At 35.7% G+C, this 72,089-nt stretch overlaps 1 protein-coding gene across 3 annotated transcripts; it reads left to right on the plus strand.

Moving 5' to 3' along the window:
* The first annotated feature begins 30,120 nt into the window (after positions 1–30,120).
* LOC149780979 (twitchin-like) lies at positions 30,121–51,297 on the plus strand. 3 transcript variants are annotated; one of them, XM_089938090.1, is made up of 4 exons: positions 30,121–30,211; positions 41,374–44,463; positions 45,105–45,283; positions 49,166–51,297. In XM_089938090.1, the coding sequence occupies exons 2-4, from the start codon at positions 41,535–41,537 to the stop codon at positions 50,459–50,461; spliced, it is 4,404 nt and encodes a 1,467-aa protein (XP_089794216.1). In that variant the 5' UTR covers positions 30,121–30,211; positions 41,374–41,534; the 3' UTR covers positions 50,462–51,297. The 3 variants fall into 3 exon arrangements, with proteins under 3 accessions (XP_089794216.1, XP_089794217.1, XP_089794218.1); XM_089938091.1 differs by lacking the exon at positions 30,121–30,211 and adding an exon at positions 40,626–40,752; XM_089938092.1 differs by lacking the exon at positions 30,121–30,211 and having other exon boundaries at positions 41,138–44,463.
* The last annotated feature ends 20,792 nt before the right edge of the window (positions 51,298–72,089 follow it).

Consider the following 72,089-nt stretch of genomic DNA (forward strand, 5'->3'; position numbering starts at 1 on the left):
GAGAATTTGTCGGTGGATAAACGTCGCGAGCTAGAATCGTATTACCGCTTCTACCACTGAAGAGCATACGTGTACAAACACGTGCTCCGACGATACAGATTCAAAGAGTGACATCGGGGGTACCGCTTGTCGTAACTGCCACCGTTGTAATATCAATGGAAGCGCTAGCCAATTCCGATGATGCTGATTTTGTCCCTTCGTGGACTGGCTCTACAACCGATGATGAAACGCATCGAACCTAAATTGAAGTCCAAAAAGATTAGCGCCAAGCAGGTCATGTTGTAGCATCGGAAAACGTGCTAGAAGATCCGATCATATCTGCGCTGGGTTCCATTCGCCATCCAACTGCTCATCGGCGAGATGATAACTGTCTATGATCTCATTGCGGACATGTACACGTTTAAGGCTTTGCACTTTCATACATTCTATATTTGTAATTGACTTTTTTACAAATATATATTACAGTTTTTAAAAAACTAATGTTTGAATATAACGGGGATATTTCATAAATATGAATCCACACAAGGGTTCTTTTGGGAGTCGGGGGAAGAACTCGTTTGATATAGCGTTGGAACATAATCTGGGCCTGACGTCCTCGACATTCCTACACCGCATCAAACTAGTTGTTTCCGCCCGCTCGGGGCAAAACATATGTGTTCTTTTCTCCATATATGGCCTGATGAGGTTCATGAGAGTAATAAATATATCAAAAACTTCGATAATCTATTTTATATTTTATTGAAAAGACCCAACAAACCGTATGCACAACGTTGCACTAAAAGTTGCTGTTGTTGTTGTTGTAGGGTTTAACGCCATTATCAGTACACGATAGGCTATACATGGCGGGCAGTATTAATGGTGGAGGAAGAACCCGGGAAAACCCCGGAAAGAACCACCGACCCACGAGAAACTACTGGCAAGCTTTCTCATATACCCACATTGGCTGAATCCGAGACTCGAACCCACGCAGACAGAGGTAAGATGGCAGTGATCCGTAACGGAGAACGCTTTAGACCACTCGGCCACTCGGGGCCCCTGCACTAAAAGTAAACAATACTAATTTTCTTTAATAAATATTTCTTTGAGAATTATGTCGATTAGCTATAAGTTTTTGATGTATCAGAATAATAAAATCCAATAATGTTCTTGTCTGAAATCCCTATATTTCGAAATTAATGCTCCAGTCCAAGAATATTATTGATGAACATTTTGTATTTCCAGTGAATACTAATTTTAATATATTATTTCACTCTAAATACTGAACACAACAAAAAGTCTAATTCTACCTCAAATGTTCAATGTAAGAATTTGTAATTTTTTAAGTAAATAAAAATATAAAAGCTAAGACACAAAAGTAGAACAAGATTGCGAGTCCAAAGTTCATTTCCAGAATATTCTAGATTGTCAACAAGATAAAATATTTTGCTAAAATTTTAATAAAGATTATATTAAACATCAGGTACAACATGTTATTCAAGGATAATTCCAACGTCCTAGACCCAGACCAAAATAAACATATTTACTTCCAATGATAATGATCATAATATTTAAACCTGAATCTTTGAGAAATATTAACTATGTACTATTTATTTACAAAATACAAATTACTAGTCAAGTACACAATGAGCCTGATTCTGTCCAAGGTCAAGTATATAAATATGTACATGGCATATAATCATGGAGAAAAAACTAGAAAATATAAATTAAATAAACATAACAAAATATAAATCTATATTTGAACGTCAAGTTTGTTTAACGAAACATAAAATAGAATTTTGTGTTACTGTGACGGTGGCCTATGGAGACTGATATAACAGGTTATCTAAGAAACGCATTTTGTTTTATTTTTTCTGCGCGTGAGTCATGAGCGCAAACGAGCACATGTTTAAAATTTGCATATATGTTAGATGGTTAAATAGTATGTTTTGTATGTGTTCTGGAATGCGCTATTAGTTTTGAGGACTTCAAATAGGCAAATATCGGACAAATTTTGAGATTGGATAGAATTCGGGCCTATTTAGGAAATAAAAATAACTGTTAATTTCACACTGTTTCAACATGGCATGTGTACACATTTTGCATTTGATATTTAAGGATATGATATAACCATAAGAACTTTGTCGCTAATTTGGGTGCCAATTTAATTGCACTCATGATTCAAGTTAGAGTAAGAAAATTCATACACAGATTCAATGCAGGGTTGCAGCGTTTATTGCGACTACATGGTCTTAAAATAAATAATAGAAAAGAGAGAGAAAACAACAGTATTTGTGAAATTCAATAACTAATTAATTTTCCTAGAACACAAAGTGCAAGATGTAAAAGAACTTACGGTATTACGAATTAAATACCAGAATTAGTGACACAAGTTGTAATAATTAAAGTTCTAAATAAACGATAGTGATAATCAAAATGAAATCCAACGCTGGACGTTTTGATGTGCATATGGTGGCCAATGTAGTGGTGATGTGTCAACAGTTTTTGTTGGATCACAATAATGCAATTCAAGAATATAACTTTATTTTGAAATTTTACTATAAATCCATATCTCTCATTCCATTAATGTTATTTTTGAGCACTTTGTATTTCCAGAGAAGTATACATTGAATTAAAAAATTCGAATAAATAAGTTCCCGCCTAAATCAAATGCTAGACAAACCACTGATTCTGCCTCTAGGTCTTCTGGCACGAATGAATAATTTCTAGATAACTAAGATTAACGGTATATAGTCCTCTACTTGACCGCAGGTCCCAAGTAGCATTTTCTAAAACAGACTATAATCTAATGAAAAATTTCATTATGGAAGGCTCCAGATGTCTGCAATATAAAATCTGAGTTATAATTAGAAGGCCTCTTAATAGAATTATGATATAAATTATGATAAACTCAATGTCCATTACTCAGGTCAAGATAATAATCTTAATAGCTAACCAGTAATCATATGGAAAATATTTACAATGTAATAGTCTTTTACAGAATAAAAATCATTGATTCAGGTTGGAAAGTCACCCTCTTAGTAAGAGGTGTGGTTAAATGGATTTGGCTGGCATTATCTAGAGGATGACCTCCCTCGATTGTATAGCCCGGTGGGAGTGGACAGATAGATTATCAACAGAGAACTGAGCAAGACTATTGGGGAATAAATAATGCAATACGAGCCTCCTTAGACAAGAAAAATACCAAATTTAATAAATGACAATTAATAGCGGCAACTCCAATTCAATCTAAGTTATGTCAACAGAATTTAATTGCAGTGTCTAATTTGGATTTATTTCATCATAGTAACGAGTGGTGAAAAGAGCGCACCCTCCCTCTCGTGACACGTGTATCCTGACTCCCTATTCGTTAGTCTTCCTATTCCGACGCTTCATCTGTTCCTGGACTTCCTAGTCCTTTATTCTGACCACGTCATCTATTTCCAGACTTTGGTATTCCGTCTTCGGACTTTCCTGTCTCTCCCACACAGCTTTTTCTTTAAAGGACAAAATTACCCTATAACCTCCATACGGATCACTTCCTAACGTACGTAAAATTCCCTCACTTACGTTAGTTATAAATACTATCCAAACACTGCATACATTTTGAACTAATTCGATAGATCATCACTCTCGCTTCAGAGCGACGGACCATAAATTAACACGTGAGCCGTGTATCTAACATTACCGTATTTCTTTACCTACGCTATCACATGCTCGATTATTATTGCATAAAATCACAAATTTCTAGCTCACGGCAATCCCTAACTTAATAGATTATTTAAACATTACAAAATCAGATATAAATATGCGATTACTGTTAACTCACGATAATCAATATCGTCCTAATAAGCAAATGAAATCATTTCTTATAACCCTATGAAATCCTACACATTTGAAAATTTATTTAGTATGCAATCGTCAATTCTATCAATGAACTAGTAAATGTAAAATTAAAGAGATAAAATGCATAACAACTCTAGCATCAACAGATTTCCATGAAACTCACACACGATATGGATCATAGTCATATCATACACATTTGCACAAAACAAATAAAAAATACAAAGTTACGTGAAAAATTAAAATTGCGTACGTGAATGCTGTTCTCTTCCAGAAATTGAGTGTCCTAGCACTAAAGCCTGTCTTTTCGTACAACACAGACACCTGGTCCCTTTTTCATGTTTAACGAGGAAATCACTATTCTTTATAGGCTTCCCCGGAGCAAAACTTCTCCTTTCTCAGGATTTTCGGACTAAAAAATATCGACCAAGGTCGTCACTTTAAATTCACATCATTCCAAAGAGTACTGTTTAATTTACTCTGACCAATCGTATGCAGCGGTTCCTAATTTTCCCAATATAATCATTTCTTTCGTTAGATTTTGGATAGCCTAGAATCTCTGAACTACGCTGCATATCAATTTCCCTTTGAAAAATGATAATTTGACATGGTTTTCTATCAAACGGTTATGGTTGGTAGTTCAAATGTTTACTTTCGTAGGACAGCGTTGCAATGCCCTGGACAAATCTCAATGAGTCATATAAGTTAGCCTTTCAAGCTTAGCACTGATATGGGAGGAGAAAAGAAGAAAGGTCGAGACTTTTCTGGCGTAAATGTTATAAAATATTTATGCTAAATGCATTCAACTTTAAGGCTCAATGCAATTCAAAATTCGACAATTTGTACTTTACATAGGTCAGGTAGAAAATGAATTTAATTTTGGACAAGGTCAAGTCCAAAATAATATTATACATGGTCCACACCATGTAATGAATACTTCTCCTCCCGTGGCCACACTTTCAGTGATATAACACTTATTGCAATGGATTCAAACCTTAAGGGGGTTCCGAAAGCAAAAAAAAAAAAAAAAGGAATCTCACTGGATACGCAGCCTTAGAATATTGAAACCATGAAGACTAGAAAAAGACAGCCATGCACAAATAAAATTATCTTTTTGCAGTAGACAACATTATCTTCACAATTATTATCTAAATTTGCTTATTAGTCACCCAATAGCTTATAATTACTACTATAACAATGAAATATCAGATATATAATTTGCACTTACATAAATTTACATAAAATAAGAGATGTCTGTATGGCCCATCGTTTTCAAGGTCAATATAAAACATTTTCCAGCATCCGCAGCAAGCTGAAATAAACTAGGTGAAACATAATAAATTTAAAGGTTTCATTCCTGTAGAAACAGCCATGGAATGTTTTGCAAAGACAATGGTTATTGTGTTTTATTTGTTTGTCGTATGTTTGTACATCCTATGAAAAAGACTCACTATGAGTCGAAAGCGCTCAGTCTTGTTAGATACTAGTTTTGCACTGTTCGTTGTCAGTTTATTGCACGTATCTTAATCAATCACGGACACACGTGATCCTTTTTTCATTCCAGTGCACTTGAAAGAACTGTTATGATTTGTGTTTTTGTTATATATATATATTGCTTTAGTTTTTACTTCGGTTGTTTTGCCAATGTATTGCTAAATACGACTCGTATAATTCTAAATGAAAACAGCAATGTTCACCGAATCTGCTTTTTATCAATGTGCCACGAATACTATTTGTATGCATAATAAAATTTAATGAGACATCATTCCTTAAAGGTCCATTATGAAGAACATCTCCAGGATGTGAATTGTTCATACCTTTGTACAAGATTATGAGTAGAATAACAATCCATATCTGGAACAATATTTACATTTGTTAAATCTCAGAAATAAACGGTTATAAGTATTGAATTTTTAGATTGTCGGAATTTTTCCTAACAACTCTTCAAATATTCATATTAAATGGTGCTTTAAATATTTTAACATATGGCATGGTTTGGAAAGACATGGAAGAAATTTACAATTTATGTAAATGGAAATGATTTTGAACTGACCACATTTTTTGACATTAATGTGAAGAATCGTAACATTCACCCACTAGATAATCATATCCTGTTATCATTTTAAAAGGGCTCGCTTTTCTATAGGGGTGATTGTTTCAACGAAGAGGACATACTAATATGATCCATTACCCATATAAAAGTCTGCCTCGGTCAATTTGTTCTTTAGAAACGTACCATCCGCAGGTTTTCTTCGGGGTCAATATTATATACTGCATTGGTATCACCAGTTCGGGGGAAAGAAAACAGCAGAACTAGATAGCATATCATCCGATTATCCCAATGCTACTGATAAATCAAATATTGCAATTTTAACACTTGCAGAAGCAAAAGAAAGACTCACTGTGCAACATAAACAAATTATAATTGAAATAAATAAATGTACAACTTAAATTGCTATTGCAAATATTAAAATCTGACAAATGAAATTCACCCTATCTTTGCCTTTACTAATCACCACCATTGTTTATTTTAGTTCTTGCATTGACACTAGTTAGTATCTGCGTTAAAACGTGAAGTTAATTAGTACTGTTGTATGAAATAACTCTTCAGATGATTTTTATCAACTTTCATAACTTAATAAGGCAAGATTTGTTGACCTTAATCATGTGTAAAATATCATTCAAACTGACTTAATGTAGATGTCCGTGTGTAGCAACCTTTGATGTATAGGATCTATGAGGGTACCAGTATAGAGTGGGGTTTTAAGAGTTTTCATGCAATGGAACTAAAACACTATGGCGCAGTCTAATTTTAGAAATCATTCATCTATATAGCGTTCTGACGGAGAAAGAGAACATCACTGGCTGAGTTTTTTTTATCATTGAAGCACATTAGCATAGATATGGTTATATGTAGATGTCATTTCTTTTCGTTTCTGAATGATGATTGTTCAGTTGTTAGTGTGAAGCTGGAATTGAGTAAATTACATTTCACGGTTTGCATCCTAGTCGACATAGTAATTAATTCTCATCTATATACAGTCATTCACGAATTTTAATACATAAATCAAAGTAATTAGAACTAATTATAGAGGATTACAAATTATGAATGTGTTTTTGCTATGCACGGATGCCTATATCACCGACAATGTAACATCATGTTTGGTGATTTGTGCATGGTCAGATGGTATAGGAGTCGGTGCTTACAGGCAAGGCGATGGGTGCCGTTTATCCGGGGACCCGGGTTCGAATATCCGTACAGTAGGCATTAAAACTCACTAAATTGTATCGAATATTATATCTATCTATCTATCTATCTATCTATCTATCTATCTATCTATCTATCTATCTATCTATATATATATATATATATATATATATATATATATATATATATATATATATATATACATTTGCTTTCTGTGAAATAGTAAAACTATGAATGTCAGTATCTGATTTAAATGCGTCAAATATTTTAACACCAGACTGTGAATGTATCAGTCACTAAGTAAACATTACATTTTCTAACATTTAATATGCAAAAGGGAAGAGATAACTGAAACAGAAAGAGATAATTAAGTCACCTATTTCGTACTAAAATTAATGATAATAATTTATACTGGTGATTCACAATTCTCGGAGATATATCTAAAATATTCTAAATGCAATAAAGTATGTATATATCAGCTTAGGCTGCAGAATTCCTTCTTCAGACCGTTTTGCGTTCTTATTTGTCCTTGATTACATATGGATTTCTGTATGAAAAGTGCATGAGTTTATACCGACACCCACCTCAATCGGGTGTTAAAATAAACCTTTTCTCTTTGTATATCCCTCTTCTGATCCCTCTCTTCTAACAAAATTCATTGTTATTTTAAAAAGGTGTAAAGATTTTTATGTTGGTGCAAAGATCGGCTGTTTAATTTAACTTAAATATACAACTGCACTATAATAATACAAAATGTTGTATAGTTTGAAACCAGGATATTAATCTGTAACGATGGAAGATTTTGGAAATTTAGATCAAATATGACTCTGGTCCTGAAATATAAGAAAACGAAGCTGTGTCACTCAAAACATATAATTATTCTTGTCAAAACAACATCGAAGCCTATTGTGGACGCTCTTCTTGAATCTATCAGCTTTCTATATATATTGCCCATGCTGTTTACACTGGAAAATCTTGACGGAAGCAGATATTACCTACTTTCATTTTGCTTTAGTCCATTTAATAAATTATTTATCTAGTGTCGAATTACCAAGAATTACACACCAAGAACATCCCATTGATGACTAAAATTACATATTCTTGTGATCAACCCAAGCTAAAGCACTGAAGCACAAGTAAAAACTCTACTTTTTTAACCTGTCTCGCTACTTTTGTTGCAAGCAAACGTACCTATCTAGATAAAAAGTTTTAAAATACGACTTGCCACGGAAATAAATAAATGTGGGTTGCGCCGATGGTGCATGAAAGTTAAGCGATAGTTGTCGTTACGAACAGCATGTGCTTTTTCGAATGATCTATTATATAACATCTGAGTATGAATGTATGTATGTATGTATGTATGTATGTATGTATGTATGCATGTATGTATGTATGTATGTATGTATGCACTTAAAGCTCTATCACAAGTCCATATGCATGAAGTTCCAATTGAATTGCATTGGTATTTCAATTAAATTCATATATTGAATGCGTTGATGTGCATGTTGTCTCAGATTCGCTAATTTGTCAGTTGCCTGGAGTGTGACAATATGCTAAGAGTCTTTTGATGTATTACAATAATGCAATCCAAAATGATCTTGTCTGAAATCACAATAATTCCAAATGAATGTTACAGTCCGAGAATATTTATGATGAGCACTTTGGACTTTCATTGAATAATATTTGAAGAAATAAACCCACCCAAATGAAAAACTGTGTTCAACAATAAGATTGATTCTGCTTCAAGATGTTAAGGTTAGACTGAATAATTTCTCCAGTAAACAATATTGTTTATAAATAAGACACGAATAACAGAGCCCGGATAAAACTCAGCCTCCTCTCTAAAACATTCAAAGATGATAACAAGTTTAGGAAATATAATGTCCCAAATAAACATGTTTACACCCTTTGATAATGATCCGAATATTCCACACTCATAGAGAACTATTAGCTGTGTATTATGTTGTTTACAAAATAAATGTCCCTGGTCAGAAACACAGTGAACTTGATTTTGGAGAAGGTCGAATACCAGATACAAAATGAACATAACTTATAATCATTACGTGAAACCAACAAATAATACAAATTAAAATAGACAATATGGTCTACCTAATACTGATTTCCTCTCCATCTTGTTTATGACATGAAACTTTGGACAATGCCGTGGAATAGCGAAATGTACAGAACACGTCTGGATTAAATAATATGGTTCATCTTTATCACTACACAAAGCCTTTGAGATGGGAATATTAAATGTTAAAGAATTAAAGAACCTTTTTAAAAAAGTTTGCCTTGTGCTGGTGGGAAATAAGGTATCCCCTCTTAAAAGTTCTATGCTGGAATAAGGGTAGCCAAATAGAAGGGACACTAAGAAATGAGACTAGCCTTTTGTGTGAATTTCAACATTCGAACTATAAACTGCGCGTGTGCTAAACGACTTTGACAGGAAATTTCAGGAGTGGGATGACAAATCCATGATGGCGAAAACCTGAGGATTTTGTGGCTTTTCGTACCAAAAATGGGTCTCAAAAACCTTAAATGAAAAGCTTTACAGGGGAATGGTGCTTATAAATTCCTTCCGAATTTCTTGTGTCACTGATGGGGTACAGGAATGATAATTAAAGGATACACTTACTACCTATACCTCAGCCAGTCATCCATACATAATGACATGAATATAACTCACAAAAATGATTACAGATATTGGCAAGTGCTAAAAATATTTACAAAATTAATGTCAATATTCACATTAGTTCTTACTAGTTTCAAGTGGCACTAATGCACTTCTGTAAAATAGTATAGACAATAATTAAGATATTTGTCAGTAGTCGGATTTTGTGAACGACGTTTGGAGTACTCTTTATTCAAGCAAACATAATCTTCATGAAGCGTTGGAATTCGATTTTAGCTGTTACATAATGCCACCTTTCTCTAGTACTTTTTGTTTTGTACTTCCTGTATTATTTTTAAATTTAACAAATGTCACAAAATCTCACAAAGTGGTGAAATTTAGCTATGTAATCTATTTATATCTTTCGCATGTGATTTTAAACAATAAATAATCGACACAGTTCAACCGTCGGACCGCTCCGGTGGCCAAGTGGTTAGAGCGTCCTCCTCATATGCGGGAGGTCGTGGGTTCGATCCCCGGCTGAGTCATACCAGAGACTTAAAAAATGGTACTAACAGCTGCCTCGCTTGGCGTTCAGCATTAAGAGGTTAGTGTTAGGACTGGTCGGCTTGGTGTCAGGATAATGTGACTGGGTGGGACATCATGCTACATGTCTGCGGCATGATGCCCCAGTGCTAGACATCACTATAAACTGCCACATTGCAGACATCGTAGCGATATGATTGAAAAATTGTTAAAGCTACGTTAAAAATCAAAATCACATCACATCAAATCACATCACATCAACCGTCGGACAAATGAGTGTAACTGTAATCCAATGCTGACGAAACTAGATATGATTATGTGTCTGCTGGCTTTCATGCATCTATTGAATGGTCAGAAAATTGGATATGTATGTATGTATGTATGTATGTATGTATGTATGTATGCATGCATGCATGTCTGTCTGTCTGTATGTATGCATGCATTTTTTATATACACGGCACCAGATACTTGGAATCGTATTTAGCTATGTAATTTCATAGTATCTTTGCAGAGGTCACTTCTATTTCAATTCTACTTGCTTCGTTATAAAACATAATTGTATCAATATACATTCGTTCTTCAAAGAAGTCCAAAAATAAAAAGAAAGCTTTACAATGATTAATGTCACAGAAAACTATGTATTACACATATGGGTCTGTTCTGCAATATTAAAAGTAGAACGAATGGAATTCGTTTTTGGCTTGTCACCAAGAAGTCTACATGTTTATTACACTGGTCAACAGTGAAATCATTACTGACTTGAAAAGGCCCTAATCTGTAGTATTTTGGTGTGCCGAACACGAATATAACCGTGAAAAATTTGTATTGGCTCTCGTTTTGAAGATATTCATATACCTCATTTTCTATGTTTCACTGTGTAAATTTCTCCAGTAGGACTGCAGCAACATCCGGAATAATGATGTAACATTGCATAATACCATCATGCTCACATCATCCACAGTTGATTGCATCATTTTCTGATGCAATGCAATACTAATGCCATGCGGCTGCTGAAGTAAGTTGACGTCAGCAGTGTACTATACATGTGTAGGCCTATTATACTAATGCCAGGCGGCTGCTGAAGCTGACGTAAGCAGTGTACTATATAAAGCCCAATCAGATAGGTTCAGCATTTAAAATATTTTAGACGTTGTGCGAGACAGTTCAAGCTACTGTTACATAAAACTTATTATTTTATCCATTTACGTACAATAAAGAACAGTAATGCCTCGAAAGTGTGTTAATACCGCGGACAATTTTTGCTATATTTGTGGGGAAGTGACATTTGCCAACCAGAAGAAAAGTATCAATTCTCAAGTGAAGAAGGCATATCATCTTTACTTCGGATGCAAGGTTGGTGACCAAGACAAGCCTTGGGCTCCGCATATATGCTGTGCTACATGTACAACACAGCTTTCACAGTGGTTGAATTGCAAAAGGTCATCAATGCCGTTTGCAGTCCCAATGGTGTGGAGAGAGCCAAGCAACCACCTAAATGACTGTTACTTCTGCTTGGTTCCTCCTCTTTCCGGCGGAATAACGAAGCGAAAGAAGTCGAGAATAGTCTACCCAAACATTCCGTCTGCATTGAGACCAGTTCCACATGGTGAGGGACTTCCTATTCCAGAACCTCCAGCAGAATATTCTCTTGATTCATCTGACGAAGACAAAGGTGAGTCGACCTGTTCTTCTCCTGGTCCATCAGCATGCAGTGATCCAGATTTTCACTGTGGTGCATCATCAACCCCACACAGAATAACACAGGAAGAACTAAATGACCTGATTCGTGATTTGGACTTATCAAAGAACAAGGCAGAATTGCTAGGATCAAGACTCCAACAATGGAATCTTCTAGAAGAAGATGTCACAATTACTGCATATCGAAAGCGCCACCAGCAATTGGAGCCTTTCTTCAGAAAGGAAAGTAATCTGATATTCTGTTCCGATATTGAGGGCCTCATGAATGCTTTAAAAATCACTCATGACCCACAAGAATGGAGACTATTTGTGGACTCTTCGAAACTGAGTCTCAAGGCTGTGCTTTTGCACAATGGAAACATTCTTCCATCTATTCCAGTAGCGTATGCTGTCCACATGAAAGAGACATACGATAACTTAAGGCAGCTACTGAATTCCATTGAGTATAACAAGTACAGCTGGCACCTCTGTGGTGATTTGAAGGTAGTTGCCCTTTTAATGGGACTGCAGCAAGGATATACAAAGTACATGTGTTTCTTATGCGAGTGGGATAGCCGAGCAAGGGAAATGCACTACATGAGGAAGGAATGGACTCACAGGCAGAATGTAGCCATTGGAGAGAAGAATATCCAACACCCAGCTCTGGTTGAGGCTCAGAAAATCTTGCTACCACCCCTTCACATCAAACTAGGTTTGATGAAGAACTTCGTGAAAGCCATTGACCGGACTTTGCCAGCATTCCGATACCTGCATGAAAAATTCCCTCGACTCAGCGAAGCAAAGATTAAAGAGGGAGTTTTTGTGGGTCCTCAGATTCGAGAGCTTTTCAAAGATGACCGGTTCAACAACTTGCTGGAAGGTGACGCGAAACAAGCATGGAATGCTTTTCGCCTAGTTTCTACAAACTTCCTCGGAAATGTTAGGGCAGAAAACTATAAGGAACTAGTAGAAGACATGTTGATGAAGTATAAGAAACTTGGCTGCAATATGTCTCTAAAGATTCACTTCCTTCATTCCCATTTGGATTTCTTTCCTAGCAACTGTGGTATTGTTAGTGATGAACACGGCGAACGTTTTCATCAAGATATCGCAACAATGGAACAAAGATACCAGGGAAAATGGTCCACTACAATGCTGGCTGACTACTGCTGGACACTCCTCAGAGATGCTCCCGAACAGCTGTACAAGAGACAGGCGAAGAAATCTAAGATGTAGTCAATGACTTGATTTTTTATAGGTAGGCTATTACAGTTGACCTTTTACTATTGGAATGCATTTCGTTATGTAAACATTAATTTCTTGCAGATTACAAAAAAACTAGAGCCAATTTTGCAATTTGACTGTCATATTCGTGTTCAGCACATAAAAATTGATAAGAATTGACTAATTTTATTTCAGTAACATGACTTTTGTAAAAATTTGTTGTCCAGTGTTATTGTTCGATCAATAGCTGTCATGGTGAAATGTGGGCATATTTTTTAAAAAACATTAAGTCTTTTTAATGTATAAAACCGTTCAGACATGTCCGTATATGTATTTATGCGTAGTCACTAAAGTGAATAAGGACAGGTGTGTTATTTTACTTATTTTACTTTACATCTATTAGTCAATAAATCTTGTGAATAACATAGAAAAAACGCAGCTGTATGAGGAAAGGGTTAGCAAAGTAAGACTTGTGTATGTCTTGATAGATAGCTTGATGAATGAAAGGAAGAATACACGGATGGATAGGCAGATATATATTTTATATAAAGAATGTTAAGAACACACTTCTCTTCATGTTACCTGTATAAAACGTCTGATTTTCTTGGCTCCTTGCACTGAAATCCATGAAACGGTATTCATGCTTAATTTGCAAACATAAGTCGGAAAACATGGAGAAGACGTCACTGCCATTATTCTCGGAGTGACTCATTTAGATTATAAATCAGTTTATTCTGCAATATTGAAAGTAAAACATATTCATGAAACTGACTGGCTTGTGATGTAGCATCAGTTATGTTTGTTAGTTCATTGCAGTCAATAGAGGTCAAGGTCATATTTGGGTTTAGCCCTCTTTAACGTCTTAGTTGAGGTCAACAAACTTGCGCAGCCAGTAATCTAGCAACTCTTTCACTATGGACAGCCGCTGGCCTTTGTCTCTACCAGAGACCACGTGAATGCTCTGCATCTCCACCCCATCGAGAAAGGCCTCAAGAATATGACGTTGGTTTCTGCAGATCTCGTCTAAAAATATCTTAGGGAATGTATGTTTTATTTGTACGTTCTGGTGTTCAATCATTTTCTCGTTGGAAAGAAAGAAATTGTTAGGAAACGTCAGTGAGAGGTAGTTACAGCGTCAGAGCTAGCTCCGCTGGGGATGGGATAGTAGGGTCATTTTATAGCATTGTTGAGAAACGTTTGCCGTATCCAATTTTAGAAAACAAATTTTCTCACATAAGGATAAGTTGCAGTCAAGATATGCGAACCCCCACTAGCAGTACACATATGCATATTATGTATGTATGTATTGCTATACAGGGCACAATATACTACGAATAATATTCTGCTATGTAATTTGCCACTATCCATACAGCGGCCACATGCATTTCGATTCTACCTGCCTTGTCAACAAAAAAATAAATAAATAAATAATTGTATCAACATATTTTTGTTCTTCAAAGAAGTCCAAAATAAAAAGAATGCTTTACAATCATTACTGATGCAGCAAATTATGTAGGACGAATACGGACCTATTCTGCAATGTTGAAAGTAGAAGGAATATAATTGGTTAATGACCTGTGACCAATAAATCTCCTTGTTCAATATTTTTTCAATCTATAGCTGTTAGAGCGGCTCAAACTGGGTGTTGTTTTTTATAATAAGCCACGCTAGTTATTAATTTTTAATGTTGTCATTTTGGCCCACTGATCGCGGTTTCGATTCTTCAGTCATGGTTTATAATAACAATTTAGTGGCACCGTGATAGGTCCAATAACGTACCTTGGTACTGCCTGCTTTTGTATTGATCAATATGTGTCTTTGTTAAGTTTAATTGCATCGGTCTTTGTGGATGGGTGGGTGTAGGTGTGTATTCATGAATTCGGGTTCGTTAAAACAAAAATGTTAACAGTAATACGGATAGCTGGCGAATGCCGGTAGTATCGAGTTAGGTTAATTGCGCGTGAGGCTGCTACGGTTTTTCAAATGTGCTGATACAGCAGACATACAAATAGACCGCACTATTATTTTGGTTTTGTGCCCGTTATTGTAAAGTCGCATTATCCGGCAAGGAAGTGCTGGGTGTAAATCTTGAGTCAGGAGGTTCCTTTTGTTCCATTGTTGTTGCTGCTTTCATGCATTACCTTGCTTTGCTGGCCGAGCCACATCTTAGTATGCATTTCCAGATAGATGTGAAATGCTGTTATTGAAAACTTAATTTCTTCCGCGAACGACTAGTATAACTTCTGTCACTGCGTTAATTACAACTGAAGTGAACGATACGTGAGGGTTAGACTTCTTTTCGTTCCTCATGGTCGTATATATGTCGCCCTCATAAAAGATAAGCTTAATGTCTTCCTCGGTGATGGTATTGTCCAGAAACGTCATACATATGAATTTTACCGTGCTTTTAGACTTTTATTGTTGGTAATTGTCTGATAATGTTTCCAGCCAGAGAAACAAATCGGCAGGCAAAAGCTGTAATTCCCAGTGCAACCATGATTGGGACGGCAATGATTGTCAATAATATACCAACCCCTCGCACGACGGTTCCTACAGACATAGAAGTCAGTGTGGTGTCGACGATATGCACCGCCATGGCAATACGCCTATACCGTCGGAATGGCAGTAATACCATTATGTGACATTAAGGCTCCGTTAACACATTTATTGTCGTAACTATACCAACTGACGTGATTCTGAATGAAATTAAGTACACGATTTTAAGGGAGGTACTGGTACCCGCGATATCAGAGGCAGCAATGACTCTCATGCTAGTGTGGCTTTCCATAGGAGACAGTATTTGTCACCAAGAGAGCTGGAAAGGTAGGCAACGCCGCTCCACCGACTATGTGTGGTCAGTAACAGTATACAGGCTAGAACGTGCGGACGCTGAGACCTTGTCGCCCGCATTATATTACATGATTAGCAAAGACAATGTAAAACTTAATCGAGTTTTTCATTAAGGGATGCAGGTTGTGCCCCCTGAGGTCGGAACCACTATCTTGCTTGTCCTCTGGATCCTCGGGACAAAGCGGCGCAGATTCTCGTTTGCATCTACACTCTAAAAAAGAGCAGCCGTACGGTGACTTTTGAGCCTCTATAGCCTTTGCCTAAGAGGTATATTTTGAACTGATGCTTGTCATTTGCCAATGTTGCAGGCGGCACCGGGGCCTCGAGTGGCCCAGTGGTCTAAAGCGCTCACCGTTCTGGATCACTGTCATCTCACCTCTGTCTGAGTGAGTTCGAATCCAAGGCTCGGCTAGCGTGGGTATGTGGAAAAGCCTGCCAGTAACTACTCGTGGGTCGGTGGTTCTTCCCTGGGTTTTCCAGGGCTCTTCCTCTACCATTAGTACTGGCCGCCATGTATAGCCTATCTTGTGCTGAAAAATGGCGTTAAACCCTAGAACAACAACACAAAAATGCAGGCTGCACCGACAGTTATTTGCTGTTGCGTAATGCGGAGCACGTCGTTGAAAGTGAGCTGGATTGCTCGGGTTATGAAGTTACCATGGGCCTCATCCTGCTGTTTAAGTTAACACTCTACAGTTTTGCATTTTGCATAGGTTTATCGTTTTCAACAGAACCAATTTCCCAGGATTTCCTCTCTGGTTATACTGGCTATTTGAAAATATATTGTACATCTCATCCTTTTAAAAAATAATTCCCTTTGATTTGATAAATGATTGATGGGTATAATTGGGGTTATAGAGTATACAGCTTGAACATAGTTCAGGTGTTGAGCTCTTAAAAGCTGTTAACTCTTTTTGGTCATTTTATCTTCCTTTGTTTAAGTGGTAAATTGTAAAAAAAGAGCTGATACCATTTTGTAAGTTTTGTATATTTTGTAATTCTTTCATTTCAGAAGCCGGAATTGTCTAGTCTGGGTAAATTCATTTTCCCTAGTTTAATAAATGATAATATTGGTGTAATTTTGACTAATTCCGGCTGATTATTCGAGCATGTGGAATTAGCCATTTTGGTTATATGTGTGAACTTGTGTACAAGTCCCACAAGTACAATATCCAAAGAAATTTCAGCTACAATGTATGAAGGTAACATAGAGGTGTGCCAACATTCTCTTCATTGTACATGTCGCAAATGCAAACAATTTCAACTTACATCTGTCACTCTCATAATATCTATAGACGTGAGTGGAGACAAGTACTCGCCACGTGATACAGCCAAACATGCACGGCGGAACCGTTGGAGATAGTCGTCGACAATGAATATCTTTCTCGTGGTTTTTATGGTAATCATCCAGGAATCTGGTCACAGTAATTGTATAGCAAGAGCGCCATTCTGTACTTCTTGCAGTAATTACGTCAGCCTAGGCAGGTGTTATATTCACTTTGACGGTATTATTTAGGAGAACCACTTGCTGGTAGTTTGTTCCTAGTACTAGAACAATGATAATTGGCGCTTACCATCCTATGAATATAATAGAAGTGGAACTGACGTGTCTGAAGAATGCTTGTTGTGTCGGTCGAATAAGAGATGCTTTGCACCACCATCATGTACAACACATCAAGCATCTTTATGCAGTTATTCACGAGCATGCCACACGACTTCCTCTACTCCAGAAAGGAAATGCAGCTACAGCATGGCGTGGCACAGATGCATCTTCATTTTTGGTCTTTTAGATCTTCGTTACGGCAAGTTAGCCTCCATCAACGTCTTCGTCTAGGTCAACATATTTGTGCAGCCAATAAAACGCAACTCTCGAGCTCTGTGCAGACCACGTGGATGCTCCACATCTATAGCCCCACCCCCCAAGAATGGCCTCAAGAATGAGATGAGGACTGCAAATCACGTCCCAAAAAATATAACACGATATGTGCCTTCAATTTTACGTTCTAGAGTCTAATCTTTTTTTTTGCCATTGATACGAAAGAAGTTGTGGAAAATGTTTGCACGGTACTGGCACCCTATCCGTTTTCCAGTTTGGTGGGTGGAGGTAAGAGTGTGATTCGTTACCAAAAGATCGTCCTGCCATAACCTTCTCTGCCGTTTAGATATGACAAGTTTTGCATTGCCAACGGTTCATCGACCTGAGAGTTTTTCAGTCTGGCTCTATTTCACGAACCGATTACCAGTATTGAGTTTGGGCATAGATGCTGCCCTGTGACTGCGGCCCAGGATTATTTCACCCTTAATAAGTCACTGCCCCAGGATCATTCTGTCGTTTGGCTTTTGCTAGATGTGGACTTTGCAAACAATCGCAGATCATTCGCATCAAATGGACTCTTCCTTTGCATATGTTCGAAACTGTCGCATGAAGGACTCCTATGGTTGCGTCCGTCAATTCGCTATTAATGATTTGTATATTAGGTTATCGCCTCGTACTTGGTATCCCGGCATGATGTCGAGGTCTTCCAGTCCATATGAGTCTTTTTCATCAGTGCAAAATAGGCCAATACTTGTGCAGAATCGGAGACTCCAAATTCTCCCTTGGCGTCAAAAAGATGACAATAACAATCAAGATCTTGATGCCTGTGATTATTTTTAGGGTTAAGTAATACATTATCAACATCTACAGAAACGTTTTTGATTCCACAAGAACCAAGTCAGGAACATTTCTGCCTCATGGGCAGCGCTGTCTGCTCTACTATCTCAAACTGATCAAAGTCTACACGGCTCTCCTGATGGCGGTATAGGTTCTCCCTGAACTGCTGCAGTTCTTTTGGGGTCTTGGGGTAAGCCGGTCCGGACCTCGTCAATGCTTCAAACTCATCGCGCAATATCGTTGTTAACGCATTGTGGGTTTGAAAAGATGGAGGCTAGTGCGGAAGGAGTGTGGACACTATTCATATTTTTTTATAATCATCTTTTCTGTAGCTGCAGGTGTGTGGAAATTTAATCAGTGAAGAAGCCGGGCCAGCGTCAGAGCTAACAATGTTGGAGGTGGGTTAATAGAACCACTGAGAAACATCAAAATAGAGACGTTTCCCCATTCTGTGTTTTCAAATCGAAGTTTCTCACAAGACAGACAAGGTGATGGCAAGATTTGTTGAACTCCACTGGAAGTATACATATGCATATAAATATCAATCTCAAAGCTCTTTCCGGTTTAGAAATAATGGATTTTCTCGCATACACACTCCAACGTGTATATGCTTGTGCTATGTACTGAATATACACAAGATATGTTGGTCTCATTCGAATAACAGTTAATTCTATATCCGCTTGGCTTTGGGTAAAATGCCGTTTTATTGAATTGATGAGAGAATTTGCCCCTATGCAGTTTGAGAAAATGAATTTCTTAACATTAAAGTCAAGTTGTAGTCTAAAAGACCTGGACTTCTAATGCGACACTTCCGATTTAATTCCCATGTATATCTGCTACTCAAGCAATATATACAAGTTAGTCTCACACTAACACGAGAAATCAAACTTTTGCAAATGAGACATTTTTAGGTAATGTTTTTCGATACTATCGATGAAAAAGCCTCATGCCGATCTTCTGGGCAACGTCAGAGCTAGTTCTGAGATTGGTTGGTAAAGCAAAGTTTAATTGCATTGACGAGGGGATTTTCGCCGCCCACCCCAAGTTCTTGTTAAAGAACTGTGTTTGCAGGAGGGACAAGTTGTAACCAAGAGATTTAGATGCCCCCACACCTTCTACTCCCAACATTCAAAACAACTTCCCAAACAGAGAAAATCAAATATTTTTTGTTTTACATACAGTATGCTCAATATAAAGATCACGTTCAGTCTAATATGAGCAAAGAACTTTAACCAAAATAAATACCATTAACAGTGTAATTGTACCCTAGTCAAAATATTTGATTTAACCCTTTCAAAATTATGTTCGATTGTTTAAGAAAAGGCCCATAATACAAATGAAGGTGGGGATACAGACACAGTATGTAACAACTTTTAAGTTTCAAACAAGGGGGGAGGGTCACATCATAAGCCCATAAATGTTGTATAGCTAGATGACTGGAGGTGTCCACACAAACGAAATCTAATTGGGCTCAATATCATGAATTTGTGGAGAGGAAGAGATCAGATCGATTGCTCTGAACTTGAGGTCACATCAATTCAATTACATGTCACGCGAAAGTGCAATTCTCCTTAAATCTCTTGAAAACGGTTACACATGCTCTCGATTTGTAGCAGCGACTTTCTAGCTGTTTTAACGTAAGAGACATGCCGTCTCATCCATGTCAGGTGATTGTAAGAAAAGCGATAAAATATGTCCCTGGCGTATGTCAAGTGCATATGTCTCCTTCGCCCCCCCCCCTCCCAAGCTACACAGAGGACTGTGGTGCTTTTTCCAAAACTGATGCAATAATTTTATGTATTTAAACATGTTTCAGATATCTATCCTAATTGTAGTTTCAATTGTTTCAAAACATCACGAATAATTACTCAAGGGTTTACACATTCAACTGTTTTAGGAGTTAATACAAATTTATACGAGATTAAGATGACAGCAATAATGATTGTTTGTAGAAAGAATGACTATTTGCTTTGGAGAGGATAAAAGCGTATTCAAAGCTAGCTCTGTTTCTCATTAACATAAAAGAAAAGAACAAAATGTTGATTTTTGCTTGGTTCTCTAATATACAATACACATATACTTAAATATTTTAGAAAAGATGCCGAAATTGTATATATTACATAAAAAATAGACAATATCAAGGACAATGACTGAAACAGTTCGGTATGAAAAATGTGATGCTAGGAAATAATACAAAATTGTATACGGCAACGTTTAAACAGAATCTATTATTCATAACATATTCCCTGCATATTTAAATAATATTTCCACATATTTAGCACGAAGTTAATAATAATACCTTGTAATGATCTCCTTCCCCAAAAGGTATTTTATCATTTATTCATCTGTTCTTGCTAACTTTCATGCATGCAGTGAATGGTTAATGAAAACATTTTCATTGTTGTTAGGGACGGTAAGGTCCATACATCGTGATATGGGAATATGGCAATCTCAGAGGTCATGCGAATAGAGCAAAAAATCCGTGCATGTATGTATGTATGTATGTATGTATGTATGTATGTATATATGTATGTATGTATAATAGATTTATTGATATATCGGATACTTATATTAAAAATAATATTCAGGAGGTTATTTTCCCGCACTCAATGCAGAGGGCACTTTCAATTTTATTCTGCCTGTTCAATTAAAACATATAAAATTGCATAAACTATTTTGGTCGTCAAAGCGATTCAAAACTACTAACAAAGCTTTGCAATCATTACTGACATAAGATCTTATGAAGGACTCAAATTTGTCTGTTGTTCAATATTGAAAGTAGAATTAACGGAATTCGGTTTTGGCTTGCGACCAAGAAGACTCCTTGTTTATATTTGTTGACGGATAACCGTCAAGGTGACATTTGGTTGTAATTTTACAGAAGATAATTATATATTTGATACAATTTGATACATAAAACTCCATATCTCTCTCTTTCTTTCTCTCTCTCTCTCTTTATATATATATATATATATATATATATATATATATATATATATATATATATATATATATAGATGTGTGTGGAAAATGTCAGCAAAGTTATGCATGCGTATGTCTTGATAGATTAATAAACTAATAAACGGATGGACAGAGATAATAAACCTACATTCATAATTCTCTTTCGGGAACATGCAGAAAAATGATTATTTTCTTGGCTCTTGCAATAAAGCCTTGAAACTGTAGGCACGATTCTTTTCGCCAGATGAGACTGCAAGCATCGAGAAAACGTCACCTTATTTAGAATGTGATGAGTTTTTCTTAAATATTGAAAGTAGAACACATTCATGGAACTCATTTTTATAGAAGCAGTCACTGTGATCGATAAAGCTCAAGATGACATAAGTGTTTTATTTTCTAGCGGTATGAGTGGATAAATATACATATTTTTGAAGAAATCTTTTTCAAAACTTTTCTTTAACAGTTAAAGATCTTTTGAATTCTGTATGGATAGATGTATAAAAGAAGAGAGAGAGAGGGGGTACTTAGACCTATGGAGGAAAACAAAAATCATCCGTTTCAATTCTGAGTCTTATTCAGCAGGAAAGGAACACGTTCCGTTCAAAACTGCCGGGCACATAACACTAACAGTTAAATAAATCAAAATCAAGGGAACGGAATAAATTAAACTGGAAAGAGCTACTTTTAATCCTTACATGTGCAACATTTAAGAGACTGAATCCAAAGGGATTCATCTGCAAAATAGAAAACAACAAACTCTGCTTTAAGTGTGCTGTCTTGTAATAAGTGATGATCTTTAAATTTGAATATTATTATTGATGAAGGCCAAAGTCAAATGTTGTATGTGTTAAATAGAATCATCACTGGTAATAATAATAATAATAATAATTCAGACTACAGTCCCTAGACACATACACGACATAAAATGCATAGGAGTAAAGAAAACAATTAACGCAGTAATTTGTTATTGCTATAAATTAGAGCTGGACCAAGATAAACTAATAATTATTAGTGTACTTCCACTATGATTTAAGTTACTTGCTCAAGGACCAGTTACATATTTTGATTATGTTTAACTCATACTAAAATTTAAAATTAAATTGAAATTTGCAGCCAATGATATATGTAAACATAAGATACCCTTCCAGTTATTATTGTCGCAGTACCTTACCTTGAACATACATAGGTTGTTTTTAATACTGAGAGTAGAACATATTCCTGGAAATATTTGTTTGAGACTAATTACAGTCCTTCTTATTTTTTTTGTCCTTTGCCTTTGTTAGAATTCATTGATAATTGGTTTTTGATATTATGTGTATTAATTTTGGCGACCATGGGAATCATCATCATCAGCCTTTACGGACACAGACAATCTGGCGAAAATTTGAATTTAACATTATGCCTCTATTGTGACAAGTTACACTTGGTCGACATGGGGAATGTAAGTTATTTACTGTTAATAAGGAATGAAAGGACAGTAAAGAGTAGGAGTGCTTAAATGTGCACAAATATAATAACAAACCTGTAAAGGGTAGGATTATTCATACACTATACATACAAACATGCTTAATCCTGTTTCTGTGGATAGTTGGACGTGGTGTACACCGAAAAGATTTTGGCATTTATATTTTTAACCCTTATATTTCCAACGTAAAACTAAGAGCTTTGTTATAGACAAGGCATGAAACTATTGAGAACTTACTTGGTCAGTCAGAATTTTTCGTGTCATCGGATTCCAATGAAAAAAGAGATCCTGTATTGGACTGAAAGTTCATAGTATTTAATCGACAATATGTTGCCGGTATTGTGCGTATGTGCCATTGAACTATATACATACATACAAAGATACGTACATATATACTGATTATATATAAGAACTAACAACTGCTTACGCCTCCTACAATGGATACACCTTTAAAGATACTATGTGGAGATACAGTTTTTGTGGCTAGTGTTCTTCAGAAAGGGATGTTCAATACAAATAACGTGTCATACACAAAGAACAGTATCATCTGATCTACGTCGTGACAAAATCTTAATGAAAACACATACATTAAATAATCAAAATCAGTCCATTGTCCCCAACAAAATCCAGATTAATTTGCTATTTCATGCCTATCATTGAAATAGGTGTCGATTTGATTACTGAAAGTGAAACTTTATACGGTCAATTCAACGAGGCAGTTGTCAAGTGGTCGTTATTTCTAACAACAAACCTTACGAAATTCATTGTTACAGAGTGTAATGGTCACAAACTGAAAACTCGAATATAATTCCTGTATATGACACTGATTCCAAATCGTTGTTACGTATTTTAAGTTGAGATTCTTTCAAAAACTCACGCATTTGTCTATGAACGCAGGAAGGGAACGTTGGTAAGGATGTTGATTGTTTGTTTTCCAATGGTTGAAACTTATGTGCATTTTACATTTTTGTACACAACCTCTTTTTTGGATCTATTATGCACATCATACCATTCGACTTTTTACAACAGCTGACATTGTGTGGTAGTTTATACTTGACACGTACTCATACTCTCACGTATATACTTCCATCCTCTTCCTAACTTCACTACTTCTACTACTACTATTACTACAATAATCACGATCGATTTTAATTAATCTACCTCTACTGCTGCTTCGTCGTCTACTAATACTACTACCGAATCAAACAATCACATCAACAAAAAGTTTCGAACGCAATTCTCTTTATACACTGACTTGGTAAATGATGACAATCGATAAAGGCGGTTTTTCTGTTCTTAGATAAGTTTGGTTGGTTTCTCCCAAGAAAGTCATGGATGTGTCCGTGACTAGCGAGATCATTGAAGTGCAAATCTAGCTGCACATCCTTTTCTTGGAAGTCGGTTGGGGTTTGGTAAATGTTTCTTTTGTTAATTGGTTCCCAAACACAGAACCTATGAGCTCTGTGCGTAAATTTCATCATGCATTATAGTGTGCACATCATAGTATGTATTTTGCTATTTATAAATCCTTATGCCTTTAAAGAGAACTGATTAAGGATAATATTTTGAGGCACTTTTATCTACAGTTATATTTTTACTCATATTTGTGCTCATTTTGAATCAATACTATTTAGTTACCTCTATATACCATAGGTGATTATCGGATTATATTTGTGTTCAAATCTGACTCTGATTTAACATCACGTGATTTGGGAAGTGCATTAGATAGGTCTTTCTTGTTCTATTTACTTTCGAATGAAAAGATACATTATAAAGTAAAAGGCCATCCCGTACATGTTGATTTTTACCAATATAGGATTATACAAACTTAGCGTGTAAACATCATCAATGTATTAGCAAGGATACAAAGAGGGGGTAAACATAAAACTCCCGACAACTATCTGACCAAGCTGGCTGAAGGAACAATTCTCTAGGCCGCAATTAGAAAAAGATAGTTAATTCTCTCAAAAAGGCATTTTTCAATTTGATATAGACCTAGTGAATGATAAGTAAAAAGTCTAGCAATAGATAATTGTTGGGACAAATGTAACTCTATGTAGTATGGTGTCCACTCATCTTATTTCCTGCTGGAGCACGTAAAGTTGCGTGATCCTGTAGTTTCCTCGCAGCGAACGCGCTGGGAGGAAACTACAGGATCACTAAATGCTGGAGCTTGATTCGAATACATGGCACCGCTCAACAACCAAGCTTACCCTGTTGTCAAGCCAAATGCTGTAGCCAGCCACTTATTACAAGTGGCAAATGCACCCCTGGGGAAACAGCACCGACGTCAAGTACCAGATGAGTGGCGACAGTGCTGCCGTTGGAAGTAAGATAAACTAGATCAAAATACCCCAGAGGCCTTTACAACAACAGAACATGAAACGGTGCTATGCAGCATCAAATCAGGCAAAGCAGCAGGATATGAAAACAGCCTGCCTCCGTTCCTGAAGCATCTTGGCCCGAAGGCAAAGGTATGCTTGTCGTTTTTCTGCACCCTGATTGGTACGGAAAAGTGCATTCCGACTTTGTGGCGCCAGGCAAAGATTATTGCGATCCCAGAGCTTGGCAAAGATCCCAACAATGTGGCAAGTTATCGGCCGGTCTCCTTGCTTTCAGTCTGTTTTAAGGTATTGGAGTGACTGATTCTCTAACGAATTGGTCCTGACTTGGTGAATATTATAACTGTTGAGCAGGAAGGTTTGAGGAATGGCCATTGTATTTGCGATCAAGTCTTTGCCGTGATTATATTTGTTGAAAACGGGTTTCAGAGGAACCTTAAAACTGGATTTGTCTCTTTATTTAACAGAGGCATTTCACACGTTCTGGCATGCATGGCTGCTGTTGAAAATTTCCAGGCTATCGCCGCGCTGTATAGTTGAGACTACTGAACTATTCTTTCGCAACAGGCGCTTCAGAGTCCACATCAGAGAGAGAGAGAGAGAGAGAGAGAGAGAGATTGAGAGAGAGAGGAAGAGAGATGCAGCTCGTGCATGTGTCAGACTAATGGACTCCCACAAGGGTATGTTCTTTCGCCAAGTTTGTTTAATGTTTATATCAATTACTTGCCTGTAAGACAGTCGCGCAAGTTTATGTATGCAGATGACATTGCTCTCGGGACTCAAATGCGCTCATTTGCTGGGCTTGAGAGGTACTGAATAAGGACCTGGAGAATATGACGGACTTCTTCAAGAAATGGGGCCTACAGCCAACCGCGACAAAGACAGCCTTCAGCATGTTCCACCTTAATAATCCAAATGTGAACCGTGAGCTTTGTATCCTCATCAATGGGCAGAAAATAAAACGCGACCCGCCACCAACATATCATGGTGTGACTCTGGACAGATTACTGACATTCTACAACCACCAGAAGAAAACTGCAGCAAACCTCAGCACTCGAAACAACCTACACCGCAAATTGACTGGCTCAACCTGGGGCGCTAGTGCTCAGACACTCAAGACATCAGCACTGGCCCTCTGCTATGCGACAGCCGAAAATTGCGCTCATGTCTGGGCTCGATCATCCCACACAAAATTAACTGATGTCCAGCTCAACACAACAATGCGCATAATCTATAAAACACTACGTCCTACTCCTTTAGCATCGCTGCCGGTACTTAGCAACATTCCTCCTTCACAGCTGCGTCGCCAGGAAGCAACCACAAAGGAGCTGGCTAAGGTCTATGCTAGTGAGAAAATTTCACTGTACATGGACATCACCTCACATCCAGAGTTCGCTTGACTTCGAGACGCCCAATCTGGTTAGGTCCGTTGAAGGCGGAGAAGACAGATATGTCGGCATGGAGTGTCGAGTGGTCTTTAACAGATGTTGTAAGCCGCTCTCTCGTAGCTGAGCTATCTGTCTGCCCTCCTGGCTTCAACCTTCCACGTCATCTGTGGATCATACTGAACCGCTTTCTAACAGGACAGGGTCGTTGAGCCGTCAACCTTGTCCGATGGACCAGACCACTAACTTTTCCTGTTGCTGTGGATCTCTTCAGACTATGTCACATATTGTGAACAACTGCCCACTGACAAAGTTCCCAGGTGGACTGCAGGCTCTGCACATTGCTGACGATGACAATGTTAAATGGTTGCGCACGCAATGCACACGATAATAATAATCTTAGGTTCGTATGGAGATTAAGCAGTCACCTATTTGTAGCATTTAAGTTATCCTTTCATTCTAACTAGCGTTTGAGGCAAGTGCATGATATCATTAGTAAACGTATAGATTAAGTGATTAAATGAAGTTGGAATTTTATGTTATCTTTCTAGTGATACAGGCCTGAAAAGTACCCACACCTCCATATCATGTACAAAAAGAAGTTTGCCTTTGTTTACAGATGTAAAGTTACTTTACTACTATATATGCCAATGTTGGGACATAAACAGAGGTCACTCAACATATACATTTAGTAAATGGTATCAGCTCAGCTACCATTTTAATTAAATATCAGCTTAGCTACCATTTTAATTAAATATCAGCTCAGCTACCATTTTAATTAAATATCAGCTAAGCTACAATTTTAATTAAATATCAGCTCAGCTACCATTATAATTAAATATCAGCTCAGCTACCATTTTAATTAAATATATGTGTTTCCTGATACACAGCTGAATGAATAAAAGGTTGCTGTTATGTATGATTTAAAAAGTCATCCCTGTCCCGACTCTTTGTCTTCTCAAATGCTACACAGGTTTCTTGTTGAATATCAATCAATTTTGGAGTTAAATCCATAGTTTTTAGAAACTACTTTTTTAATGACTTGTATATGACGGTTGAAAGTTGGCTCTTTTCATAACGTTATCATTTCAGAAGTATACGTAAGAAAAGACAAAATCCCTGTGTAATTTAAGACTTTTCTTGTACGTATGTATGTATGTATGTATGTATGTATGTATCACAGATAATTTTAATAATTCACATACTTGCAACATATACTTAAAATAATATTCCCGTAGAAAACTTCACACTATCTATGCAGAAGTCATTTGCGATTTGATTCTACCTGCATCGTTAAGTAGTCATACTTGTATCAATATAATTTCGTTTGACAAAGAAGTAGGAAAAAATGGAGAAAGCTATACAGTGCTTACTGACACAACATCTTATGTAGGACACATACGGGTCTGTACTGCAAATTTGAATGTAAATAAACTAATCGTCGAACATGGTTCAACACTACACACACACACACACACACATTGAATGAAACATGTCCCATACGAAAGGATAAGAACCTTATAAAAGAAGCTTTATATACATCTCAGGCAAGTAAAAATGAATTTAGCAACAACGCTTCGTCTCAACTTCTATCAGAAAACATAAATATTTTAATAAAATAAATCAAGGTTTAAAGAACTTTCCGTTAATCAAATGTGATCTTTGGATCGAATTGTCGAGACTTCCGGTAAGAAAACAAGCAATGGAGGTTTTTAACATTTATCTTAATATCAAGGTTTGTAGACTTTCTGCTTTGCAAACATTAATATTTCTTTCAATGTAGTATCAATGACTGACACATGGGACTATCCATCAAGAATGAACATATTATGTCACTACTTGGACTCTTGAACATAAATTCCACCTTTGAAAACACTAAGAGGAATATTCACATAAATACGCCCAAATTATGTAAATACACAAAATATCCCAAAGTACGATCTAATAATACTCAGATACAACCCCATTTTCTTTATGTTACTTAACACTTGAAACATACATAACGCTCGGACTGGGATAAAATAACAATTTAATAGCAATCCTTAGACAAGTTTCACAAAACCAGCCTTCTTTACATCAGAGACAAGTTGCAGCGAAGTTACATGAGCCTCCAATTCTTGACAGGCAAGACTGTATGATATTATTTCACAGATTAAAATTGCTCAATCAGTCAAACTCCTGCTATCACAATTGGTACGAACGAACACTAAATATTACATTCTGACATGCTAGCACACATATAAGTTTATAGTCGTGTAACACTGTATGGCAGAATGATCTGTGATATGGTTCTTGTCAAATTATATCCTTAGTGTATAACAAGAGCACCTGTTGCCATCAGCCCCGGTCTACGGTAGAAATGACCAAACCGGGAGTTCACAGACTCGAGGAAAGAATCTGGGCTTTTGTTACAATTGATGCCAAATAGTTGTACATTTAGGTCTGTCCCACATATCCAAATCAATTGAACTGTCTTGACACATCATAAATAATTGCAATTGTATTAAACGTCATACCTGCTTAGAGAGAAGGTAATACTGACATGAATCTGGAAACCTATTTCTAACAGTACGGTATTATTTTTAATTAAAATTTCATTTAAAGTGCTGGTGTTCGTTTATTATTTGCTATTGCAAGTGTAACAGGGATCAAGGATGTAATCTAGTATTTCTGTTTTAACCTTCACACACTAGATCGCAACCGATATTCACCGCACACGCAGAGGAAACGTGTCCGCCAGCTCCTGAAGATGTTTTGCTTCATGGTCCAATTGTCTTGCCATAAACTTAACTTTTTCGACATCCCCTTGTAACGTTAACAGATCAATGTCAGTCTTTATTTGTTTGTTATAATGCCGCAATGTAATACTCTTTCTCAATGTTTACCATTGTCATGCGAATCTAAGAAAATTACAATTCGTAAGGACTGGTTTGTGTTGACAAATAGAGATTGATTTTCATCAAGAAAATCTTAGACTGTGAGTGTGACTATTACATTTGTTGAAATCTAGTTGCACATTCTTTACTTCGAAGTGGATTGAAATTCAGTCAAGGTTTTATATATTAGTTTCCCCCAAAAGGAAGTCACGAGCTCTCCGCATGACTTGTACAAAGCGTTGAAGTGCAAATGTAGTATAATATCTAATTTAAAATCACGTGATCTGGGTTGTGCATTAGTTAGATCTATCGATCTTATTACATTTACCTTCAAACGAATGATACATTTTAATGCGAAAACCCGCCTATGCAGGTAGATTGCTTCCAAATATGGTCACGCATTTTACAAACATTAAACCCCGCCTGTACACGCTGGTCGCTTCCCAATATGGTCATATTATCTTACCGTGTTAACCTCATTTACGTATTTGCAAAGATAGAAAGCAGTCGCGTATATAAAGCTCCGGACAACTGTCCAGGCAAAATAGCCTAGAGAATCGGAACAACAAAAAGAGCACCATCATCGAATAACAGGTAATTCTCTCTTTCTCATACAGACGCAAAGTATGCACAATGTCAGATACACATTTGACAAACATTTCAATACTGATTTAGAAATACTAGTCGAACAAAAATATAAAAAAAAAACTGATTGCTAAATAATCATTATGAATTTTTCAGTCTCATATAGGCCTGATAACTAATACATATCAAACATAATAAAATATAATTATTTGGATAGAGGTAAATTATATTTAGTACTTTGTTGCGCCTCACTAATGACAGACTCGCTAATGTTGAGGCAAATATTACATGTATGAAGCTATAAGCCACTATATTTAGTTCGTTAACAAATAGGAGATGCTAGTGAATTCATGTGATGCAACAGTGAATTATTCAATGCAAATGTAAATTACGACTGTGTTCTTCGACATCGCATTATGTAGCCATAAAACACTAGCAATTCATTAGCTCTAATATTCCGCTCCCGGAAAAAAAAAAAAGATGTTGCATCTACCAGAAAATCAGCCGTTGCAACTATTGTCAACATTCATGTAGCAATGCACGAATAATATTTGGTGACAGTGACAGCAATCAGGTTGAGATATATATATACACAGCACAAGAGATATTGTCATTGACACGGCAGATTGTACTAATTACGTCAACCTGTTATTCTATCTATTTTTCTTCGCTTTCTCTTAAGAAAAGCAATTTCTGAAATGAGTCTCGGTTTAATATTGACTTTTAAAAATAATTGAACAATTCCCTTCTTTTGCTCGCCAAGGCTTGCAAAAGCTGGAGATTATTATATTCGTTTAATAAATTCAGTATTCAATCGTTTTTCAAGTAGATTGTCTGTTGTCAAGTTTTATTTTACTGTCATAACGTTTTCAATTTTCTAACAGATGTACTTGAACGTCTATATATATATATATATATATATATATATATATATATATATATATATATATATATATATATATATATATATAGATAGATAGATAGATAGATAGATAGATAGATAGATATAATACAATATAATAAAGGAAATAGGCCAAAATCCATAATTATATAAATGCTTGCACGTTTTCAGTTCTACAGAATAAAATTGTATCAATCCCAGAACGACAATGTTTCGTTTTTGCACCAATTCTGGGTTATCAAGGGTCTTCCCACGTTTGAACTATTATAGTTAAGTACACGTTGTTTGGCAATAGCTTGAAAGAAGGTTCTTTAATGTTTGCACATAAGTGATGTTTTAAAGCACAAAAAAATTCGTTTGCAATTAGTTTCAGGTCAAAGATTATACTGACAGGACTGCTACAATAAAATTAAATAAAAAGATTTTGTCCATTCTCCCATCGTGCTCAAAATGTGCATACTTGCACCATTATGTTATATTGCTAAAATATGAATAATAAAGAAAGTTTCATGATTTTAAATAAGTTCTTAATAATAATACCATACTGTGTTTCTGAAATTTCTCCCCACCAGAGAAATATCTACTAAAATTCTGTTTCGATCATCGCCTATTCACACATTTGCGTGTTTGTGTGCTGGGTGCAGCAAGTCTATTATGATAGATACATAGCAAAATGGTGGGTAAGGATAAGGAAATATGGACATTCCCAATATGTACCTCACTTGGTGGAGACTTAATATCATGCTATTTAAACGTTTACAAAATCAAATGTAAATACTCCATGATATTTCCTGTGAGATTGCATTTTGTTCGCATGTTAATGCTACTCTGCATCGTTTTTCATTAGTATTTTCCTTTCTTGTGGGTCCTTTCGCTCACGTGACGACAACAGCAACATATACTACACACATTTATTATTGTGGTCCAAGGTTGACGTTGCCGGGGTGGAAGTGGGAGACAAGCGTCCCACTCCTCCAGAAATTCCCCTGCTTGTGTTTCTGATCGCCTCTGTCAACTACAATCCACCTCCTGGCTCGGCTTCGGAGTCAGACGGACCATATTTCCACTAAATGGAGACGGGGTGAAGGCGGGCCACTGGCGCTTTAAACCCAGTCGCTTCGGGTAGTTGGGACTCGTAAACCTTGGGTAGTAGCTCATCTAGGAGAAGGAAAACTCCAATTCCAAATCTCGGATGTATTGGGGCTATACCCACTCATGTGAAAGGCTAAGGGAGTAAACCCCAACAGAAATTCTGGAGACGGAGTCCATAAAGCGCTTTGACATTGGCTTCAACGTCGTTCCCGCAACTCCTGCGACGCCGTTGGTGCTAAGCTGTATCGGCATTCGTCGTTCACTTGGGTCCAACAGCTGAGTGTAGAGAAACGGGATCGGATGCATGCGCAACAGCTGATTCTCTATACCACCCTGCCCAGGCTTCGTAGCTCCACTAGAGAGGACACACCAGCATCGTCCTACGGTGTCGACACAACACTTGAAGAGGCAGTTTACCGGTTCTAAGTCAGAGCTTGGCGCCAGGGGTTACTTCTGAAGGTGGGAGAGATCACCATGTCTCACTGGACATAGTAATCTGTATTGTATGAAACATTAAATATGTATTATACTGAAACATACGTTTATCTAAAGTTTTAATTGTTCTTTTAATAAAAGCCATTTATCAAGCCCTAACATATATTCATGAATTTCTTTATGTGGAACATACTAGTTATCACACTACTTACAATTACGCCTGAAAAATATAATCTTGATTTTCTTGATACTAAAAATAAATGTGACCCTTCCCGCGTACCTCCAAAACATAAACGTGTTACAACTAGAACGTGTTCTAGAATGTTTTCTTTATAGTGAGTGAGATTAGATTTTGCCGTATATTATCTGTGGAAATACATTAAAATTCCTGAAGTAATACATACAAATGTATTCACTAGTTATTTTCTTTCGACTGATTAAAATAAACAAAAATATCTACTTATTACTCCAACTTGTGTTTCTTCCAAAACACGGATTTTGAAGTCATCCACAATAAAAACGCAGTGTGGGAATTTTAAAGCACAGACTGACTACAAACGACACTGAGATTTTTATTTGCTAATAATTTGACTACTTTCAGGTGTTTGTAGACTTGTTGAATTTTTATGTTAATTTTATACGTTAATTTCACTACCATGTGATGTCTCACAGAGTAATATCGTTTACATATGCATTATTGCATTACCTGTTTTCAGGGCATTATTGCACCTCTAGATATCAGGAAAATTAGTCACTTGCCTAAGGCTGTTTTAAGATGCAGGTACCTGTTATGCTAATTCTGTAAGGCAACACAATAACTTCCTTAAAGATGTGACAGGACACTCGTACCGGTTCTAGCAATGTTTTCAGGTCATATAACCTGTTAATCACTGTCTTAAAACACAAATACTTGTTATGGCAAGGCTGACAGATAACATGCTACTGTGCTAGTACTTATCACGTCGATTATGTGATACAGAACGTTCCAAAATATGTTAAGATACTAGTACCTCTTATGACAATGGTTATCCTGATTTGCCATGGCAATAGCTATACAACTTACACCTTACACGTTATATACGGTCGAATATATATGAAAACAGACCTTCTGAAAGCAAAGACATATAATCTCAGTATAAATAGTATTAACAGTATTGTGTCTCGAGCAACAGCATACATTATCTCAATCAATCAATCAATCCTCTCTGCGCCGTCTGGTGCTTGAGGCGACAGCAAGGGAGCACCATTTTGGTCTGTCGGCTGCTCTTTGGGTCTGCCACGGTTCCTTTTCCCCTGTGGAGTTCATCTCAGTGCCACCCTTGGTAGTGAGTCAGGGGGCATTCTGCAGACGTGGCCGAGCCATCTCCATCGACGAGTTGCAATGGTCTCAGCGATGGTGTTTGCGCCCGCTATGTACCGGAGTTCCTCATTCGAGATCATGTTTGGCCAGAAGATCCTCATGATCCGTCGCAGGCATTTGGTATGGAAAACTTCAAGCTTGCGTTCTATGTTAGCAGTGGTCTTCCAACACTCTGACCAGTACAAAAGGACGCTCAGCACGTTGCTCTTGAAGATACGGATCTTTGTGTGGGCGCTGAGGTTTGTTGACCTCCAGATGGGCTTCAGCATTGCGAAGGCCTGGTTATGTCGCCCCCTCCAAAAACAAAATGAAAAGAAAACGACAGCAACAAAACAAACAACCACAAGAAACCAAATAGACACCTGGGTAGGTTCTGACAAACATAGGAACTGTACGTGAAGGAATTGTGAGAAATAATTGTACGAAAGAACCCTTTTTTACGTAAAGGTTGCTTCCTTCATTGAGCGTAGATGCCATCCAAGTTAGAACTATTGTTTAGGTGAGTTAACCATTATGTATTCAAAGCAAGATTTCATAATTCATCAGATTACTGAAGGGGTGCCTTTGCACGTTATCAACATACTCGTATGGCGGGTATAATAATAATAATAATAATAATAATAATTGAAACAACAACAAAAACAACAACAACAATCATCGGACAAGTCATCATTATTTTCAGAAAATGAATTTCATTTCCGAACTTTGTCGAAGGCATTATTTATCAAGCGAATAAAGCGAAACATATCACAATGTAATTGTCGGTGTTGAGAGAATGTTCGGCTAGGGTTTTGCATATATGAAAATGTATCTCTTGTATAGGCGCTTATATGACTTTAAAGAGAGAGAAACAATAATTATCAGAGAACATCTGTGCATGTGTGTGTGTGTGTGTGTGTGTGTGTGTGTGTGTGTAAAGTGCACACGTGAGGAAATCTATTTTACTTTTAGCATTTATGAAAAATTAGCTGATCAAAGTACGTTCGTTCTGAAAAGTACATCTATTCACATTAATAAATACACTTATACCAAATATAAACAATTGTCATGTCAAATAACATCATTCAAAGAACGAGATACTTTCGTAACTTTACCTTATATACATTATAATTATGAGTCATAATCCATAATGTTTAAATACAATTTTTAATTCATAATATCCCTATGCGAGTGAAGACAGTAGACAGACACGGCTACTTCTAAATACATATGTGTAATACCTTTTATCCTTTGAAAATCCGTCGAGGGAATCTGATCATTAGAACACTGTTATGCCCGTGTCCGTCGGCAAAGCGTCAAAAGTCAGAATGTATATTCTATTTAAAATTAAAAGTTGTTGCATGCATCACTTATGCTAGCAAATATCATCTGTCACAACTAGATAATAAGAACATAAAAATAATATTTCTTAAATGGGTTATATACAAGCGGTTAGTAATGAATAATTTACACTCAAAGCTGGTCCCTTTTCGTGGTGTAAGGACGTCGGATTTTCTACTAGGTAGATACTAGAAAAAAGAATTCAAGCTTTGTAACCCTGTACAAAGTTAAAAGGATAAGATTTCTTTCAGCGGATGTTTGGCGATTAAACGTTATTCCTCATATCTTGAATTGTTACATCTACAAGCTAATTCTCTTTGAATAATGAGTGTTTAGCATGCATAGCCTGTTGATATCCTAATCGGTAAACACAGACCAACACTAACACAAGTAACATATAAAAGATAGAAAAGAAAGACATCTTTAGCAAGGACACAATGAATATCATCAAATTTTATGCTACCATGCCATAGACAACATTTAGAATACTACATTTAAAGAAAAAGTTTTTCAGGAGGTTTCAAAGACTAACTACCATCTCATCGAATTCCAGAGTTTGTACGATAGACAGCCAACCTGTAAGTTTGTAAACATTTTGATGTGCTGAATATGACCATTTGACCACAAGGATTATTAACAGGAAACGAAATTAAATTAGATCATGCAATCATGGAATTTAGAGCACCAACATTACTAAAGTAGCATTCAGGTTTACGATGACATCTTTGTTCGTAAACATATTATCAGATTGAATGACACTTAAGTACATCGCATTGACAAGGCATTAAACACATCAGCAGTTTATCCCATTTATTCTGTTTAAAGGTATCTAGACTTCATAGTTTCATTTCATCTGAGCATTATGGTTTCTTCCAAAACAGATTACATTGTTGTTTTGTCCCTCCTTTAAAAAAAAAAAGCACAAAGAGTGTACATTGTATCAAAACCCTTTGAAATAATTTTGCACTCTGACCATTTTGATTTTAAAATGTCAGCTCCGGAATGGTGGTTATAGCTTTGTAAGTTGCTATTCTGTTTACTTTATGCAAGGGACCCCCGGGTCGCAGAGTGTTCCTAAGCTCTCGCCTTAAAGATCACTCACATTTCATCTCTGTCCGCAGAGGCGAGGGTAGTGTCTTGATTCGACTAGCGTCGGAATATAAGAAAGCTTGCCACAAGCTTCCTTTTGGGTCTGTACTTCTTCCCGGGTCTTCTCTGGTTCTTTCTCCATCATATATACTGTCCGCTATGTAAGGCCTAACATGTGCTGAAAATGGCGTGAAACTCCGCATAATCAAATCTAGAGCAGTATGACTGAACAATTAAGTTAGCTTGACAAATATGAAACAGTAAATTATACCGGATATCCAATTTATCATCGGGATCTATAACGATGATTAGTTTCGACTGATTTACCTCTTTCTATCGTATGTCATATTTGATCGAAAATTTCGACAGATGATAATGATACAGACGAAAACGTATCACTATTTAGTCTCTATCAATTTAGTGCAAACTTCCTATTACTACAGTTAATAGGTCGCAAATGTTATCTTACCAAATCGACAAAGCATACATCCCGAAAAAATGATGCTAAAAGGTCGCTGATATAGGCAACACCAGGTTTTGACACAGTAATCAATTCTCATCTAAATAACCAACAGCTCCATATCCATGGATATTACTTTCCGATTTGTGAGGTGTATACTTGTTACCCTATATAAAACTCTTTATGCCTTGATATATGTCATAGTAATCCGGATTTATGACCATTTTATTCTCAAGATTTATGTATTTTCTTCCATCATGCCAATAGCTACAAACATCAATCCAATGGCCATTTATTGCGTTGCTAGAGACTTTCCTGTTGGAAATGTTATTCACGAAATCTTTGTTTTATGCAATGTTTATCGAAATTATAAGCTATCCTTAATTATTGCCTTCAAGAGAATATATAATGATGTATATTTGATTTAATTATATCTGATTTTATATATATTTATTTCAATTTAATTGTTTGTCAGTTTTAATTTGTTTTAATTATTTCATTAAATGCTATTGTAATGTAAATTTATTCACTGGAGATGATACTTTTTCCAGAAAATAGTTTGACCATAACTGTTCGTTTTAGTAAACCCCAGGTCCTGATCTTGATTCGAAATTAGTAGAAACAACGTAAATAAGTTCTATTTTTATTTTAAAATGATTGTTTGATGTCGAGGGCATGATGGGACTACATGATTTTAGATGTAAACAATTTTTATACTTTATTTCTTAGAGTAAAATGATTGGTTTTCATGAAGGTCTGGTTAAGCATACGAGATATAAACACGATCACGTGACCCCCTTTCGATTTTGCAACATGGGGATTTTAGAAACTGCGTTTAAGGACACGATATAACTTTTGTTTTGGAGAAATAATCTCAGTTGGGCTCTTACTCTGGAAAGTGTATACTGTGCTGTTTGGAGTTATTTCAGATTATTTTGATTCAAAAGGATTCATTCTTTTGTTTTGGAAAATACTTCTGCTCGTGTAAGATTCTTAAACAAAGACAGCTCTTATAAAAAATTTTATTCAGATTTCAAAAATCGGAGTGATATTTCTTGTTTCTACTAGGAACTGTATACTTCAACACACTACAGGTTCCAGCATACGTCTTTGTCTTTCATCTTAGATTTTTCGTCGGGACATGAACTTGAAATCATCAAATGTTATGCTACCATGCCATAGACAACATTTAGAATACCACAATTCAAGAAAAGGTTTTTCAGGAGGTTTCAAAGACTAACTACTATTAGGACTTTTAAAATTTTATTCGTGGATTATTCTTGGATTATTTTTGGATTTGATTATTAAAACTGTAAGATTATATTGTTTCATTTTAACAGAACTTTCCCAAGGAAATAAATTATTATATTTTTCAAAGCTTGTTGTTTTCACTCTTCCTTATGTTACTGTTTATTCGAGCCTAAACAGGTAACATAAGAATAGGCTTGAAAGGTGAAGACGGAAACGTGATATAAATTTATTTGATCCGCGATATGTTTTCCATATAATGAAGATAATTTGGATGGTGTGCGTCAAAATTTAGGAGTTGCTAGAGAGTTCTTATAACTGAACACTGGTAGACAGGTCTAGAAAATAAGTTGTATTTAATTAATTAATTAACACTGACTTAAGCCTCAATAATAACCATATACTGCACAAAAATACAATGCAGTTAATACAAATTATTACAAAAAGGTGTGATTGCTTTGGAAGATAACAATTTATTGGATGTTAAGTTAAAAGAAGAAAATCTAAACAAAGAATTAGCAGCTATTCAAACGAGCCGTTCTGAAACATCAACAAAACTAATCGAGCTGCTAAAAAGAAATTGAACTGAAGGCGATTGTACTTGATGTACTTGGCCGTTGTTTTGAGATCTATTGCACAATATGTAAATCACAAACATTCAAATGAAACGCCTATATTACTGGACAGAGAGAACTACATTTTTTACATTTACAGACTACAAGTTCAACGAATCATTCACTTGAGCATGAATCTTCAGCATGAGATTGTTTCCAGCATTGTGTAAAATAGGATAAATATAGTGATTCAGAAAGGTTTTCTTATATCACAACAAAAATCTATGTGGCTGTAAAAGCTCTGACAAGCATGGTTTATGTTTAAGGTTTCTAACTGATGCAACAGTTTACAAAAGCTACTAAGTATTTCTTTCATGAACACTAACATCACATTGAAATTAGTAACGTCATTATTTACAAGTTTTACTTGGAAATTCGTTGTATTTTTTCAGATTTGAGAAGTCTACACGATAATCGATTAAACCTGCTTGCAGTCTTCAATTAGATAACGTGCTATAAAATATTCACTTTCAAATAACAAATAGAGTCGTAGATGCCCACAAAATATCTTGTCGCAGAGGGTGGGGTAAATATTCCACATTCATTAAATATAGCATGACATTTAAAGTGTTGGTATAAAGCAAATCGATATACCAATAATGTTGGAATTTCAAATTGTGATCCGCCCATGGCGCAATAATACGAATATATAGACATTCTTTCAATTGCAGGCCTATTGATCAATGATGAATTTCTACTCATTCATTAATTATAAAAGACATATGAAAATAACGATAATAAGTATTAATAATCCATGTTTTCTAAATGAAAATAAAATGGCACACAATTCATCGGAATCATTTCTTTTTTCCATTCCCCTATCCCCTCTTGTGCGTATTGGACAAAATAAGCAAAAATCTGGAGTGAGAGAGAAAATCATATTGCGCTGGATGAAATCATTAAACCTGAACTTGCACCACGTAATCGACATTGATTTGGTTCGTCGTAACGGTACGTTTACCCTTTCCTTGGGATCTATCTACAATGTTCATAATATCAGTGATACATGGTTGAAATAGCCAGTCGATACTAAGCCTATATATATGAAATCTGTCGTTAACGAGGCACACATACTGTAGCGTATTTATCGCTTAGTTGTTGTTGTTTTTTTAAACCTATTATAATGTTCTAAAAAATGATTATTAATTATTAAATATAAAAATGTCCAAACGGTCGCTCCGCCTGCTCCCATTCTCTCTCTCTCTCTCTCTCTCTCTCTCTCTCTCTCTCTCTCAGGATTATCTAGCTTGATATGGTCGAAATCCATGAAAACACGAGCGTTGGGGATCTTGGCTTGTGTCATAAGAAGATGTCTCTCGATCTATGAATAATGGTAAATTTTATTCAAACCATACTAAGGAGAGAGAGAGAGAGTTGTATAGTCTTTAGAAATGTTAATTAAACCAGAATAATGACTTAGATGAAATGTCAATATAGTACAATATATTTTTAACGTGTTTGTATTACTCTACTTTCTTCATAAAAATCACATATGTTTAAGGCATGAGTGTGTCTTATATTGATTTATTAAATGTCAATAAAAATAGAAACTCAAAAACAAACCAGTCAACTTATCAATTTGCATATGTGATTGTGAACAACAACAACAATCATAGAACTATATTTTGTAGCTGACGGCTCGCTGAGATGTGAGGAGTTCATTCATTCGGCCAATAATCAGCAGCCCGGAGCATATCGTAGCTCCATTCAAAGTGCAAAAATGTGTATTTGTAGGTAATATATATATATATATATATATATATATATATATATATATATATATATATATATATATATATATATATATATATATATATATATATATATATATATATATATAATGTATTCTGTATCAATGATATACCACTTGTATAAAGTTTTCAGTTAAAGGAAACCCGGCAAGCCTCGTTTCCTTTTAATGAAACAATTAGACATCTGGTGGTTATATCATTGATACAGGGTACATACTATACATACAGGAGAGGCGATGGGTGCCGTTTATCCAAGGACCTGGGTTGGAATCTCCATAGGGTACAAATTAAAAATTATCTAATCTGTATGACAGTATTATATATATATATATATATATATATATATATATATATATATATATATATATATATATATATATATATATATATATATATATATATATCTGGATGGATGTTTAAAGTGGTAAGATATAAACTATTGATGCATTCATGCTCCATTATTGAGCCATTTATTGGTGTTTGCAAACTGGATTGAAGTTTGGTTTCTTTCTTGAGACTCGTAATTATTTGGATATATCTATTTGTAATTATCAGATTTAAACTTGCCATTTCTTCTCAATGTAATAAAGCTTGAAAATCGATATTTTGAATAACGGAAATTGTTATACTACAGTGAACTCTAAATTTACAAGTAGTGTTTTCCATGCGGATTCTATTGTAAGAAAGACATTCTACATTTGACTTTTATGATATGAAAAACTAAATCAAATAAAGTTTTGAAACTAAGATTTTACATTTGCGCAGGTATGTATTATGCTTGTACTTTACATTATGATGTACGAATGAGCTAGATTTTTGAAATGTTGATTGTAAATAGACATTTGCTACACATAGATGCAAAATGCTTTTCACTGAGAATGACAAGGCTCTTTTATTTTAGACAATGATGCGCAGATAAGAGGAAAGAGTCATCGGATGGTCTTTATGAGAATGTTCCTGCTGAAAACTGGCCAAGTAGCATTATCTGTTAAAAAGTAAATTAATAATCATATTTTGCTGGTGCCGAGTTAAACCTCCGCTGAATGATATAGTCTTTTAAAAATGGAATTTCTACACTCAACTATTAAAAAACTAACAGAGGACAGTGGACAAATACCCACAATAACAGACCCTGAAGAAAAATATATTTCTGGAACAAATGAGGATCCAGAAAACATGATTATGACGACAGAGTCTAGTAAAAGACCTGGAAAACCGAAAGGAGTTATAAGTGATAACAAAGGTCTAACAATAAGCTGGGATGTCCATTTATGCAACCTGCAAACTATAGAATTCTTTGAAATACAGTGGAAGGAAAATGAAGAGGAACAATGGTCAGGACGACAATGCACCAATGACAATTCTACAAAAATTACAGTTCCGATCACAGAATTGCAAATAAACACCACATACCAATTTAAAGTACGATGGATTACAAAAGAAGGCGCAGAAAGTCCTTTTAGTGAATTAAGTGATCATATCACCATCAAGACGTCACAAAAACCCGGAAAGCCGAAAGAAGTTATGAGCAACGATAAAGATCTTTTGCTAAGTTGGGATGTATCCTCAGCCGATCTTCAAATTGTGGACGTCTTCGAAATACAGTGGAAGGAAACACAAGTAAAAAGATGGTCAGGACGGAAAAATACAAATGACAATTCTCCATCAATCAAACTTCCAATCGCAGATTTTGAAAAGAATACTGCATATCAGTTCAAAGTACGATGGATAACACAAGAAGGAGTAGAAAGTCAGTTCAGTGATATAAGTGATGATATTATCATCAAGATTTCACAGAAACCTGGAAAACCGAAAGGAGTTATAAGTAACGAAACAGATCTCTTATTAAGCTGGGATGTCCCCTCAGCAGATCTTCAATCGGTTGACGTCTTTGAAATACAATGGAAGAAAACAGAAGAGAAAAGATGGTCAGGACGGAGAAATACAAATGACAACTCTCCATCAATCAAACTTCCGATCACAGATTTAGAAAAGAATACTGCATATCAGTTCAAAGTACGATGGATAACACAAGAAGGAGTAGAAAGTCAGTTCAGTGATATAAGTGATGATATTATCATCAAGATTTCACAGAAACCTGGAAAGCCAAAAGGAATTATATGTAACGAAACAGATCTCTTATTAAGCTGGGATGTCCCCTCAACCGATCTTCAATCGGTTGACGTCTTTGAAATACAATGGAAGAAAACAGAAGAAAAAAGATGGTCAGGACGGAGAAATACAAATCACAACTCTCCATCAATCAAACTTCCGATCACAGATTTAGAAAAGAATACTGCATATCAGTTCAAAGTACGATGGATAACACAAGAAGGAGTAGAAAGTCAGTTCAGTGATATAAGTGATGATATTATCATCAAGATTTCACAGAAACCTGGAAAGCCAAAAGGAATTCTAAGTAACGAAACAGATCTCTTATTAAGATGGGATGTCCCCTCAACCGATCTTCAATCGGTTGACGTCTTTGAAATACAGTGGAAGAAAACAGAAGAAAAAAGATGGTCAGGACGGAGAAATACAAATGACAATTCTCCATCAATCAAAATTCCAGTCGCAGATTTAGAAAACAATACTGCATATCAGTTCAAAGTACGATGGATAACACAAGAAGGAGTAGAAAGTCAGTTCAGTGACATAAGTGATGATATTATCATCAAGATTTCACAGAAACCAGGAAAACCAAAAGGAGTTATAAGTAACGATACAGATGTCTTATTAAGCTGGGATGTCCCCTCAACAGATCTTCAATCGGTTGACGTCTTTGAAATACAATGGAAGAAAACAGAAGAGAAAAGATGGTCAGGACGGAGAAATACAAATGACAATTCTCCATCAATCAAAATTCCAGTCGCAGATTTAGAAAACAATACTACCTACCAGTTCAAGGTACGATGGATAACACAAGAAGGAGTAGAAAGTCAGTTCAGTGATATAAGTGATGATATTATCATCAAGGTATTGCAGAAGCCTGGAAAACCAAAGGAAGTCACAAGGAACAATAACGATCTGGTCCTAGACTGGGATGTCCCTGCAACCCATATTCAATCTGTACAGTTCTTTGAAATACAATGGAAGAAAAAAGAGGATAAAACATGGGTAGGACGGAAGAGTACCAATGATAACTGTGCATCGATCAAAATTGCAATAAAAGATTTCGAAAAGAATATTGCCTATCAATTCAAAGTACGATGGACAACAGTAAAAGATGATGAAAGTCCGTTTAGTGATATAAGTGATGACATTATCATCAAGATGCCGCAGAAACCTGGAAAGCCGAAAGTAGTTGCTATTAACGATAAAGACATCTTAATAAGTTGGGAAGTTTCATCGTCCGATCTCCGGGAAATAGATTTTTTCCAAATACAGTGGAAGAAAAATGAAGATACAACATGGTCAGGGCGGAAATGCACAGATGACAATTCGACATCCATCAAAATTCCGACCACAGATTTGGTGCAAAACGTAGCCTACCAATTTACCGTACAATGGACAACTAAGGAGGATGTAGAAAGTCCGTTAAGTGATATAAGTGATGATGTAATAATTACAAGATCCCCTCAACAACCTGGAAAAATTTCATGTTCTGAAACGACAGCGACCTCTGTATGTTTGTCTTGGGAGAAGCCAAAAGGATCTGATACAGTATCTTACTATGAAGTCAAATACAGATCATGTAAAGAAGTTCAATGGTTGACTGCTAACACAAAACAGCCTTCGGAGTTGCTAGAGTTGAAAGATCTGAAGAGCAGTAACGATTACGTATTCAAGGTTAGAGCCATTTTTTCAGACGGTAATGATGGTCCATTTAGTGAAGTCAGTGATACGGTTACAACACAGGAATCGCTAGCCACTAGGGTGAAGAAAGATGCTAAGAAAATAAACTCGGGAAACCCACAGATATACAAAATACCCCTCATATTTTCAGAAGAAACGACGAACAACAAAACTATGACAAGAAAAGGAAGGTTTGGTAGGTAGTCATGTTTTGATCGTAAATTTACTGAGGTACATTTAAAATGTTATTGTCATTGTCTTTGCCATATGGATTGTTGACGGTTCTGCGGAAGAGAGATTAGATATCTTCAAATCTTTGATATTTTTCTGCTTCTTCAAGTGAACATTGCTTAACAAGTATGCACTAAAGTGAGAATGAAGACCGTCAATCTAATGCGTAGAGCTATTTTGGAAATATTTACCTTTTAATATCAAAACAAACTAATCACCATGCATCACTAATGTTTTGCCAACACTTCAATGAAAGAATGCCTCTGTTACTCAGATATGGTAGGCACTATGTTTGTCCATCTTCTTGTTTATCCCTTTCTTGTGCAAATCTTGAATGTGAATATGTTGGAGTTTTAAAAATTCCAAACCTCCCGCTAATGTACAAGATTAACTGGACTCGAATTCCCAATCTTAGTTTTTATAATTACCGTATGTTTCAAAGTATTTAAAGGAAGAAAAAAAAACAAATTATCCCAATAGTAAATTATTTCCATACAAAAAATAAAAAAGGTACTAGAAAAAAATTTGCCATATATAATCTGCTGTAAGACATTGTATTTCAATGCCTTCTGTCTACCAATATGCATTCAGTGCAATGTTTTCCAGGTCAAAGAGATCAGCTACGTCCAACAAAGACCATCATGGTTGTTGGGGCGACTGGCTCTGGGAAAAGCACTTTGATTGATGGCATGATCAACTACATAGTGAATGTAGCTTGGGAGGACGATTTTAGATTTACTCTGATTGATTTGACTGAAGACGAGAAGCAAAATGCAGGCAAACAGGTAGGTAAACATTATTTATAATTAGGCGCTAGATCCTCCCAATGTTATAAGTTACGAAATGACATGATAATAATACATGCGTCGTTAAATAAAGAAGCTAATATTTTTTGTTTTGGCAATTCTATTTTAAAAGTACTTTAATATTGAAAATAGAGCAAGAATACTCCTATAATGCAACGAAGTAACATGTTCTATGTAACGTGTGTGAAATATACAACACATAGCAATGACAATTTTATAGTACTCAAAATATTTTAGAAAACCTTAATGAAGTAATAATTCATTCATTCTGAAATGTAAGGAAACGACTGACTAACCCAGAGGATCCTGGTTGTCTTAAGGCTCTTAATGATTCGTTTAGACTATTGGTTTGCTAATAAAATACATTGTAGACTGAATATTTATATTGATTATTTTCAGATAGTTTCGTAAGAAAATTAATACTCTTTACAAAAGAGGTTTCATTGAAAGTAAGTGACTAAAAGAAACAGGCGCGAACTATAGCTTTAATGTCATTTACACTTTAATGAAGATTTTTGACAAAGTTGTATAACTTGAATTATATGATTGGCTTCGCTGTGTTAAAATCCAGGCAATAATCAACAGGCTATATTTTTCCCAAAAAAATTAATTAGTAAACTCCTAATCACGATAAGCCATGGGTATTTTATGGTTACATTTATAGGTTGCAATGTACATATAGGATCATTCTTGATCGATAGTACACAGGATCATTCTTGATCGATAGTTCACAATGGTGAAATTTCTCAGCGACTTAAACCCCGTGAAAAACACCGACCCAAGGGAAGCTAATGGCAAGCTTTCTCACATATCCACATTAGTCAAGCCCGAGACTCTAAACCCACACAGATAGCGGTATGTTGGCATTGATCGGTAAAGGCGAACACTTTAGACAGCAGATAGGCACAGGGGCCCCATTAACTTATAAATATCCACAATTTGATTTTCTATGTGCCCTTTCAACAATTTCCTCCCACAGGCTACGAACGGAACCCACTTCCGTCATATGATAACAGGATATAAGCTAAAACTGACATCATCTTTAGTCAAATAATCAAATTTCAAGCATTGTTTCATATTTATATAATGTAAATTACAACAAGGTCCATTGCTCCTACTATCGCTTTCAAATTCTTTGGATAACATCATTATAAAATTACTTTATCCACGTAGCTGACATGGCAAATCTCCTTGCAATACTATATGTGTTTTACTCGAGAGCAAATGGAAACAAAGATTATAACTGAAAGACTGTTAAACACTTCTCAAAAGGCTTTAAATATATTATTGTATTAATAATATAGGTTTAAACATCCCAATGTCACAGAATGGAAAAGTAGGTTTTGGAAACATTTCAGAGAGGGATACATAAAGGCGTAATAAAATGAACTGATCTGAAATTATATGTTTGTCTTTACCCATGTTAAGTTAAATGCATCTATTTTGGTATCTCAAGAGCAATTCACATAGGCACTGTAAATAAAGTTTAGAGTTTGATAATCACAAAACGTGATAGAGGTGAATGCAGATAAAACTATACATAATTAGAAATGAGAGTGAGAGAGATAGATAGATATTGATTCTAAGAAACTTAGTTAGCCTGCTTAGATTGTGCTGACAAGTGCATATATTTGAACCTCTATACATTTCAAATAACACTCTTATACGGCACGAATTTAGAGTTTTTGATTTGTTTTAAAATTTGAAATCTTTGCATTCAAGTAGTTACTCAAATAAAAAATTTCAAAGCCCGCAGAGTGGTGTTTCTGTTGTGCTTATTTTCGTAATAAAGTAAAGGAACCGTGAACCTGTGCACCTCGCTCCTAGTTTTCTGACTCAATGTGTATGTTGCAAAAACACAGAAAGTGAATGGTTGAAATTCAAATATCAGACAGAAAAATAAGTACGTATACAGACATGTGCATGTGAAAACTTTGAGTTCCGAAATTCGATTCCAAAGTTAAAATTTGCCAAAGTGCACAGAGAGAAGTCTTTACAACCATGAATACAATTATATTAAGCCATTCTAATAATAAGAAAGACAATTTGAAAACAATTTTTAACAATCCATCAAAATAAACTTTTAAGAATTGTAACTGATCTTTTAGATGATATACGTTTGTTGAACAATCGTTGGTAAATTTGTTTCACATAATAGCATTAGGTATAGTACCGAAAGTATAAAAAGAGTCCATAAGCCCTAGATCTTTCATAATAATTGCATTATGGAAGTATGATACGTGACATATGTAATGTAGAATTTTTTATCTTGTAGATTAAGGGAGAAAAAATAAATATTTATTCTACAGTTGAAGACGATCCACATCCTTTAATAATTAGCATAATGACTTCGATTTTTATATTTTTTACTTGTAAACCTAATAAGAATATTTGAAACAAATACATATTAAATGTGCAATTACAGACAGCAAATCTGCTATGGATCAGAAGTATTTTCTTCTCACCATGTTCATACCAAAGTCTAGCAAATATGTTGAAAAATGGTAACAAGGAGCCATCTTGAGAAAAAGTGTTTTCTGAAATATGAAATAAAGCGAACCACGCACCGTCCAAAATTGATTGTGAATTAAGCACAGGAAACGAATTAAACATTTCTAACATCTTTTTTAATTAGTTGGTACGTGAGTTGGAATTTTTTGGCATCCTCTGAAGTATTATTTTCTATATAATTATACGAAATAGGCGCTATATGCACTTCCCAGTGACAGAGCAAGGCATCCGACCTACGATGACCTGAAATGCTACTAAATCGGCATCCACCTACTTCAAACACAAATAAAATGATGAAGCAAGAAAAGAATAAAACGATTCATAGCTGATTGCAAGTATCAGCAAATGTCCTTGACAACAATTATTTAGTTTCTAAACGTTAGTATGCTGCAAATGTCTATCTTAGTTTAGGTAGGAAAGGGCAATGGGTACGAAAATAATAAGAGCAAGGATTAAAAGCCAACACCCATGGAAGAAATCCTTGAGAACTGCCCATGAATGAGTAGTAGAATTCGAAATGTTTATAAGTTCATTTATTTTATGTCATGAGCATTATACTGCCCACACGCCTCTCTAGTTACGGTCATGTATGATAGGTCATATACAACGTTGGGCTATATATGTTTTTGTGATGCGACATTTTACAATTTGATGAGGTGCATGATAATCTAATCAGTACTGCTTAATTAATATCAGACAAGTGTTTATTTTACAACGTTATTTTTAATTATTTACGAAATTAGGGTAAATGTCTCAATTAACATTCTCTTTGTTTATATAAAGAAGTATTAACATACTGTACCATGAATGGGATTTCCTGAGTTGGGACATATTCATTACCATATACTTACGAATGGATTTTCCCAAATTGATATGAAATTTTCTTGTCTTTCTATAGGTTTTGTTGTGATTTATTGTGGTAATGTATGATAATAAAAGACGTGTCAAACATCTGATCAATAATGCTAGAATTTAGATCCTCCAAATTTAAAACTATGATACTTTTGTAAAATAAATATTGGAAACGTTCTGTTACATTTAATATTTTTTCCTATTGACTCGTAAGCACTTTTAATCTTACTTTTGTGTTTTTCTTTTATGTCTAAGACCTTAAAACAGTTCCTACCTTTATATAAAATAATGCATTTGAAATAAACAAATTAATTTCAAGGCAAACAGAAATGCAAGCATAGATCTGAATATGTGGCCTGATTACCAGTCGCAAAACCAAAACGTCCTTGAGCCCGTTTCCGTTTTTTTCCCCTTTTGTTCTTTTTCTTTGTTTATAACTGGCAATCTATAAATACACAAATAATAAGCGACGGAATTAACATATTACATTCTTTGTAGGCCATCTGGCAAACAAGCTGGATCACATGCTACGAGGTTAACTACCAGCACGGAAGTCGGCTTCAGTACAATTTGAATATCATTGATACACCAGGATTTGGTGACACTCGAGAAATTGAATACGACAAGAGGATTGTCGATCAAATCCGTGAATTCTTTATGGCAGCTGGAGATCAATGTATAGATAGTATAGATGCAATTTGCTTAGTTACACAAGCGCCCCTGGCAAGATTGACGCATACTCAGAAGTATATATTTGACTCGATCCTATCTGTATTTGGAAAAGATGTAAAAGACAACATATTTGTTCTGATCACATTTGCAGATGGCAAAGAACCGCTAGTTCTTGCAGCCTTAAAGGAAGCGAATGTTCCGTTTCAGCAAAATTTTAATTTTAACAACTCTGCCTTGTTTGCGTGCTCGAATGCCACAGAACTAATTTCCCAAATGTTCTGGAAATTAAGTATCACCAGTTTTGATAATTTTTTTGACAAATTATTAAAGGTACAACGAAGAAGTCTCGAGCTAACTTCAAAGGTCCTAGCGCTAAGGGAACAGATAGAAAATACAATTGAACGCCTTCGGCCACAAATTCAAGACGGTCTTCACAAGTTGAATACACTGAAAGCAGAAAGAGAGATATTGGAAAAGCACAAGAGAGACATAGAATCCAATCGAAACTTCACGTATATGACCGAAGAAATTCACCAGCGAAAAGTGGATACAAAACCTGGACAGTACGTCACAAATTGCTTCGTCTGCAATTTTACGTGTCATCTACCGTGCTCGTACGCCGATGACAGCGAAAAAGCAAAGTGCTGCGCCATGGGAAAAGACGGAAATTGCACAATATGCAAAGGCAAATGCCATTGGTCGAAACATAGAAACAACTCTTTCTATTACGAAACCTACATCGAGAAAGTAGAGCGGACATATGAAAATTTGAAGACGAAGTATGAATCTGCTGTTACTGGAGAACAGAAACTAGCATCCACGATACAAACAATTCAATCAGCATTCAAAGCTCTCGGGAGAAGCGTTATGTCGATGATGAAGACAGTCAGGGACAATATCAACAAATTAGAACAAGATGCTTTGAAACCAAACCCACTAAATGAGGTCAACTATGTCAAACTGTTGATTGATAGCGAAAAGAGAGAAGCGAAAGTGGGCTGGGAAGCTCGAGTGAAATTACTAGAGGAAATGAAAACGAAAGCCGAGTTGGTACAGAATATACCAAATAAAAGTAGTGATTGGACTGACGACGAAGTCGAAATTTTTTTAAAAAGTGTATAGCTCACGTGTTGTTGAAAGTTCCATATTTTTGTTAGTTCTGGTCTGCATATAAATGTATATAATTACATTGAAAGTGAGGAGAAAAAGTACGTACTAGGTTCGGCATTGGAATACATTTTAAATTAACCCATGCCTTAATGTCGACTACTGTACTTTTACACTCTCCCATAAATATATATTTATAAATATTTTATCTTGTAACGTTTTTGTAGTCAAACTTACTTGGGAAGATAAAAATTTGTGATATTCGTGCTATTCTTTAATTGTTGTCATTTTGTTGTGGCATTACAAGTGATTAAAAACGTTTTACTTGTTCTCATGAAATGGATTCTTAATGCTTGAAATTTAGAAAATTTGTAACAAATGCTGAAATAATAACTTCTGCATTTATTAATAAGATTATAATTTATTTATAAGCATCAATTTATAAAGAAGGACTTTCAGATTAGAATTGGATTTGTTTACCATGTCATCACTAATCAATTTCAAAAACTAAGTAAAGGAACACTTAATAGTTATTGTGCCAAAGGATGGTGGAAGAGCAAATCGCACTGTACAACTTTGATATAATATACATTGTATGGGAATAATGGTACATGCAAATAAAGATATTACAGTTTACCAACATGGTGGGTAAAATTACATTATTATCGTTTTGAAGTTTTGCATTAAAACAATACATTAATCGATATTTCTGTATTCATTAGTGTTTTGTTATTATAGAGTGTCCGCTTGATGGAAGTCAAATGGACTGGTAATGTGATCACTGATAGAAGTATTTGATTACTCCTGTATAGTGCTTGATATAATGATATAAAATACAAAAGTGAACTTTCCTTCTGAGTTGTGTCTTTATCGAGTGGGGATATGGATGGACACAAGTTCCCGTAATAATCTTTCTCACTCTTTCTTTCTCATATATATAAGTCTTTATGCGTCTATATGTTTTTTATCCATAACTTACTAATGTTCATCAGCGAAAAGTCAGGAAATTTTATGATCATAATCTGTCCTGAGCTTTACTGTCTTATTAAGTCATTACTTTTATTTGCTTTCCACGTCAGCTCACGCTCACACACGTATATCAAGAAGGTAACCTATAAACAGTCATCGAATTAATAATGGGATAGCTGATACAGAATGAAGGGTTCAACAGAATTTTGTTTGCTTCTTCTTTTACTCTAGCATAAACACATGTTTGAATTCACACACACACGCAAACTTATACAAAATGCGCAGACGCAATGTCTTAATGTTAATATTCTCTACTGTCTCTCCTTCTCTGACACACACATATAGTAAAACAAACGTAATACACTTGCCTGATTACACTAACTCTCTCTCTACCCCCACTCCGAGATCCCACCTCAATCCACACACACACAACACACACACACACACACACTCATACACACACATGGATTTTGTCTATGCATTAGGATGGTCCCGATTTTCTGTGATATCAATGAGACAGCATATAAACAATTACAGAATCGATGATGGGAAATTTGTTATTGAAAAACTGATGGATCTTTCACTTCTTTTGTACTCTTCATTAACCATACCTTTAACTGCATACACAAATTCATGAAAATATACACAAGCAAATGTTGTATATTTTATTTGTCCTTCTGTCTCTTTGGGAAAAAACGAGATATTTCGGTGCCAAGTAAATGGATAAATTACAACTTTAATTATCTCATACCGAACTACATTTCCTGAGGAAAAAAAAACTTATTTCATCAAGGCGCTTATTCAAGTTGAAGAACTGCTACTACAAACACACACACGAATGCAATCACGCACAATACTACATCTACAGCTATTACTACTAGCAGCAGAGGGGGTGAATCTTACAACTTTTATAGGGTTCCAAATGCCGAAATAAACCCTTTATGGAGGGCGAATCCTACAAGTTCGAAATGCCGAAATAAACCCTTTATGGAGGGCGAATCATGCAAGTTCCAAATGCCGTTGTAAACACAATTGTCGCCGTTGTTGCTGCGTTTTGTTGTCGTCGCCCCCTCTGCTGCTTGCGTGTGTCCTTTTTTGAAAACCAATTTATCCAAAAATCGTATCTAACCCGACTCGATACCGTGTTCGAGGATCATGTAAATTTATTGTTATAAATCCGTGCGGGGTTGCCTGAGCACGACTAAATAAATTCTTAAACTTAATTATGTCCATATCACCGCTGCACCAAGTCTGATGTATATTTCGTAACGTGTGTGTATCAACTCCGTTAAACACAGCAAGAATATTAGTTATCCCTGATCACTTTAGGAATTTGGGTGTATCGCTGGGTTACATGAATCACATCAGTGTGTTTGTGCCTGCCTCTGGAAAATATCCTGGCAGGATTTGATTGTTTATCCAACATCACATCATCATACACGACTAAATTATTAATGAATCCATCAATATCTTCTACAGATGGTCCTTCATTAATGTCAGTTATAAATTCAACAACATTATCATCGTTTTCATTTAACGATTTTGCCCTTTCATTAAAATCTTTTAACACTTCGTAGCATGGTTGATCGTCCACAGATGGAGTTACCAAATACAACTTATCCCACTTCATCCATTTCATTATCAAATTAAGTAACAATTGCGCCTTACCACTCCCAGATGGTCCAATTTTAATCATACGAACAGAGTTTGGTAGTGCTGCGTGATGCTTAAATGGTTCTCGTTTCCTTGTAGCAGAAAAGTCAGTGATCTCCATTAGATATTATAAAGAAATATGGATTTATATCGTGTGAAATGTAGAGCACGTACCCCAACAAGTGATCTAACAACCATTACAACAAAAAATAACAGATCTGCGGTTTCGCGCAAGTGTGAACGATGCGGTACAAAAAAAGTTTAAATTTATTTCCCTGACTCCGTCAGGTGGCAAGTCAGCGCCAAAACCAAAGTCAGCGCCAAAACCAAAGCCAAAACCAAAGTCAGCTATAAAAAAGGAGGTGATATTGCCGCCAAATTAGGACAATTACCAGGGGCTTCCTGGGCTAAATACCCAGGAGAAAAACATCTCCCAGGATATAATTACTGTGGTCCTGGAACCCGACTTGATATCATACTTGATGACGAAGATCGACCAAAACCAGGTGAGTATCCGATAAATGCTATCGATAAAGCATGTCATGTCCATGATGTAGCTTATAAAAGTAAAAATCTACAAGATAGGCATCTCGCGGATGTGAAATTAATTCACGCGTTAAATTCCATTACTGATAAATCTTTCAAAGGTTATCAAAACAGGCAATATGGCAAATTTATCTACCGCGTACTAAAAAATTAATTTTGCACATTTTAATGTTAGTGTGTCAAATGAAGTTCATCAGGCTGATATATTATTTCTGCCACATGATACCGTTCGTCGTCGAACATACAAGTACGCGTTAACTGTAGTTGATGTTGCAAGTAGATACAAAGATGCGGAACCGTTAGCGACTAAAACAGCATCTGAGGTTGCTTCTTTGTTTGAACGAATTTATCAACGAGGTGGTCTACGATGGCCACATCTATTACAGGTTGATCCTAAAAAGAAAGCTGAGTTGGTACAGAAGATACCAAATAAAAGTATTGATTGGACTGACGAAGAAGTCGAAAAAAATTTAAAAAGTGTATAGCTCACGTGTTGTTGAAAGTTTCATATTTTTGTTAGTTCTGGTCTGCATATAAATGTATGTGATTACATTGAAAGTGAGGAGAAAAAGTACGTTCTAGGTTCGGCAATGGAATACATTTTAAATTAACCCTGGCCTTAATGTCGACTGCTTTACGTTTGCACTCTCCCATAAATATATATTTATAAATCTTTTTTCTTGTAACGTTTTTGTAGTCAGACTTACTTGGGATAGAAATATTTTTGATTTCGTGCTTTTCTTTAATTGTTGTCTTTTGCTGTGGCGATTGCAAGTGATTAAAAACGTTTTACTTGTTCTCATGGAATGGATTCTGAATGCTTGAAATTTAGAAAATTTGCAACAAATGCTGAAATAATAATTCCTGCATTAATTAATAAGATTATAAACAATTTATAAACATCAATTTTAAAGAAGGACTTTCAGATTAGAATTGGATTTGTTTACCATGTGATCAGTAATCAATTTCAAAAACTAAGTAAAGGAACACTTAATAGTTATTGTGCCAAAAGATGGTGGAAGAGCAAATCCCAACTTTGATATAATATACATGGTAGATGAAAATAAAGATATTACAGTTTACCAGCATGGTGGGTAAAATTACATTATTATCGCTTTGAAGTTTTGCCTTAAAACAATACATTAATCGATATTTCTGTATTCATTAGTGTTTTGTTATTATAGAGTGTCCGCTTGATGGAAATCAAATGGACTGGTAATGTGAGCACCGAGAGAAGTATTTGATTACTCCTGTATAGTGCTTGATATAATGATATAAAATACAAAAATGCACTTTCCTTCTGATTTGTTTATTTATCGAGCGGGGATATGGATGGACACAAGTTCCCGTAATAATCTCTCTCACTCTCTACATATAAGTCTTTATGCGTCTTTATGCTTTTATCCATAACTTCCTACTGTTCATCAGCGAAAAGTCAGAAGATTTTATGATCATAATCTGTCCTAATCTTTACTGTCTTATTAAGTCGTTACTTTTATTTGCTTTCCACGTCATCTTACCCTCACACACACACGTATATCAAGAAGGTAACCTATAAACAGTTATCGAATCAATCATGAAATAGCTGGTACAGAATGAAGGGTTCAACAGCATTTCGTTTATTTCTTCTTTTACTCTCGCATAAACACATATTTGAATTCACACATACACGCAAACTTATACAAAATGCGCAGACGCAATGTCTATATTTTTGCCATCTTAATATTCTCTACTGTCTCTCCCTCTCTGACATGCATACTCATATAGTGAAACAAACGTAATACACTTGCCTGATTACACTAATTCTCTCTACCTCCACTCCGAGATCCCACATCAATCCACACACACACACGCTCATACACACACATGGATTTTGTCTACGCATTAGATGATGGAAAATTTGCTACTGAAACACTGATGGATCTTTCACTTCTTTTGTACTCTTCATTAACCGTACCTTTAGCTGCACACACAAATTCATAAAAATACACACAAGCAAATGTTATATATTTTCTCTGTCCTTCTGTCTCTTTGGGAACAAAACGAGATAGCTCCGTGCCAAATAAATGGATAAATTACAACGTTAATCATCCCATACCGGACTAAATTTCCTGAGATATTGTTGAATTTATCACTGACATCAGTGATCTTCCTCCGTCGAAGATCTTGTATGCGATATCAATAATCGATTAGTTAAAAAAAAATTTTGCACATGCTCAGAACACCCCACATTGATTTATTTTAATCAATTTACACGTTCCAAGCTTCATAACAGTGGGATATTATAACATCGCTGGTTGTTTGCGGATGACGCCACTAAATAAAGTGTGTCCCATTTGAGCCATCTCATTATCATCTGGAGTTACAACTGAGTTTTACCAGACCCAAATTGACCAATGATAATAACACGAACAGAATTTGATAATGCTGGATGATGCATGACCGATTCTTACTCTTGTGTCGCTGAAAATTCAATCATGTTCATGTTATAGAAATATGTTATGTATAATCAAGAGTTCATTTTACGTTCGATGCAAGACAATCATTGATACCAGTATTTTAAAAACAAAAACGACAAAGAATATTGACAGGCTCTTACAGGTACGTGAGTAAATGCGGTACAAAGAAATGCTAATTTGTGTCTTCTAACACCTGAGAAATTACCAGGAACTCCGAGGGCTAGGTATCCTGTTGAACGAACTTCCGGGATATAATTATTGTGGCCCCGGAACCCGACTTGATATCAGACTTGACGAGGACAACCGACCAAAAGTTAACGAATTTCCAGTGAATGCGATTGATCAAACATGTCATGCTCATTTCGTTGCTTATAAAATAAAGTTCTGCAACAACGACATAACGCTGATTTCAAGTTGATTCGCACTAAAAGATAGAATTGTAAAAGTCACTGGTCAGCTGGTTGATAAGATCGGAGATGAGTCTTAAACTTGCGGCTGAGGCCTGCAATTAGTTTCCCATTAATTATAATAATTTAATCGATTTATTGTAGTCTACGAGGATACTTTAAAGGTTGAGTGGCGTTTAGCGAACTCGCTAATGCAGAAGATGTCAGGCGTAACATTGCCCCAGATTGGTTGTCCCAGTAGGCAATATGGCAAATTTATTTACCGCCACCCCAAACGATAAAATATAAGCAATGTCTAAGAGTACAGTATGTTGTAATGAAAGTTCTAAATAGTGTTTAAGTTCAGGGTATGTCGTCGATTTGGATTTTGTAAGGTTTGATATTATCCTTATTTGTGGTTATTTTTTATTTATTCAAGTTATGCAAATTCTGATCACGATGTAAATTGTGTTCAATTTTCATTAACTTTTCCTATCAGGTGTATTAGGGTGTTTTAAAAAGGGTGTTGATATACAGTACAATATTAAGCACAACTGCCGAATCCTCAGAAAACCCAATTAAAAAAATTTAGTGAGAACATATTTTTTAAAGGAAGTCCTTTTTGTACTGAAGCAAATCCGACATTATGATGTAGCACCGAATGTATCATGACACACGAAGAACGAGCTTATGAAACTCGGTTTTGTACATCCTACTCTGCGACCGCTCCGGTGGCCTAGTGGTTAGAGCGTCCGCCTCGGTTGCGGGAGGTCGCAATTTAAAAAGTTAGTGAGGACACAATTTTTTAAAGGAAGTCCTTTTTGTACTGAAGCAAACATGACATTATGATGTAGCACCGAACGTATCATGATACACGAAAAACGAGCTTAAAAAACTCAGTTTTGTACATCCTACTCTGCGACCGCACCGGTGGCCTAGTGGTTAGAGCGTCCGCCTTGGATGGGGGAGGTCGCAGGTTCGAACCCCAGCCGATTCATATCAAAGACATAAAATTGGTACAAACGGCTGCCTCGCTATACGCTCAGCATTTCGAGGTTAGTGTTAGGACTGGTCGGCCTGGTGTCAGGATAGTGTGACTGGGTGGGACATCATGCTACATGTCTCCGTTATGATTCCTCAGTGCTAGACATCACTGCAAACTACCACACATCGTAGCGATATGACTGAATAATTGTTGAGCTACGTTAAAAATCCAAATCACACACACACACACACATCCTAATCTGCAAACCTATCACCTTTCGCTACAAGAGACATGAAATGATTGGTTGCATAACATAAAAGAAAAGTCATAAAGCTGCTTTTAGATACTCCTAAGACGTTTTCTTGTTCATGCAAAACCTAATTAGATCCAAAATGAATCTATACGTTACAGTCACTATCAAAACTTAAATTCAATTTCTACCGACTGACATTATGTCAATAAGCCGGTATACATGTATATTGGATCCGCGGTACTAATTATATGCACAACTATGGACCAATCTAGAAATGTGTGACCATAACATAGAGTATATTAGTTTTAATGGCCCATAATTAATACTGAAATGTAAAGTTTTTGCGAAAGAAAGTGACAATATACTGTTGATGTAAATTTAGTATTTGTATAGACATGACTTAGGGACTAACACCTGCTTCGTTGGACACGGTATATATAAAGCATTTCATGCGCATGGAGATGACAAAAATATCGTTGCAGCCGGACATTTCGTTTGTTTTCACCACAGGGGCTCGTATCGTTGCTTACAAATGACCTGTCACGCATGTACTGTTTAATAACTACAAGGGAGGACACTTGTCTCCTTGCTCTGGCGACCTATTTAAGAATAAACGCTGATATTTCACGCTACGCTTTGCGTAACTTAATAAATTTGGTACCGATATTTATCTCAGGCAGTCGAATCTGTATCCCTATCGAACGTTTGACTTAATATCATACCTTTAAGGCATGTCAAATCGTTTTTCCATGCTACTGCTCGACATGGAAGTGATCGCGCCCGCTTAATATGCGAGATCCCGTTGAATGGAATGCTGTCCTCTTATTGTTTAAATTAAAATGATGTCCTGTATTTATTTATAACTGGTTTTTCAGTTGGCCAATGAGAAGGTAGTATTCCATTCAGCACGTTGTTGTTGTGTTGGTTTTGCTTCTTTCTCTTACTTATTTTAAGACCAATGAGTCCTAACAAGCCAGATAACTTTGAAAATATGACTTTTAATTTTGACCTGAGTAGTAATAACAAGAACAACAATATGTTGTTGATATACATATATAACATATTCAATCTTAAATGATACTAATAATTTCAGTTCAATGTTCATTTATAAGAAGTGAATTGATTCAGTTTTCGGATCTGTGGGGAAATGCATCCAGGGTCACTCACCGATAGTCGTATTGCATCGTGTGTGTGTGTGTGTGTGTGTGTGTGTGTGTGTGTGTGTGTGTTGGATTTGTAACGAAGCATTTGCCATTTTTCAGTCATATCGCTACGATAACTGCAGTGTGGCAGCACTGGGGCTTCATGCCGCAGACATGTAGTATGATGTCCCACCTAGTCACAATATCCTGACTCCAGGCCGACCAGTCCTAACACTAACCTCTTAATGCTGAGCGCCAAGCGAGGAAGCTGTTAGTACCATTTTTGTAAGTCTTTGGTATGACTCGGCCGGGGATCGAACCCATGACCTCCCGCATCCGAGGCGGACGCTCATATTGCATTTTAGCGATAGCCAAAATGAAGGAAACCATCTGGGTATGTCTGTTGTTGTTTTTGTTGTTGTTGTAGGGTATAACGCCATTTTTCAGCACAAGAGAGGCTATACATGGCGGCCAGTATTAATGGCGGAGGAAGAACCCTAGAAAACCCGGGAGAACCCTGGAAAGAATCACCGACCCACGAGAAGCCCCTGGCAAGCTTTCTCACATACCTACATTGGCCGAACCCGAGACTCGAACCCACGCAGACAGGGTTGATATTGCAGTGATCCATAATGGATAGCGCTTTAGACCATTCGGTGACCCTGAGTATGTTTGAAAAGTACACTTCCATAGCTACATGTATAAAGGGAAACGCCTTGTGTCTGTTTTTTTTTTGTTTGTTTGTTTGTGCGTGGAGGTGCGTGGAGGTACTGTGTATATTTTGCATGCATGAAACTATCTTTTTATGTAACTATGTAACTTTGTCATATACCTAACTCGACGCCTTATGCGAAATCTCTTCACCGAGGAAATAAAGATTAATGAGCGAAGAAATAGTCTATACATACATTTTGTTAATGTCAGCTGCATTAGAAAGAAACATGTCGACACGTCTATTATCTTCAGATGGTAGAGACACTATATATTCCAAAATATCTTCCCTAGGGACCATATCCAATGGATATTATTTCTGTATAGAAGTACATAGTCATCAAGACAAACATTACCATATAATTACATTACATTTTACTCAGATATATTTAATACTGGTAAATTGGCCATTTGTGTCTGCTCCGATTTGGTTGGGGTGTAGTGAAATGTGATTGTGTACGAGTAGGGATTGAGTTTAGGTATAATCGATTTTTATAATCACGTCCCCGCCCCCAACACAAAACCTGCCAACCCATCACCTTCTATCCGAGTTTGAGTTGAATCTCTTTTGACGTACGTCCTTCCATATTACCCACTGGATTGTCTTATAGTAAACCCCGACCTTCCCCGCCCCATTATATTTTAGTCATAGGTTTAACGTTGGTGTAGTGTATAACATGAGAAACACGTTGGCCAACAACATTCGTAACTTCAGAATGGTTGGTTATTAGAAATTTACACACAGTGAGGTTACCTCCACTGATGTCTAAACTCTGCTGATAACTCTTCATACCATTTCTATATTTCTTCAAAGTTACAAATCGGAAATCACGTCTGAGTGGTATGGTATTTTTACGTAACAAAAGTTCCTCTTATACATGATGCAAGAGTCAATTAAGAAAGGAACGCATGTTAAAGCACTTTGTTTCTTTGTTTGTGTTGTTGTTGTTGTTGTTGTTATTGTTGTTTATATGATTCGACGCGTTGGTGGACTTAACGATGGATATATTTTATTAAATTCATGACGGTCTCTTGCGTAAAGAAATCCATTTACAAGATTGTGTGGTTATGGTGAAGACCATTTTAAGTTTAAAATGATCTTTTAGTCAGATTTGAGATTATATGAGGACAATATATAGAACAGTATGACAACTTTACTCGCACTGTAAACTTGCAAAGGCCATTGTATATAAATGATAGGAAATGTCATGTTGATCCAACCTGAAATTCGATCTATTTCTTCGAAGAATCAATGTTCATGACCCCAAGAAAAAAAGTGAATTTTATGTTCCCTCAAAATCAATTGGACACAAGTGCAGATAGTACCACACAAGTTGAAAGAGATCTCGCATTTCCGACCATTTCCTTATATTCCACTCTCCATCTCGAATGGAAAACAATTCATGCATACCGTGTCCTAAGAGAAATTAAGGAATGTAGGCTCAGTAATTGGTCTAATTCCTTTTCATACCAGCAGATGGTGTGTATCCAAAAGACCAAGTTCAAGCCTTAGGTAAAATTAGAGAAGAAAACAAAAGAATCTATAAATTCAATTTTAACTAATTTAACATTAGTTTGTCAACTATACTGCAGCTTTAAAACATTAAACAAGATTCCACACATTGTGTTGTATTTCGGGTTTGATTCGTGTGCAGCAAATTTAGAACCCTGTTTCCATTTTGCATAAATCGCTTTTATGTGTTTGGTTCTTGTGAGATTTATTTTTCTTCTGTTTTCCCCCACATAATTATTTTAAAAAACTCCACAGATTCGTCGAACGAATTATGAAACTATCAGTCATACATTTGCTCACTCTCAATGAAATCCGAATATACATTTTTGACTCCGTTTGCTCGCTCTTATTACAAAATCACAAAAGTCCAACATGAAAATATGCAAACATTCTCCAAATGATCAATCACTCTATCTATCTATCTATCTGTCTGTCTATCTCTCTTTCTATATATCTATCTATCTATCTATCTGTCTGTCTGTCTACCTGTCTATCTTTCTATCTATCTATCTATCTGTCTGTCTATCCATCTGTCTGTCTGTCTATTTATCTATCTATCTATCTATCTATCTATCTATCTATCTATCTATCTATCTGTCTGTCTGTCTATCTATCTATCTATATATCTATCTATCTATCTATCTTTCTCTAAACAATCTAGATACAACATATACTTTAATATGTTTAAGCATTTTTTTTTTTCAAAATGTGCTGTACATGGTACATATGTCAATTTTAGTGTGTGGGAGTACAACGCAGGACTGGATGCATGAAAGTTGGGAGGGACTGAGAAGATAATGGAGGGATGATAACATATGCTTAACTTATATACAGGTCGACATTGATTATATCCCAGGCTTTTTGTTTAAACCAGGCAATTGACAATTTGCAAACCTTTTCTAGAAAAAAAGGGTACCGCGGTAGCTCAGTTGGTAGAAAGTTGGACTCTTAATCCCCACTCAACCTGCAACCTACCGCATCCTAGGCGGACGCTCTACCATTAGGCCACCGTATCGGTTTGAATGAATTCAAAATAATCCCAACCTGTTTCCTTAGTCCTTACATTAATTTGACAATAAGTAACTCAAATAAATGATTCCTCTCAAATAAATCCAAATACAACATTAAATACATCTGCATATTGATATTAAAACAATAACAATAATGGGAACAGAGATAATTGTTCACATCTGTCTTCATATACATCTCCATTATTCTATTGCGACTCTTTATTGCAATATATCACTACGTGAAATCCCCTGAACGGAATATCGTCCTCTCATTGGTTGAAAGAAAATAACGTACACATTTGTTTATAACTTATTTTCAGTTGGCCAATGAGAAGGCAGAATTTCATTCAGCGCGCTGTTCTTGCATATTAAGTGGACGCGATCATGAACATATCAAGCAGTAGCGTGGGAAAATGGTCTGGCATTCCTTAAAGGTATATTAGCAAACCAAACTGTCGATACGCATAGAAAGTCGAATGCCTGAGCTAAGCATCTGCACTAAATGTATTACGCTACAAAATAGCTTGAAATATCTGCGTTTATTCTAAAATAGGTCGCGCGAGAAAGGAAAGAAGTGTCCTCCCTTCCCTTGTAGTTATTATATAGTACATGTATGACAGGTAAATTGTAAGGAACGATACTAGCCTCGTTGGTTTGACCCGTATTTCGGCGAGTTAGCCAGTAGCATTGGCATAACACCATCATTTCTTACTGAAAGGGGCACTTCTGTTGTTACTTAGATCCCTGTATATAGCGTTCGTATTAATTAATGCTAGGATCTGCAATTTTCCTATTCTTGTCGTTGTTGTTGGTGTTGTTATTGTGGGCTTAACGCCATTTTCAGCACATGATAAGCTAAACATGGCGGCCAGTATATATGGTGATGGAATAATTCGGTAAACCCATGGGAAAGTCCACTGAACAACTGGAAACTGCTGGCAACCTTTCTCAAATACACAATTTCGCCGAACCGAGATTCGAGTCACCCGAAGCGAGCGAGATGAGAATATTTTGTGATTTTAAAGGCTAGCATCTTAGACCACTCGGGTACCTGAGCCCGTGATTTTGCTTTTCTATTTGTTAAATTGTTATTCAATATGTTTATTTCATCCCATTCCTGGCGGGGAAGCCGTGCAGCTCCTATCTTAGGGCCCCTCTCTTCTAATGGAAGAGGTATGTCTGACTGCCCTTTCTAAATATGCACCAACCCACAACCATCATTAACCCCACCCCCCACCCCTTCTGTGTTTCGGCGAACAGGACTACACGGTGTTAATTTACTAGGTCAATTGCCCGTCCTAGGACGGGAATAAAAAAAGTAAGATAATTGGGATCAGCGACTTTAAATGAAAGTTTGAACATACAAATGCAAATAAAGTTTTAAAAGAATTGCGATGCCGCCGCAAGTTCCGAACTCGCGACCTCTTGTTTGGCAGCCTGGATTTCACAGAAAGACAAATGTGCGTGTTTATATATGACTAGGTTGATTGCCCGTCGGGAATTAAAAAAATAAAAAAATAAATAAATAAACTGGGGAGAGAGTTTAAAAGAAGTTTGAAGATAAACATAAAAAAGTAATTAAAAAAGACACATTGCGAATGCCGTTACGAGTTTCAAACTCGTGATCTCTTTTTTGGCAGCCGGAACATATAGGAAGACAAATATGTTGTTTATGTATAAGATATACTAGAGATTCTACAATGCCGTGTTGTTTTTTCTTTCAAGTCGGAAAAGATGTTCTACCACATGTGATCATGATATATGTAATGCAATTTATTATTTCTTTGTATAACTCTTTACTATTTTTATCCGTTGTGTATAGTAGGCTTTCTGTCTGAAAGGTACCATGCTGAGTTGTTATTTTTGCAGTTTTTCTCTCTTTATTTGTTTTTCAGTTCAATAATGAATGATTGTTTTGCGTATAAACTCTAATTTACATAAAGTGATATATTGGTAATTTTTTTAAATATCTTCTAAATACTACATCTCCAGTTAGCCAAACAAATATTTTCCTCAGTCCATATTTTCTTGATCTGACTATATATTTAAGAACTATATTTTTGATATATCTCATTTTTGTTGGTGGTGATCCTAATTTGGTTATATTATTCTTTCTGTATATCCCAGGCATTTACTTCTACATATACACAAAGAAATATATATTTTTCACACAGATTTCCTTTTATCTAGTTTGTTTTTTAACGATTTTTCAAATAGCTTTTAATTGATAATGTCTAAGATGTGGGATATTTAGTCATCCCTCCATCGTTAGTTTCGCTGCGGAGGTAATGTAATTTCCCTCCCTATATGAACATGATTATTTCTTTGTCAAAGGTATCTATCATACTGTCCTTTAAATCTACCTAGTTAAACATACACCATATGTTAATATACATATGTCTGAGCGACCTGCATTCGATCCATTATATTCAAATTTGCATGTGCCTACATTTGTAAGCTAGTTCGTAGTTTTTCTCAATTGTGTTGAATTTGTATACTCTTAGATCCCTCCTACCACGCACACACACAAAAGTCACACAAGTCACTCCTAAACCTTTTACACGTGTCGTTATTAATTCTGGTTTAAGCCTAGGGTGCTTCCCCTGCCAGTTACCTATTAATAGAATGTCAGTTTTTTGCATGATTCATGTTAGATCCTATTGCTTTCCCGAAATACATAAATTCCTTTTCTAAATGTTTGATGGTGTAGGCATCAGAAGTAAAATTTGCATTAGTCATGAACATGCTGTACCACTTTTAGTTCCTTTCTAAGGTTTGAGAGTTAAATTCCCTTTATATATTTATTGTTATGTATTTTTATTCGGAGGGCTTCTATTGCTATTACATATAATATCATCGATAAGGAACAATCCTGTCTCGCGGAATGTTCTATATTAAATTGCGCTGCGTATATAAGAAACTATATCTATGTAACTATACTCTACTCTGTCAAAAGCCTTTTCTAGATATATAAGATCAAAGCCCCCTCCTCTCCTTTAGTTTCCAAAAAATCAACCGCTGTTTTTAAGGTTAGAATTTTGTTATGAATATAATGTTAATTATGTTTCCGATACATGTTTAAATTCTGTTAGCAAGGATCTTACTACGTATTTTATAGTCTATATTTAAAAACGATATCGATATCCAACTCGTTATGTCTTTTACATCTCCTTTCCCCTTATATATAAGTGTTTCTACCCCTTCTTTCATCGTGGACGTCATTTCATTATTTAATAGAATATTAACATATAATATCTTTAATATTGGAATTAAGATATATTTTAAGGTAATATATAAATATGTCGTTAAGCCACCAGAACCAATTGATTTTCCATTATGGCGTTGCTTGAAAGCTGCAATTATTTCATTTGATATTATAAGTTTTTAGCATTGAGACCAAGAGTCTTCTTAATCCCCCTAACCAACTTTTCTATTAGGTTGTAATATTCCCTATTTAGAAAGGTTTCTAACAGTACTCAAAGTACGACGTTGTATTCTTCGTATTCTACAGCTGAGTTGCTTAATTGCCATTGGTTCTGACCCAATCTTGCCCAGCTTCACTTGGTAACAGGTAAATCGTAGCTAAATGAACAATCGAATCTTTAGTTTTCTTATATTTCGTTGCAGTTTTGACTGTTATTATACAAATCTGTATTTCAGGCTGCCTGAAACGGCTGCGATCAGTACACGTACTGATGAAAATAAAATTCAAACTTTCGCTTGTTATTATGGTGTATTTTTTACCAGATAGCAAGACTGTATATGAATTGGATGGTGACGATTACATGTAACACTATGGAAGGCAGCCAAGTCTAAAACTTTCATCAAACTTTTAAACAAATCATTTATTTATCAGTAAATTGTTTAAAGAAAGTATATATACTTTGGGTCGTCCCCTTCCCACACAACTTTTGAAATGGTTCAGAGAGCTTCTCAGTTTACCATTATGGATATAAAATAAAGGTATGCTGTTTATCGATAGAAGGTATTTGCTTCTATCGACTGAATAGTGTATATATTTAATTTTTTTTGTAGATGGAATATATCATTTATTCCCTCAATACAAGACGATTTTACTTTCTATTTCGCTCGAACTTATTGGCTAGCAAAACGTATAACAAATTGAAGTAGAAGCTCTCTTAATGGATAATGTCAGCTGATAACCATTTATTTTCTGCTGTGTTTTTCTTGATATTTGTATAGAAAATAGTAGTATTAACAGAGCCTGCTTTTTGGCCGATTGGGCCCCACATTCACAGGTGCTGCGCGCGTTGGTAATTTTTAAAAATATATCCATAGTGAAAAAGTAACTTTAAATCGATGGAAGAAATTTTAAGTTCCATATCGTATAAAACTTGTTTTAAAGTTTCAAATGCAGTGCTCACAGGCGGCCCCTCGCGTAAATCCAAGGGTCCCGCTAAAATAATCCAAATCCAGCCCCGCGTTTGATAAGGCCACTGCTTAATAATAGCATAGTTCTCTTTCATAACTCAACGTTGAGTACACATAATCAAAAAGAAAGAAGAAAAGTAGGTTGTAGGATTCCAACCTGGTACACCTGCGTGATACGTGAATATGTTTACCATTAAACTAAGAATATTACGAAAATACTCTTCGATTTTCTTGATCATAATCTATCGATCACATTAGGACAAAAACAAGTTTAATTTGATTGGTTGTTTGATATGTGTACGTGTACATGAATAATACCACTTTATGTTTCTCTATATGGCGGCCATTATTTGTGGTGGAAGAAGAACCCGGGAAGAACCACTGACCCACATGAAGCTACTGGCAAGCTTTCTCGCATGCCCACGTAGGTAGAGTCGAGGCTGGAACTCATGCGGACGGAGGGTAATGTCAGTGATACAATAAAGCTGAACGCCTTAGACCACTCGGCTACCCGTGACCCCATTCATAGTTGACTCAAGTGAAGTATGAAGAAAAAAAAATAAACGGAAAATCCACTGATTCGCAGACTAGCATATAATAAAAATATGTATTATCATCTCAAATTCATGTACATAATGATTGCTATATACAGTTAAAAAATATAAATAAAACAACAATCTCTCCTACAAAATATATGCAAAATCGATCTATATCTAAATAACCTTTATACAGTCCGAATCCACTACGCTATTCCGGATTACGGCCAGTTATTCCAGTCCCGTTTAATAAGTATACTAAAACAGTCGCCTGATTACGAGAAGTGATCACATAAGCCAACATTTTATGGATGCCGACATCAGAACCCCGATATTTAGACCGTCCAACTCATGCGATCACTTTATTTCCGTCTCGCTGATAATCGTACGAGCGAAATACACTGTATATAACAGTGTTAGGTGACACATATAAATTATACCTGAGCGAGATATATACTAAGCCTTTGGGCGACACATGAAGCATTCGGCGACCGGTCGCACAAAGGTTGGTTTAATGCATGAGCGTACATCATTTTACCTTTCGGCGAGAGTAAATGGGCGACAAAAAATGTATGTTTGTAATTTTTTTGTATTTTACCACTGTTCGTATATTTTCATATTCCTTTCAGTATTCATTACAGTATTCACTATATAGGAACAATCATGACTCACACATATTCAGTATACAACGATGTCGCCAAAAGATTGCAATTTGGACGCTGTCGCATAAAGGTCGGATTTGTGTGTGTGTGTGTGTGTGTATATATATATATATATATATATATATATATATATTACAGAGAGAGAGAGAGAGAGAAAGAAATGAGAGAGAACAAAAGTCAAATGAATTAAGGTAGATGTATGTAACATTTTGTACTTTTCATATATTTTATTGATAATCTTGATAAGAGAATATAGCAAACAATGATGTATGAGGAAAATGTTAGCAAAATGATGCATACGTATGTCTTAATATTCAGATGAATGGATTGATCAACTGATGTACAGATATATTTTGATGATATATCAAGAATTTTTATGGGCACATTCATAATTCTCTTTCTGCATCACGCAGAAAAATGTTGATTTTCCTGGTTCTTTGCAATAAAATCCATGAAACTGAAATCGCGTTTGTTTTTCCGGATAGGACTAAAACACGTAGAAGACTTCACAGTCACTAATCACGCATTACCTTATTTGGAAAACAAATGAGTTTATTCTTCAATATTGAAAGTAGAAAATATTCCTGGAACTCTTTGTGGCTAGCCATCTAGAAGCAGTTATGTTTATTACTTCGTTGTGATCGACAGAGGTCAATGTGACAACTGAGGTTCATTTTAATGAGGTATGAGTGGATAAATATATATTTTTGCAAAAAACAATTAAATAAACTTTTCTTTGAATATGCATAGAATTTCTCTTTTACAGTTAAAAAGCTTTTGACCTCTGTATAGGCAGATGTATTATTGGAGAGAGAGAGAGAGAGAGAGAGAGAGAGAGAAGAGTTATTTAGACCCTTAGAGGAAGAAAAAAATCATCAGTTTTAATTCTGAGTCTTATTCAGCAGGAACACGTGCAATTAAAATCTGCCTGGCACATAAGACTAGGAGTAAAATAAAATCAATATCAAGGTTAGGGATTAAATTAATATAGAAAGAACGATTTTAAATCTTTGAATATGCAATATTTACGAAACTAAATCAAAAGGGATTGTTCTGCGAAACGGAAATGTGCTGTCTTGCCATTAAGAATGATCTGTAATTTTGTATATTATTATCGATGAAAGCCAGGATTACATGATGCCTGTGTTATATAGCATCATCATTGGTTGATTAAATAATAATAATAATAATAATAATAATAATTCAGAATAACGTCCCTAGACACACATTTGACATAAAACGCATAGGAGTAAAGAAAACAAAAAATAAAGAAAACAAATAACGCAATAACTTGTTATTACTATCAATCAGAGTTGAATCATTATAAAAGGCTAATCATAAGCTTACTCCTACTAAAATTTAAAATCAATCTAAATTTGCAGTCAATGATGTCTGTAAATATTAGAAAACCATCCCAGTCATTATTGACGAAGTACCTTACCTTGAGCACATATTGGTTTGGTTTGCAATACTGAACGTAGAACATATTCCTGGAAAAATTTTTAAGATTATGTAGCAGTCCTCCTTATTTGGTTCTTTGCGATCGTTAGAGGTCAATTAATAAGTAATTTGTGATATTAGGTGTGTTAATTCTGGCGATAATGGGAATCATCATCATCATCACGGCAGCCATTATGTACTGGCGAAAATTGGAATTAAAAATTACAACTCTGCTGTGACTTATTACACTTGGTCGACATGGGATATTTAAGTTATATGCTATCATATATGGAATGTAAGGAGACAAAAGAATAGGAGTGCTTACATATGCACAAGTATAATATCAGACCTGTAAAGGTTAGGAATATTCAAACACTGTATTTACAAACATTCCTATAACCTGTTTTGTAGGTAGCTGGGACGTGGTGTCGACCAAAACGATTTTGGTATTTATTTTTAACCATTGGATAAAAATACGTAAAGCCACAGACAAGAAATGAATCTATTGAGAAGAACTTATTTTGGTCGGTCACAATTATTGGATGCATCTTTTGGAAAGATATCCCGGATAGGACTGCAGTTTCATGGTATTTAATGGCAATATGTGGCTAGAATTGTGCTGATGTGCCATTGAACTATATACATACATACAACCATACGTACATACATATAACCATACGTATATACATACATACATTCAACCATACGTATATACATACTGATTGTAGACCATATACAAACGCTAACATCCCTGTAAGCCTCCTACCTTTGATACACCTTTAAAGATAATGTGTGGATGTATAGTTTATGCCTGTGTACAGTGCTCTTTAGAATAAGATGTTCAAGACAAATGACGTTTCATACCCAAGGCCAGCATCATCTGATCTGCGTCGTTATAAAATCATAATGAAAACTCATATGAGTTTATTCTTCAGTATTGAAAATAGTACATATTCACGGAACTCTTTTTGGCTGGCCATCTAGCAGCAATTATGTTTAGTAGTTCATTACGATCGATAGAAGTCAAGGTGACATCTGAGGTAATTGTTCTTGGTGTGTGCGTGGATCAACATCAGTTTTATTTGAATATGCTTAAAAGTTATCTTTAACAGATACAAATCTTTTGTTTCCTGTATGTATAGATGTATAAATGAAGAGAGAGAGAGAAAAAAAAATTGGGTCAGTGGAGGAAAATAATAATCAATTTTAGCCATGAGTCTTATTCTGCTCGAATACGCGCCTTTGAAATCTGTCTAGCGGAAAACTCTTCTTGGAATACGTTGTCTTGCAATAAACGTGATGAAGGTCGGGCTAAATTTTGTATGTGTTAAATTGCATCATGACTGTGGGGATTAAATAATAATAATAATAATAATAATAGCTCATACTACCGTCACTAGACACAAATTTGACATGAAATGCAAAGGAGTAAATCAAGTTCCCCCAAACCCGAACAAATTTACACAACAATTTGTTCTTACTATCTTTTAGAGTTGAAACATGATACAAGAATACTTATTAGCTTATTCACAAAATCACTTAAGTTACTTGCTCAGCGCAGGTACACAGTTTGATTTTGATTGACTCGTACTAAACTTTAAAACTGAATCTAAATTTGCAGTCAAGAATTTCTGTGAATATACCTTACCTTGAACACATATGGGTTGGTTCTGAAATACTGAAGGTAGAATATTTTCCTGGAATTTTTTTGTTTGGGCTGGGGAAACATATTACATGTTATTGCACACCAAGATTATTAATGCTCACACACGATACATGCATATATACCCATAGCTTGTTTCGGTGGGTAGTTGGGACTGGTGTAAACAAAGAATATTTTGATATTTTGTTTTTAACACCTAAATTTTTTCGTTCGTAAAACCCAACGCTTCGTCACGATGGATGCACTTAAAGCATTCTGCATGGAGGTATAGTTTATGTTTCTGGATAGTGTTCTTCAGAATGGCTTGTAAAAGAAAAATAACTTTTTATATACTAGGCCAGCATCATCTGATCTTCGTTGTAAGAACCTCGTAATGAAAACACTGTAGCACAATAATAAATACCATCCAATGTCTTCCCCAAAATCTTATATAATGTGCTCTCCTATCCCTGTCAGGGCAATGGGTCATGGGTCTCTATCTGATTAATGAAAATGGACAACGCTCAATTTAACAGGACCGTTGTCAAATTGTAATTAGTCCCAAAGGCAACACCTATGAAATTAATTGTTATATAGGGGGTCACAATATGAATATTGTTACCACTAATATCAGTATCGGTGCGGTCCTTGCATGACAAAAACTGTAAACTCGAATACAATTGCTTTACATGACTTTGATTCCGGTATTTAAATCCTTGTTATGCATATTAAGTTGACATTCTTTCAAACACGTACATGTATCCCTATATGTTCAGTGATGGGTCGCGTTGGTAAGCATTTTCTTTTTCAATATTTGAAATTTATGTGCATTTTAAATTTTGTACAAAACTTCTTTTCTTTTAATGTACTCTTCATATCACACACTCTCTAATAAACTTCCATCATCTTCCTTACGTCCAATGGTATTGGACAAACTTGGTGTCTCTGAAGTATCTTTAAGAATAAACGGACATCAAGAACCATCCGAGGATATATCATTGGATTTTAACGAAAATTATGTAGCACGTGCATATCATCGTTTGATGACATTTATGGGACGTGATCAAAATATTGATACTGGTTTGCAAATATCACAGTTAGATTTTACATCGTTGTATCCGATTTATTACTTTTCGCTGGAACATATTGATTTAGTTAAGCAATCTGTGGTTGATATACATTTTCGAGCTAGCGTAAATTCAGGTGGTGTTAATTACAGAGCAATTGCTGTTATACTCAGCGACAAATCAATGCTACTTGAAGGTGTTCGTGGATGAATGAGAGTCATTGATGTCCCAGTGGAAAATATGTAGACAATTAGATCAATCGAGCTAATTATAAGAA

Source organism: Sinohyriopsis cumingii, chromosome 16 (assembly GCF_028554795.1).
Source record: "Sinohyriopsis cumingii isolate HCF-2022 chromosome 16, ASM2855479v2, whole genome shotgun sequence".
In the NCBI taxonomy this organism is placed as follows: domain Eukaryota; kingdom Metazoa; phylum Mollusca; class Bivalvia; order Unionida; family Unionidae; genus Sinohyriopsis; species Sinohyriopsis cumingii.

Excerpts from the sequence above, each read along its gene's own strand:
- LOC149780979 (XM_089938090.1), top strand. The coding sequence starts at position 41,535 with ATGGAATTTCTACACTCAACTATTAAAAAACTAACAGAGGACAGTGGA. Across the intron at positions 44,464-45,104 it reads GACAAGAAAAGGAAGGTTTG|GTCAAAGAGATCAGCTACGT; the intron begins GTAGGTAGTCAT and ends AATGTTTTCCAG. Across the intron at positions 45,284-49,165 it reads AGCAAAATGCAGGCAAACAG|GCCATCTGGCAAACAAGCTG; the intron begins GTAGGTAAACAT and ends CATTCTTTGTAG.